Below are 69,582 nucleotides of genomic sequence, written 5' to 3' on the forward strand. Positions count from 1 at the left end.
TGGAAGATAGAGCAGGGGTGGGGGGAGGGGAGCAGTGCCCCCAGAGGAGGCGGAGCAAGTCCGCTGGGGTCTGCTGGGGGAGGGCTGGGCCTCCAGACACCAGGCAAATCAGGCCGGCTAAGGATGAAGTCACAGTACCTTGAAGACCTTGCCCTCACCTCCCCTATTCTCCCCTGAAGGCGAAGGAAGGCGGGGAGCATTTCCTTGCAGCTGCGGCCTCCTGAGAGGCGATGAGGAAGGGAAGGGGGCTGAGGGAAAGGCAGCAGGAAAGGGAAAGCAGCCGGGCCGGGTGGGGGTGGGGGAGAGCAGAGCCAGAAACAGGAAAGCAGAACGCACCTCTGCCCCTGGAGGGAGGACACGTCCCCCCTATGGCAGTGCCCCCTGAGAGCTGAACCACCCCACCCTGACCATTTGGAGGCAGCTAGGGGGCTTCCCCGGACTGGAGAGAACAAGAGGGGCAGGGGAAGACAGCCCAGAGCCGGTCACGGGCAGGAGAGGGTGGAGGTGTGGAGCAGGCCTCCAGTTTTTGGCCGTGATTCCTAGGCCCTGGAATGGGGCGGTCCTCTTGAGCGCCATGCCCAGAGGGGCATATCTAGAGAGAATGGATTCTGTGGAGTGGAAGCCAGGGCAGCAGCTGTGGCCTGAGGCCTTAGTATACAGAGTTTGAGGCACCCAGGGACCCGGCAAGAGGCAGCATAAAGGGGAAGTGTCACAGTCCCTTGTCAGATTAGTATCGCCCCAAGCACTGTGTTGAGAGGTAGGCGCCCCCCGCCCAAGGGCCCCCTCCCTCAGTGTTCCTCAGAGGCCTCTCTCTGACCAGGACACCAGGATGCCTCCAGAGACACCTGGGGGGCAGGGACACTAGAAGGGGAGGGAGAACGAGGGTGCGAAACTTAGTTTAAAAAAAATAATAAAAGTAAAAGGAAAATAGTACCAAGGGGGTGACTGCAGTCTGGGGTCCTGATCCTGCCCTTATACCCCCGGGCTGGCTAGGCCTTTCCTCCAGGCCTGTCATCCTGAGCCCCTGACACCTCTTGCGAGGGGCGGCTTCAGGGCGCCTCCCACCCCATCCAGGGGGGTGGGGGGGGGGTGGATCCTAGCAGGAGTGCCACTATAGCACCTTTAGGCCACTAGTCCCCAGGGTGACTGAGGGGAGGGGCAGGGGTGAAGTGTGGGGCTTGGCAGAGACTCTAGCGACCGAGGCCTTAGGGAGCAGAGAGCAGATCAGGGCTGGACTCTTCTGAAAGCCATCAGAACTTGGCTCATTCAGCTCTCCAGTCCTTGCCAGGAATGTGAGGGCCCACAGTTGACTGCAAGGGACAGCTGGGTACAGGAGGGGGTGGCGGTGTTCCCTAGAGCCCATCCTCGGGCAGTGGGGTCCTCAAGCAGCCCCTGCGGCCCTCTCCACACCCCTCCCCACACACGCCATCCTCCATGGGAAAGTGTCAGTTGTTTGCCATTTGGCAAATAAGACCCCACCGGGGTAATATTTGTACAACGTACAAAAGCGTCGTACGTTGTCTTCTCTCCAATAGAGAAACCTATTGTCTTCTCTGACCCTTGCCACGATCCTGTGAGGTAATAGGGCCCGTATACGTTTTTTTAAACAGAAGAGGAAACCAAGCTTCCATGAAAGTTTTGTTGTTGTTGTTGTTGTTGTTGTTGTTGTTTTGTTTTAGTGGTTTTGCTCTGGGACACGTGGTTCGTGCCTGAACTGAAGGTCAGGTGGTCCAGCCCAGAGCTTCTGCCGTGTTCCTGCATGGAGGACATGCATGATGTCCTTTAAATCTCCAGCAGCCTTGCATTACCCCCATGTCATAGACAAGAAAAATGAGGCTCAGGTCAAGCAACATGCTCAAGCTGACAGGGACAGAAATCCTGTCTGACTCCCAAATGCAGTGCTCATTCCATGGTATTGGCAGAAGTGCCTTAACTACTCTGGGTCGGGGAGTGACCTGAGGTACACTGAAAGCTGGAGACATGCCCCTGCTTCCCCAAGATGCAAGCTGTACTTTTGCTTTTAGGGAGGCCCTGTGGGAAATGGTGTGACTTGGGAAAGACAGGGATGCCCCCTGCCCCACAGAGAGGAAGGGGGATGTAGTGGGGACACAGCCAAACCAGGTCTCTGTTCCTCTGGGCAAGTTGGGGTTCCGATCTTAACCTGGGTGCAGGGGAAGTTCTTGGTGGGCCGGGGTGGGGGGCTCTGGGAAAGAGGGGTCCCGGATCTGAAGGGTTGGAAAGAGAAAGGAAGACAGGAGATCATGCAGGCCGGGTAGGGACTCTTCTAGCTCCTGTTTATGGTCAGGGAACATCTAGAGACACAGTGACCACAGAGCCACAGAGAAGCAGGTGGGGGCCTGAGCAGATGCCTGGGTCAATCAGGGGGTCCCCCGTACCTGCCAGGGAAGTGGGCCAGGTGTGATGTGGGGCCCCTTGCCAGGGAGGGTATTAGATGAGCTTCCAGCTTATTTGCATATCCTAATTAACCATAAAATGAGCCCCAGGGGCAGAGTTAAGCTGTCAATTTCCCTCTGCTTACCTTCCCTACCTCCCCCTCCTCCTGCTGCTCCCCACCCCTACACTTTTCCTACATCCCGTAGGCCCCAGACATTCCCATTCACCTCTCCCCTCAGCTTCAGTGGAATACAGTCTCCATCCTGTCACGACGAAAGCCCAGAAAAGGAGGGAAAAGGAAAAATTAGTGGTGCGGGGCAGGGGGTGTAAATGAATTGTGTTTCATTAGCAAAGCATGACCTAGTGATGAGGGCATTCTACCAGCCCTTGTCAAGACCAGAGCAAAATTCCCCCAGTGGACAATAAGCATTCCATTTATTATCCATGCATGGATAATATGGGGAGGACAGGTTCTGTTGCTCTTGACTTGGCTTTGGAGCAGATATGGACACTTTGTGGGGTAGGGTGAACAGCACAAGGCGGGAGGTCTGTCGGGACCGTTTCAATCCCAGCTCTGTGGCTGTGACCTTGGGCAAATTGCTTGACTTCCCAGGGCCTCTCCATGCAGAATAAGAGCAACAGCAGCCACTTCCAGAGTGAGGCGAGAAGGAAACGTGAACGAACGAAAGCAAAGGCGATAGCGTTGCCCCAGGCCTGGGGATTCTGTTGCCAGCAAATGTCACTCCTAATGGTTTTGTTCTGGCCCAGTTAAAATGAGTTCATTCCCTTGGATCCCTTCTGGCTAACTGATGGGTAAAGAGTTGTTTCTTCTTACTGAACCCCTTGAGCCAGTAACCGGGTCCTCTTCCTTGCTGTGTTTTGATCCTGTCCCAATGCCCGGCCTTTAGGAGATGTTCATGAAGTTTTGTTCAGTTGGGTCTGGATTGTTATGACTGGTCCACAAAACAGATGAGTCACAGATGAATGGCCAAGAGGGGACTTGGTTTCCTGCGGAATCATTGGGACTGGGACCTGGTGACTTCACCACCACCCAGTGGGAGGAGCCTTCGCCCACACCCACACCCACCCACCCACCCACCCACACACACACTGAACATATGCGCACAGCACCACCATCACCAAGGCAGCCACAGCCAACAGGCCTTCCCCCAGGACTGAAATATCAGAGTTCTGTGGGGAGACAGAAAGGATGGGTAGGGCCTTGCTCCTCCAGAAAGCGCTGCCTCAACTGGCAAACTTCAGGGAGTGTAGGAAAGGCCGTTTTGCGGCCAATCCTGATTCTTCCATGAGCCAGAAGCCTAATCTGGGCAGCCTGTGTGACCCCCAGGAGCTTCCACCCACTTACTGGGAAGACAATCATTTCTAGGGTCATTCTGAAGTCTGAAAGACAAGTTGTGCACACTGCCTAGCAGATAGCGAGCGCTCAAGGAAATGAATAAAATTAGCACCTTCCCCTAGTAGCTTCCGCCAACAAAAACTACGATTTGATTGCGTGGGGATCTGAGCGCGATCCTCACCGCCCCCCAATTCCCGCTGTGCTGCTGCTGCGCTAAGCCTCCTCCTCCAGCTTGGTCTCCGGGGGTCCAGGATGCAGGAAGAGCCTTTCTTGTTATTTTTCTTCTCCAATTTGTTAATGCGCCGAGGGCGGGAAGGCGTCTTGCCTCTAATTGCAGCTGTCACCCCCCCCTCCCCTCCATCAAGCGCAGAGGAGCTCAGTCTGGAGGAGCGAGGCAGGGAGAGGGGGAGTGCCTCCAGGGCGGGCCGGCCCAAACAGGGACCCACATTGTCTTTTCCCAGGCAGCGGGCGGTCCCCGTGGGCGTGGGCGGGCCGGCAGCTCCCCGGGGGGGCGCGGACAGCCACGTGCGCCGCTCCAGGAAAGCTTTAGGCGCCTCGAGTAGGGAGCGGAGTTGCCGCCCTTCCCCCAGCCGCCGGATCGTGGGGTGGAGCTGGGAATCTAAAACACGGGGCGTATTTCTTATGGGCCCACCTTAGCCTCGCTGGTGAACGCCCTGTGCTTGCGTCCGGGGTTGGGCGGGGGAGGGAGGTGGTGAGGGGGGCTTTCAGTGCTGGAGGCGGGGTGTTGGGGAAGGAGCTCCTGTGCCTCCAGGGCCCTGCTGCAGCCCTTGGGTCAGCCCTGCGCTGATCTGCCACCTGCGGGCAGGTGGCATATCTAAGCTTGCTTCCTCATCGGGAAAAGGGGGCTAAACTGACTTACTTGCTTACTCAAAAGGAGATAACGGATATGGGATATGAAAAGGCTTTCAAACTTTAAAGTGCTATACAGATATCTTTCCTGTGCTTTTGAAAAGATATAGGGCTCCCTGGAGTACTCCTTATACATACACTCCTTATTAGGCCCATTTCCCACGATCCAGGTATGGGCTGAAATCTTGAAGGCCAACAGGGAGAGGTGGGAGTGGGAAGTTTCCTCTCTGCTGATCCCTATCCCAGGAGGGCTGGGGTTTCATGCCTGTGCCTGGAGCAGTGCTTTGCCAGGGATGCCAGCGGTTATAAGGTTGGGGACACAGGAGCCAAGGTCTTTATTGGGGGCCTTTCTAGGGGAACATGAGGCCCCAGTGCCCTAATCCATACAGAATGTTTAGTTGGGGCAGTGAAGGAATGTAAGAATTTCCTGGTCTCCTGCCCCATGCCCCTCATCACCTGCAGCCCCAAGGTGAGCACCACTCTCTCAATCTCTCTTTCAGTCCGGGAACCCTCACCTCCCCACCAGCCAGCCCCCACCACAGCCTCTACCAACCACATGCCTGTTAGTCCTACTCCAGACACTCCCGCTTCTTTTCCCTCCTTCCTGGGAAAAAGGAACCCAGAGTTAGGCTTTTGAAAGCCATAGCACCCGCCCCCCTCCCCCCATCCTTCCCAGGGCCCAGCACTGGGCACCTGGACCTTTTGGGTTCAGTCAACGTTCTGTCTCTAGGATTCAGACCCAAACAGCTGTGTTAATATCAAAGCCAGAGGGTGAGGGTTCCAGGGCCTTGGGGCAGCTTGTGGAAGGACCTTCCCCCCTTCTGGGCTCTGCAGTGCTTGGGAAGGGGAAGTGTCCAGAGCCCTTGGAATGGCTCCGCTTCTTGACCTTGTGTGAGCGGGCGGCTCTGGGCTCCGAGGCCGTGGGTGTCACCCAGCCCGGTTTCTCCTTCAGCAGCCTGTCTCGGTCAGGCCGCACGCTGCGCAGGAACTTCCTAAAGATGTTTGCTGTGAGGGCAAACCTGCGGCCCAGCTCCCGGGGCTGGCCCTTCTCCCCCTTGGGCTCCCCCGCCTCCCCCTTCTCCCCACCCTTCTCCAGTTCTGGCAAATCCAGCCAGTTGCCCACCAGGTCCGCAAAAACATTGTCACCTAGGACCAGAGGCTGTCGATTCCGGCCCCGGGACATCAATGTGGAGGTCCAGTCTTCCGGTTCCGCCAGCTCTGGCCCCTGCTGGGCACAGCTTTGGTGCTCTGGGAGCTGTGCTCTTGTCAGGGGGACCAGATCCCTCCCACAGACACTCCTACAGGACGGAAACTTCGTGCCAAAAGGTTGGTTGGAGGAGGAGCAGGCCGTGGGCCTGGCAGGGGCCTGGGGCTGTGTCCGGGGGCTTTCAGGGCAGCCTGGGGCAGGACTCCCTCCAGAGATCTCCAGCTGTTCCAGTGCTGCCTGCACCTGAAGAAGCTTTAGTTCTTGCAGCGCACCCATCATGCAGTTCATCTGATCCTGCAAGCCATCACCCACTTCCTTCATAGACATCTGCAGGGGACAGAAATGCACAGGCCCATGAGCCACGGGGGGGCTGGGGAAGCGCTGCCCCTTACTGGCCCCGAACCTAGACGCCCGCCCAAACATACACCTCTGGGGTCATTCCAGCCCTCCACTGACCCCACCTCCACGGGGCCCAGTGCAGTGCAGATGGGAGCTGGGAGAGGAGGAATCTTAACGCCCATATGGCTAGTTAAAGGAAATCATATTAATGGCAGCTAACGTGCTAAGGCAGGTGCTGTCCTCAGCGACATATATGTAAATACAGACACATATATAAATGGATCTGTGGTTAATCTCCCCAACTAGTCTATGAGGTAGTGACTAGTACTAGATGAAGGAACGGAGGCGTGTGAGTAGCTTGCTCGAGACGATGCAGATACAAGAGGGTGTGTGAAATGGTGGTGGCCGTCTTTGTCTTTTTACGAGGTGCTGCGCCCTCTTTGCGAGCCTCCCTGAGACAACAATGACGATGACGATGATGATGGCCACGCTAAGAGCAGTCTGTGCATGTTCGCTATGTAATAGGAACTGAGCTACCTGCTCTAGGCACATCACTTCTTAAGATCTTTATATAAACCCTGTGAGGTTGCCATTAGTGCTCTCATTTTAATGAGTTAACCATGGCGGAGGTGAAGTAACTTGCCTAAGGTCATCTAGGTCATATCGCTGGGCCTTGGACACAGGACACCTTGCTCCAAATGCTATATACTAAGCACTGCCTGCCTCAAGATGGCTGGACAGAAGAGCTGGGCCTTAAGGCTACTCTGCCCTCCCCAGGGCGCTGGAGGAGGCTGGAGGACATGAGGGCAAGACAAGGAGCTCAGATTCCCGAAAGAAAAGGCTAGGCCGGGGGCTTCCTTTCACTGCTGTGCACATCTGGCCGCTCAGGAGAGAGACAAGGAGGCCAGGATGCTCCTGTGTGCAGAAGCCCTTCCCGGCCCTTCTCTGCCTTCCCCCTCTCAGCTGCACTTACACTTGGCTCCGGTGCTCTTCCTGCCTTCTCAGCCCAAGTGGCTCCCCCGCTCTGGCCAAGAGTGGGGACCCTGGGGGCCAGCCCTCCAGCCCCTTTGCGGGTGTCAAAGGCACGAGTCCCAGGTGCCAGCTGGAAGGGGCCAAGAGGCTGACTTGGGTGAGGGCCGAGTTTGGAGGCGGGCAGGGGATGCATGGTCTGATAACATTCACAGCCCAAGCTGCCCAAGCTGCCCTCGTCCTGCCGGCTCCCTCCCCGGATCTGCTCGTGTTACCAACAGCAAAAGCCCTCGTGTGAGGGGACCATCTGTTTCTTAAGCCCCCCAGAGACCCGTGGGGATCATCTTACTGCCCAGCCTGGTCGTAATGCACAGAACTAAGCCCACGGGGTGCAGGGGTGGAGGGATTGGGAGGGCGGGCACAGAGGCACTGCACTGGCAGCTGACACTCTCAGGCTTTGCAGTCAAACCCTCACCTGGCAACCCCGACCCTGGCAGGGGCAGGGCAGGGGACCAGGCCAGGCTCTCCTGAGCCAGCAGCACTAAGCAGCTGGAGGACTGAGTGTCCCTGAAGGCAAGGAGGCCTCAGCTGAGTGTGGTGGGTGGGAGCCCTGGAGACCCTGGGATTTGCCAGACCCTTCCCGCACCCCCCCCCCCCCCCCCCCCGCCCCGGGAAGTGGGCTCCGTTGGAGTGGCAGCTATGACAGCCTGTGAGGTGGCTGCGCTTGCCAATGGCCCCTTGCTCTGACCTCTTTGGCTTCCGGCCTCCTGAGACCTTCCTTTTGGAGGCATTTCAGCGCGGCTGGGAAGACCCAGGGCAGAGTCAGAGGAGACCCTAAGCCTCAAACCAACCTCCTTGAGGTCCCTTCCCGCAAACTGCTTCTCTGACTTCCCTTTTTCTGCCCCTTCTCTCGTACCCCTTTCCTCGTCACCCCAACCTGGACCTCAGAGTCCCGTTTGGCTTTTGTTTCCACCTTCTGCCCCTCTTCCTGTCCCCAGAGGTCTCACATCTGCTTTTCCATCTCCTGGAAGGCAGAACCCTCCTCGAAGGCCTTCCGGCCACCAGCTCAGTCTTCCCACACTCCTGTGATCCTGTCACTTGCCACTCAGAAGCATGTCACTGTTCCCATATGCATACCCCCTGCTGCTGTCAGAACGTCATTAGTGACACCCCAAGTGCCTTTGTCTATCGTGCTACTTCTGTACGTGGCCCAGCCCCTCCCCCCCCCCCCCCCCCCCCCCCCCCCCGCCTCCACGTTTCAATGCTCATTTGCTCATGAAACATTCACTGAGCATTTACCATCAAGGGCAGGGTCTGAGATCTACACGTTGTTATGCCTCCCCAGAACCCAGCTAGCACCTTGCCCCTGTGACACACCCATAAAACATCTATTGAGTACCACTGAATACCCCAAGTCCTGTGTCTCCAGACCTGCTGCCCTCAGGCAGTAATGCACTCCTCAGAGAGGAAGAGTCAGGGACACCGCTCAAGGCTTCATTTCACCAACAGGCAAGAAGCCTGAACTTGCAGGCATCCTTCCAGAAGGCTGAACACAGTCCAGGTCAGAGGCAGTGAGAGGAATGAAATGACCCCATTCAGTCTCTTCCAGTATGGAAAAATCCTGAAGACATAATGCTGACATTTTGTACCATTTTCCAGTGAGAATGAATGTGTGGGTATGATTGAATTTGGGACTGCTCATAACACAGAGGCCCCAGTCAAGTCAACAGGAGGTGAAATTAGACCCCTATGGAAAATGATATTCTGTATTGGTTAAGGTCTTGGTTTCTAGAGACAAATGGAACAGGGTTCAAATCCCAGCTCTGCCACATAGCAGCAGCTGTGTGGCCGGGACGGTTATTTAAATCGTTTTTCAACTTCTCCATTCTTCAAAACGGGAATACGAGTTTCTGCCTCACGCAGCTCTGGACAGATTAGGTGATGTAATGAGTGTTTATACGTGGCTTGGAGGTGAGTTTTGGTGGTTATCTTAAGACTTCCTGAGAACTTCCAGAACACGTCTTCCTCAGTGGACCTTAACACACAGTCGTGACAGGACTCCATTCATCTACCTGGTGGGATCAAGGAGAAACACAGCTCTTGTCCTGTCCCTTCTGTCCTCCCTCCGGCCCCCTCCAAAGGAAGAGCAAGGAAGGAAAGGAAAGCTCCGCATCCTCTTGCCCACCAGCGAGGGTGCTGACACTGAGGGCAGAAGGCAGCTGTGAGAAGGAGGACGAGAGAAGGAGGAAGTGTGGGAAGCGGGGAGGGCCGGGGGAAGTGGGGAGGCAGGAGCATCAGCTGGGTCTTGACTGAGAGGAGCTGCCTTTCCTGGCCCCAAGGGGGAATGATGTCACCCAGGGAGAAAGAGCCAGAGGGCAAGCTGCTGTCTTCGGGGCGTGGGACCTTCTCAGATCCCAGGGTTTCTCCTGCCTCGGGAACCCAAGATGGAGCAGCGTGGGGTGGGAGCAGAGGAGAGGAGCCAGAGAAAATCCCAACTAGAAATGGTCATCACTAATCCCAATCTCTAGGCTGTAGGGGACTGAGTTCCTCTCTGGCCTCCCAGTGCCAGGGCTTCCGGTGCTCCCTCAGGACAGGGACCCAGTCATACCCAGCTTGCCCTCAGGGGTCGGTTGGACAGGTCCTAAGAGGATCTAATTGGTTTGATTAGTCCGAGTGGCAGTGGGTCTAGCAGCCACCCCCCGTGCCCACCCCCAATCACATTCACTGCTGCGCACGCGCAGGAGCTGGCCTGTTCCACCATCGAACATACTGCCCCTGACAGCATATCCCAGAGACGGGTGTGGGGCTCCTTGCTGAGAAAGACCACGGAAGTTCTTTCCTCCTCGCAGGCCTCCTCACAAGCACAACCGCCACCACCCACCTCCTAGCCCCCCAGCACCTCCCGGGCCTCGAAATGTTTCATTCTAAATATGGTCTTCACGTCAAACTTTAGTCTCTCCTGCTGCAGTTGAATCCAGCTGGATGGGCGCTGGGCACCTTCCTGGCGTTTGTGAGGAGCCCCAGGGGAGTCCCAGCTGCCTAACTGGGCCGCATGACCTCGGGCAGAGGGCTGTGGCTGTGAAATGCTGATCCCCTGTGTGTATGCGGTGTGCATCCTTCCTTCGTGCTTTGCCGGACCCCACGGTGACTCTGGCAAGCTGGTGACCCTGCTTTATGGATGAAGAAACGGGATCCGAGATGCTCGTTTTCTTCCTCGACATTCTTCCCTGGACTTCCTGCGTGGTTTTCACCATATCTCCTCATCACCTAGTCTCCCATTTAATGCTTTACATAAATCTGTTTGTATACATAAATGCATTTCTGTAGGAACTTATAGGAAACGCATAGCACTTGCCATAAACAGTAAGGATCTAAAATGAAAAGGTTTTCATCTGAGTATCAGATCTTAATGTCATCCTGAGCGCCCCTGGTGGAAATGTGGATCTATTGCCTGGGGTTCGAAAACTGGGAAGGATTCCTGGGAGGACTGGGACCCCAAGCCTGGCCCTCTTGCTCCAGCCCAGTGGGCTTTCCGAGTCATCACGATCTGACTTCTCAGCCTCGTGGGGTTGTTGCGAGAAGAAACCAGGATAGCCAATCTGACATGCAAAGTGCAATTACCATCATACGGGGAGGAAGAGCACGAAGTCTTGGAGGGACTCCAAGACCTAATTCAGTTCCTTTCCACTGACAGCGCCTCTTCATTGAATCATCTGAAGAAGGAAAAAGCACTGTCTGTCTGGAGCTGAGGGGGAAGATGCCGCCAGGAAGCAGACCCCGCCATCCTGGCCCTGCAGCACTGAGCCTTCGAGGGGTAGGGGTAGTGTGGGGTCAGCTGCCCATGGACAGCACTGTCCCCCTTGGCACTCGCTGGGCCTTTGTGGTATGGGAGGCATGGGGATGGGAAAGTGACACCAGCATCCTCGGCAACCTTCCCAAGCCCTCTCCTAGGCCCCTGACTGATCCCACAGCTGCGCCCTCCATCCGTCCATCTCACGCCCTCTCCCCGCTCAGCCAGAATCCTTTGACGCGGGCTCCAGCTTTGCCCGCGGACCTGGCAGTGGGCCCTGCCTCGCTGCCCCCACCCCCATTACTCACAAGATCCCCACACAGTTCCTTTCAGCCCCTCTGGAAGCTACAAGGAGGTTCAGGGCCGGAAACGGGAAAAGGCCCCGCTTTTGCCAAGTGGCCCATTCTGCAGTCCAGTGAATAGGGACCTTCACAGTCCCTTGCTCTTGGCGGGAACGCACGACAGGAAGGTAAAATAGAAACTGTGCCAAAGAGCTGGAGGAGGGAGGAGGGTAAAGAAAGAAGGAAGTGTGAAATGGGTGAGCCCGCTCTCGACGGAACCATCTACAGGGACCCGTGCGCTTGGGCAAGAGGCAGACACGTGGAGAGAGGGGCCCAATCTCGCCCTGCGGGGAGCTTGCCTCTCAGCCTCACCACGCCCTTCGCCCTTGACAGCTTTAGCTCCTCTCCAAAGCAGGCAGTCCCAATTCCTTGGGCATCCAGGGGGCCTCCAGAAGTAACCTTCTTCTTCGTTCTTGTTCAGGCCTTCATACTCTCCTTCATGGGCTCTTGTGATAACCACCTAACTCAGCCTCTGCCTCCATTTCCTCCCCCCACCCACCACCCTCCGCCCCAGACCACCCACCTCCTGGATCCCAGGGCACTGTTCTCGGCCTGCTTCTTGCAGTGCATAGAGAGAAGAGCGGACTTTTTAGCATGGCATTCAAGGTGCCCCATAGACTGCTCTCAGCAACTCTTTCAGCCCCGTTGCTCACTCTTTCTCTGCCCATACCCTATGTTCTACCAGACGGAAGTAGTCTTCGAACATCCCCGCCAGAAGGCATCCGGACGTCCTTGCTACTTCCATCTCCGTGCCTTTCACTCCTGTTGTTTCATGATCTGCCTGGAATGCGGTTTTCCTCCCCTTCGCATCCCAGCTTATCCCTCAAGGTCAAGCTCAAATGCTACTTCTTCCACAAAGCTTTTCCCGATCCCCTGGCTGGAGGTCATTTCTCCCTTCTCAGAGCACTGAACTCATGCTTCTCATGTAGCAAGCACCCTCTGTCTCTCTGCTGGACACATGCATGCATACCAGCTCGATGACCTTGGCCAAGTCACTTGACCTCCCCATGTCTCATTTATAAAATGAGAACAATGGAAGTACAACGTCTCCAGGTTGCTTTGGCAATTAAGTGACATGATACATTATATGTCTAGCATATCAATAAATGTTAACATCAACACTTATTATTATTATTATTATTATCATCATCATCTCCCCTATTGAACTGCGAGTTCCCTGAAAGCGGAATCTGTGTCTGTTTATATTTGTAACTACAGTACCAGTGTCTGGTAAAGTGCTTTAAACATAGGGCAAGTTCCATTAATGTGTTCTGTGAATGAATGACTCATGCACACCAGCCCGATCAATCCATCCAGAGTTTGCTGAGTGCCTACAACACAATGTGCGTGGTATTATGTGCTAAGGACAGACATCAATCATTTAATCTTCACAGCAGCTGTAGCAGGTAGGTATTTTAAAAAAAAACCCATTTTACAGATGAGAAAAACAAGGCACAGAGGGGTTGAGTAATCTGCCTGGGTCACATCCTGAGCCAGGATGTGAATTCAAGTTGGCTTGCCCCCGAATCCCATGCTCCACACTCCTCGCTTACGGACCCGACCCCAGCTCTAAACATCAAAGGAGGCCGAGAACTGAAGGCTATTCCTCCCATGTCTCTTCATCACTTTCTTTGCTCCTTTTCTTGCCTTTAGGTCCTGGTCCTCCTCCACATGTCAGAACCTCCTGACCTTGTGACCAGGTAACTGCCTTCTAGGAATACCAAGTTGTTCTAGAAGGACCTTCTCCAGCCCAAGAGAAGCCCCTCTGCTGCTTCATCATGCCTAAGCTAGGACGGATATTGCAGGAGGTGGCCTCCATCAACCTCCTCCTCCTCCAGGAAGACTTCCTGGCATGGCTGGACTTCATGAGCCCCTATCACTCAACCTTTACACACTCTATTCGCTTTCCACTGATACTGACTCATGAGGCAAACCCCGTGAGCATCTTATGTCTGCTTCTTCTGTGTTTCTGTGTCTACCCCATTTGTTGGAAGCCCTCAAAGGAGGAGTGTGTAGGAACAGCTGGTCCCAAGGCCTTGTGTTCGTGCAGGGCCCCTCTGTGGTGGCTGGAGGGGAGAGAGATATGTTCCCTGCTGGGTTGTTGCAGCCCTGACCCCCTCATCCTAATGAAGAAGTGTGTCAGCTGCTGCTACTCTCCTGCCACATTTCATCCCTGAAACCTGATCTCTGTCCTCTTCGAGGCAGGGGGAAAAGGCCAGTTCTCTAGACATCAAGCTAATCAAGCAAGGATCCCCAAACCCTTAGCCTCCCCGCCCCCCACAGTGCTCACTTGTTAGAGTGCAATTTTTTTTAAACTCTTTTAAATGTTTTATTTATTTTTGAGAGACAGAGAGAGACAGAGACAGAGTGTGAGTAGGGAAGGGGTAGAGAGAGGGAGACACAGAATCCGAAGCAGGCTCCAGGCTTCGAGCTGTCAGCACAGAGCCCGACACTGTGAGATCATGACCTGAGCCCAAGTCAGACGCCCCTACAGTGTGAATTTTCTGCTCCATGAAATTAAGGAATTCTGTTTACTTTGGTCTTCAGGAACACACTTTTCTCATCTAGATTTTCTGAGACAAGGACAGGGCCACAGAACACCCTTAACAAAAATTATTTTACAACCTGTTAATGTTTCCTTTTCCAGCAGGTTAACCCAGTGTCTGTAGGACGCAGGCTTCTTGAAGGGATTTAGTGGCATAAATGAATGTAGAACTCGACAAGTATTACATGAGTGCCCTTCCTGGGCATCTACTAACCTAAGGACAAAGCCAGGCAACACACAGTCCTCCTCTGCGGCAGTGGGGAAGATTCTGCCTAGAATAAACACACAAGCCCTACTGCCTGCCCCCACCCTCACCAGCTCATGACATAAAACGACTGTATGCCTGTTACAGACCTGGGGTATAAAAAGCAAGAACCTTCCATCCCAGTCACAACCAAGGTGCACTGAATTCAATCCCCACAGTCCTTAGAGGAGCCAAAGGACCCAGATGGGCTAACTCAGCTCTACTTTCTTCTTTACTCCCATTGGCAAAACTGAGGCACTGAGATGTGGTTCAGCTACCTAAGCACTGGGCTGAGGTGTCAGGGAGTGAGTGAGACTCTAATACCTCTGCCTGTCACTCTGCTCTGTCTCATTTCTGGGCAGACTGGCACCGGGGAGGAGGCGGGGCACCAAGGGGGGGGGGGGGAGGGTGCAGAACTCTCCCATCTGAGTGTCATTCTGGGCCCCAGGCCAGGCATTTGGCTTCCTCGCCAAGGGAGTCAAAGGCTGAAGCTGCTCAGACAAAGGGCCAAATGAAAGCTAATGGGGAGCTCAGTGACTTCAGTCTCTCCCCTTCCTCCTCCCAGGGACTGGGGGCTCAAGTCCTTGGCAGGAGAGGGTGCAAATCAAGACCTGGAGCTCAGCTCAGTGCAGATTCCTATTTGCCTTTTTTATTCTCCTGGCATCCACAGACTGTCTTCCTCCCCTCACCCCCCCTCCCACCTAGGGTGCTATAAAAAATGCAAATCAGTAGGATTTTAAAATTCAAGCCTATGCCAGGAACACCCACAAACCCTCTATTAAGGCATATCCTGAGGTGGGTGGTGTGGTCCCAGATTCCAAGCATAAAAAGAGGACTCTATTTGATTCTCTTTTTTTTCAGCATGGGCCTTGGACTTCAGACATTATCTGTGATGACCTTGACCTTTCTTTCTGGTATTGGACAAATGAATGGGAAGAGTCAGAATTGTGTATGTGTGGACTGGGGCTGACCATCCGAAACTGACATGGGAAGCATGTGAAAATGAGGGTGGGAAGGAACATGGTGGAGACTCTTCTGTCCCTTCCAGAAGCAGCATTTCTCTGGGTAACTTTACCATCTGTGTGTCACCACAAAAAGGGCTTGAGGAGGAAGTCCCAGAGAAGTGACCATTGACCTGAGAAGGCAGACCCTGGAGTGGGACAGACAGGAAGAGTGCCTGGGAGCCTTGACCAGGAAGCATCAGTGAGAACACCTGCTCTGCAAGCTGCCCTCCCCACCCCCCCCCAAAAAAACTGGCCCCAGATACAGCTGCCAAGTTTCCGGGGCGGGGTGGGGGGGGTAGCTGCTGGAAGGGAGTGTAGAGTTTACAGGCCTTAGTGGGAGAGTCTGTCACGGAATCTGGAGAGTCATGGGTCCAGGTCTGCTGTTGAGAGCCTGAGCGTCCCTGGCTTTGGAAAGTGGGAAGAAAGAGGACGGGAGAAAAGTGAGGAGTGGAGAGGTCCACTCCAAGAGACACTAAAGGGGACAAAAAGAGGCAGGGGCAAAGACACAGGAAGGAGCTGGGTGGACAGAGAGGTGGGCCCAGGGACCGGGGTGGGGGGTGTGCATATCTGTGTGAATTCGGGTGGTTGCAGGAACAGGAAAGGTGGCAGGTGGGGGGGGGGGGGGGTTGGTGGTATATGAAATCGGCGAGAATCAGCCTCACAGAGCTTTGGAAGCACCCCGCCCCCGACTTGGGTGATGCCCGGGTCCCAGACTGAGATCCGTCTCCCGACCTCTGCACCCCTGGCCTCCGCACGCTCCCTCCGCACTCCCCACGCCCAGCCCCGACATCTGGCCGGGCCCCCGCAGCTCCGCTCGCTATCTGCCAGGCGGCGCCCCTCCTCCGGCGCGGGGCCCTCCCCCGCCCTTCCAGCTGCCAGCCCCCTCCCTGCTGGCAGACAAGCCCGGGCAGACAGCCGGCCCAGCCTGCCCCCGCAGCCGCGCCAGCTCTGCCAAGCCCGGCGGGGCTGGGGGCCCCAGGCGGTGCCAGCTCCCCGCGAGCCAGCGGTCCCCGTCTGCCCTCCGGCCCGCGCGCCCGGCCCCTGCTCCCCGCGCCCCGCCTGCCCCGCGCGCTCCGCGGCGCCCCGAGCGGCCCCAGAAGCCGGCCCGGGCGTCCCGCTCCCGCGCGTCTGTCCGTCTGGGAGTGTGCCCCCGTTTCTCCAGCGACTTCCCTGGGCGCATTTCAGTCTGGGTTTGGGGTCGCTAGGTCTCCGTCACTTGCTCGCGTCTGCCTCACTCACAAATCTTCGCTCCAAGTTTCCTCGCGGCCCTTTCCCTCGGGACAGGCCCTGCCCTCTGCCTGTCCGTCCCGTCCTCTCTGGCTTTCCCCCGCCCGAATACTCCCAGCTCCCCGGCCGGCCTGGGGCGGGGGCCAGGTGCCGTCGGGGCGGAGCAGTCCCCCCGGCCCCCGGCGCCTGCTGTGCTCTTACCAGCTCCTGCTTGAGGCGGCGCAAATAGCAGTCCATTTCCCTGCTCTCTTCCTCCTGCGCCCATTTGCCGGGCTCGGCTCCACAAGAGCGTCCCCGGGTGGGAACACCGGCCCCCGGCCCCCGCGCTCCGCGCCTCTCGCAGGGCCGAGCCGAGCCTCTGCTCCAAGGCCCGGACTTAGAGCAGCTTCCCTGGCTGGCGCGGCGCGCGGTCCGTGCGGGGGGCGGAGGAAAAGTGCGACAGCCTATGAGAATTCAGGGGGGATGCCTTCAGCCAATGAGAAGGGAGCACGGGGGGGGCGCGGGCTGGGCTGCAGCGAGTGGATCCAGCAGCGGGTGGTCGCACAGGGCTAGGGCAGCCGCTGCTGGGGGCTGGCCGCGGGACACCTAGTCCTGGCCCACGCGGCTGGGGGTATCGTGCAGCCAGATTGTACCGACGTCCCCCAACAAAGCACGTGACCCCCATTTGGTGATAAAGAGAGAGCACCGTCTTATGAGTGGGCATTGGGAAGCGGCCTTAGTAAGAGTGCCTTAGTTTCAACCCTGTTTCCCATACTCCGATCAGAAAAGGAACATCCTCCACCAAAGCAGCCAATCAGCAGTTCTTTTGAACTCTGGAAGTGTGCTGGAAGTCTGGAAGTGTGGGTCCGTCTCACCTCCAAGTGTAGGCTCCTCCCAGCCCAGTCTTCATCCTGGAGCTGAGGAGCCGCTGCTCGGTCCACAGACTTATTTAACACAAGGCTGTTAGAGGCTCTGCTGACTCCCCGCCACGTGTAAGTCTGGGGTATGATACCGAATTAAGACAGGCAAGATCTCTGCTCTCAAGAAGGTGCGTGGGGTAGGGGAAGGGGAGGGATGAGACAGGTTAAAATAAATAAACACGGTACTCTCCAGTAGTGATTCTTTGTGAAAATATGAAACAGGGTAGTAGAATGGGGGGGCTGCTTTCAGTAGGGTGGGCAGGGAGTGGAGGAATAGGCCTTTCTCTTCCCCAGTATTCCATATGCGTCAGTTATCCTAACTCTTGCTCAAGGGACGGGGAGGGGGGACGACTCCAAGCTGCTCGGGTTCTATTCAATGGACACAGGAGTTGCGGCAGGAGGACCCAAGAGGGGCCGCAGGCCGGCCTGGGTGCTCCTTCCAGCGGAGCTCTGGACCAGCCTCCGCGTGCGGCCAGGATTACTGGTCCCTCCCCGCACCCAGGCGCCACGCCACCCTCCCTGGCCCGCGGGGGACGGTGTTGCAGGGCCAGAGAGTAATTAGGGTAATTAGCTACGTGTTATCTCAAGACAATTATCGGGAGAAAGTTTGCCCCAGGCAGAATTTGGGGTCTCCGAGACAGAACCTTGCAGACGCGTGAGAAGGTGCAGAGTGAATGCAGGCGCTGTGGTCATTCATTCCGATCCTGGTCAGGAAAGGGTGCCACTCCTGCTTACTATTGAAAGACAAGGGGCGGGTTGGGGGGGGGGGGGGGTGCGTAAAAACGAACATCTTTAGAAATGAAGACTCTACAGAGTCCCTTCGGATGTCTCCACTTAACCCCAGCTCCTCAATTACAGGGGATCTCGCCCATGTCTTTTGTCCTAGACCTTAGTGCCCCTCTTTGGACAAAGCGGAGGCAGCGGTAGCGGATGGATGGAGAAAAGAAAGAAGAGGCGGAGATGGGTGAGAACTCCCTCGGAAGTCTGAGTCTTGGTGGCCGTTTGCTAAGCCCTAAGCCCGGGTGCCTGGGATCCCTTTGGGGTCCCTGCTCAGGATCCGGCGTGGATCAGAAAACCCGACTGTTGCAGAAAGGAGCTGAGAATCAATCTACGGAGGTGTTTCCAAGCTGCCGAGCTTGAATTACCATTTACTTCTGCTCTCCGGGTCTTTCCGTTACCTGAGTGAGTCTGGCCTCTCCAGTCCACGTGGCCCTGCGACCCACTCACAGGCTTCCTTGCAGTTGGGAGACAGAGATTCCCAAGGGGACCCTCCCGTGGTACCCGAAGCATGTTCACAGTGGGAGCCACCCCCAAGGACGGAGCTGCGGTCCCCAGACCTGCTGAACCATTCTGGAGTTGAGTCTTTTTGGATGGGGATAGAAAGGGGGACCTGGCCGCTAACATAATCCACACATAGTCTTACGTGGGAGAACCACCACACAAGAGTTCCCCAGCCCTGCGGGCCTTGCTCACTCTGAGATCTCCAGCACCCAGCACAGTGACTGCTGCAGGAGGCAATGAGTAAACGTTTGTGAGTCTGTGGTTCCCATAGTCTTTAGAGGCAAGTTTAAGCCTGGGTTTTGCCATCCCTGAGAGCACTTGGACCGGGGTCCTCTTGGAAGGTAAGAGGGTGGCTGTAGTTCAAACTCCAAGAGGTGCAGGCTGATCTGGTAACAAGTTTAGACTGGGTGGTTGGGTGTCCTAGGCCTCTGACAGCACAGTTGTCCTCACACAGATGCTTCCCTGTTCCTGGCCTCAGTTTCTCTTGCTTCTAGTTAAACCTATGTGAGTCTAATTAACACTTTTACACTCCTTACAAAACTCTATTTTGACAACAATCTGTGAAGTAGTCAGGACAAGAGGAATCCATCTCAGAGATGAAGAATATATTGTTAGCAAAGCCAGCTGGCATTCCATCCACTTTTTTTTAAAAAAATATTTTTAATTGAAAGATAGTTGACATGTTAGTTTCAGGTGGTTGACGTAGTGTGACACGACAGTTATATACATTACGAAATCCATCCCCTTTTAAGGTCAAGGAGATGGCAAGAAAAAGAAAATCGATGCCCCTAATCTCAGTGTGGTGCTCAAAAGAGAGGTCCCAGACAAGTCAGAGGTGCTATTACTGTGTGGTTCCCATAGGATTTTGGTAGAAAGTGACTGTTAAACTCGTAAGGCCTTTCATGAGGTTGGGCCATTGCAAACTTACCCTCGGAGAAGGCTGACATTATACCAGGACATGTGGGGCTCTGTCTCTTACCTTGCTTCTGCAGGAATAGCTCTGTCATCTGGGTAGACCAGGAGGCAGGAACAGGGAAATGGATTGCTTTCCATTTTTCTTTTCTTTCTTTCTTTTTCTTTTTTTTTAAGGGTTTAAATGGCAGAGAATAAAGCCTGTTGCCATAGTTATATAAACATGGGTAAATATCCCTAGGCTGAGAATGGGGGATGTGGGACATGATTCATTTTTGCTGAAGAAGAATCAAATAGTTCGACCTCCTCTCTCCTGCCCCTCAAAACTCAGCCTGGAGTGAAGATGAAATTATCTCACTTGAAAATAAGGAACATATCAAAGGTCTGAGATTGGTTATGAACATACTTTCTCAAAGCCACCCAGAGGTGGGCGGGGGTGGGGACGGGGGTGGGGGGAGGACCCCTAAATGGTAGCTCAGCATTTGCCCCCTGCTGGTGGGGATAAGCGTGGTGGGTACTTTTCCTGAGGGAGGAGGCACAACTCCTGGAAATGGTGTCTAAGGGTGTCAGACTCATGGGGTTTGCCCACCTACTCAGGGAGGGTGGCCCCGTCTGTCCCACTGCCAAAGCCTGGAGGTCCTGGCACCAATGACTGAGCTCAAAGGGAGAGGCAGAACCAGTTGCGTCCCAACAGAGCTCACATCCTACAGTAAACAATGGAAACACGGCCGTTCTCCTGGCTCCATATCCCATGGCCCCCACCTGGAGGTCCCCACCCAGTGCGTCTTAGCCCGCCCTCTGGAAGATGCATCCCTGGGTGAGGCTGTGCCCGTCTCCACTGACAGCAGAAGAGCTGAAAAGTTCATATTGATGTGAGGAAAGGCATGCATGGCCACACACAGTCTGGAAACCTCATCATAACATCACCCTCCTAAGAGGGGCGTCCATATCCCTACTGCCCTCAGGCCTCCACCCCCTGTGCTTGCCAGCAGCTCCCCCACACCTCCTGAGCATCAACAGGAAAGGCTGACCCTAGAGATAAACATGTGCTGTTGGAATGTGTTCAGATATCACTGCGGAACTGTCCCTCACCAGGCAGAGGACCTCGCCTGGCAGGCAGGCCTGGAGGTGCTGGGCAGAGACTGTGTGTCTGAGTGTGAACATGTTGGGACTGCAAGGAGGGGACTGGAGTGAGGCCTAGTTATTCTTTTTTTTTAATTACTTAATTAATTTTTAAAATTTACACCCAAGTTAGTTAGCATATAGTGCACCAATGATTTCAGGAGTAGACTCCTTAATGCCCTTTGCCCATTTAGCCCATCCCACCTACCACAAACCCTCCAGCAACACTGTTCTCTATATTTGAGTCTTTTATGTTTTGTCCCCCTCCTGTTTTTATATTATTTTTGTTTCCCTTCCCTTATGTTCATCTGTTTGGTATCTTGAATTCCTTGTATGAGTGAAGTTTGTCTCTCAAATATTTGTCTTTCTCTAATTTCTAGTTCCATCCACATAGCTGCAAATGACAAGATTTCATTCTTTTTGATTGCTGAGTAATACTCCATTGTATATATATATACCACATCTTCTTTATCCATTTATCCATCGATGGACATTTGGGCTCTTTCCATACTTTGGCTATTGTTGATAGCGCTGCTATAAACTTGGGGGTGCACGTGCCCCTTCGAAATAGCACACCTGTATCCCGTGGATAAATGCCTAGTAGTGCAATTGCTGGGTCATAAGGTAGTTCTATTTTTAATTTTTTGAGGGACTTCCATACTATTTTCCAGAGTGGCTGAACCAGTTTGCATTCCCACCAGCAGTGAAAAGAGATCCTCTTTTTTCCACATCCTCACCAACATCTGTTATCGCCTGAGTTGTTTATGTTAGCCATTCTGACATGCGTGAGGTGATATCTCATTGTGGTTTTGATTTGTATTTCCCTGATGATGAGTGATGTTGAGCATTTTTTCATGTGTCTGTCAGCCATCTGGATGTCTTCTTTTGAGAAGTGTCTATTCATGTTTTTTGCCCATTTCTTCACCGGATTATTTGTTTTTTTGGGTGTTGAGTTTGAGAAGTTCTTTATAGATTTTGGATACTAACTTTTTATCTGATATGTCGTTTGCAAATATCTTCTCTTATTCTGAAGGTTGCCTTTCAGTTTTGCTGATTATTTCCTTCGCTGTGCAGAAGCTTTTTATTTTGATTTATTTTGAAGCTAGGATTTTGATGGCTTCCTGTCTTAAGTTTAGGTCTTTCATTCATTTTGAGTTTATTTTTGTGTACGGTGTAAGAAAGTGGTCCGGGATTGTGATGCCTCCTGCTTTGGTTTTCTTTTTCAAGATTGCTTTGGCTATTCGGGGTCTTTTCTGGTTCTATACAAATTTTAGGATTGTTTGTTCTAGCTCTGTGAAGAATGCTGGTGTTATTTTGATAGGGATTGCAAGGCCTAGTTATTCTTAAAACAATCTAACTTCTAGCTTTATTCCTCTGTCCACCTTAGATGGGACTGGGCTCTTGTGCCTCATACAATCCTGGTATCAGGAGAGACAGCAGAGGGACCAAGTGGCCTATATGCTAGAGGTCCCTTGGTTCCAAAGGAAAGATTCACTTTGGATTTTATTTGAAAAATCTTTTGACTGGCTAGAGAAATCAAAGACTCTAGGCATGGGGGGAAAAAGCTCCTTAGCTTTCATGTCTTCAAACATGGAGTGTCATTCCCCCCACTTATAGAGCAACTGAGGCCAAAAGAGACTGGTCTTTATGTTGAAGGAACAAAGTACTCCTGTTCCCTCTTTCTACTACCTACTCTGCAGAAAGCATGCAGGGTGTAACCTGAGGTGGGTTACCAAGATGACTAGAACCACTGAGGGTTCTAGTCCCCCATCCACAAACCCCGTGGTTGAATTTATACCTAGTGCCAAACTAGGCACCACTCTCAGCCTTAACTTTTGTACAAAGTCACCTGCCTTGCAAGGCCAGGCCATCAGTCATGCAGTGGCTACAACTTTTTCTACAACACAGAAGGAAGGTGTTGGGGGAGGGGGCAGGGGAAAGAAACAGCAGTATAGTATTTTGGAAAACTCCATGTATGAATGGGCTATCTCGCCTGAACAATTCAGAGGGAACTGACTAGTGCAAAATTAGACGAGTCCAAACAACGAACAGTTATTTATTCAGATTAGTCCAAATATGGGCTGCTACTGAGCCTTATTTGGAATTATTTGCAGCTATGGGTCTTGTGCTTGTGGTGCCTAAGCAATGGTCTCATTGCTACTTGGGAAGCAAATATTTCCATTTTGCAAACATTACTGGAAAAGCAAATATTTTTCAACTGCAAAGAGCACCTGAAGAATGTCAGGGCACACACAGCACAGGGAAATACTTAATGCGATTTGTGCAAACCAATGCCGGTAGATGGGAACTGCATGGAAAGGGAGAGGGAGTCGTTCTCAGCACGCTCCCAGGGACATTCTGCCACAGCTGGCTCCCTGGCAGCCCTGTGCCCACTTCCCTGTAACCTCACCTACATGGCCTCCCACTCAGAGGGAAAGCTCATTTTGATACACACTACTTACCAGCCCCCCCCCCCCCCCGCCCCCAGCTTCTGGTTGCTGTGAGCAAAAACCAGGAGTTGGCAGCCTGCCAGGGAGAGACTTGTCGGCGAGACAGAAAGAAGGCTACCTGCTTCTTTTCCTGAGGCCATGGGGTGAGGAGAAAAAGAGGTCACATCTCAGGTTTGGCTTACTGCATACCTTCTGCCACCAGGCTGGTTCCCAAGGGTCTCCCGGTCTTCTGCGGGGACTGCAGAACTGTCCAAGCCTGGAATAGATGCCAGCCCTGGGGTGTGGCCAGAGACCCCTAGGGCAGCCAGTGCCAGGGTGACAGCTGCTGCTGTGAAGGCTTCTGCTTGACCAGAGAGGCAGGACCCTCTCCCCAGGGTTCTGGGTGGGGGGGTGGGGTGGGTGGAGGCAGGGTGGGCAGTGGCTCCCAATGGGAGCCATCTATACCAAGAGAAAGCCTCAAGTTCCAGAGTGGAATGGCAATGAGGCCAAGAGACACTGTCATCACTTCACAAATGAAGATACCTTTTAAAGAATAGGCACTCCACATGCAAAGGAGTTTTGGTTTCTACTGCCCTCCCTCTCCCTGCCTTTGGACAGGTTTTCTTTGCTGTGATTATTCCCCATGAATCATCATCCATAGAAAGTGACTGAGGCAATGGAGAGTGAATAATGAATCCCCTAAATGGTCTTTTGTGTCTCTGCCTGGAGGGTTTTGGAAATAACTTGCATTTTAATCTATCTGACTTGGAATCATAGAATTTGGGAGCTGAGGAGGACCTTATAGATAATCAGGGGATTGTGACCTCATGGAGAGACCAGAAGTCAAGACATGTGGGTCTGAACCTCTGGTCTGTCACTAAAAATAGTGCTTGCTAACATTTATTGAAGGCTTTCCCTGTATCAGGCGCTCATCTATTCGTCCCAAACCCTCAGAGGCAGGGGCTCCTATCGCCTCCATTCTGCAGATGAGGAAGAAGGGAGCTAGGGAGCCAGAACTCCCCTCTGGTCACACAAAGCTCTGGCTTTCGCTCCAGGACCCACACCCTCTCAGTCACTCGGCTGCCTCACCGTGGAGCCTCAGACAAGTAATTCAACCTCTTTGGGTCTCAGTTTTCTCCTTGGTGATCTTTAAAATTTTAAAACTCTAACAAAAGTCTGCATTTCCTACCCAAGCATATGATATACAGGTCAGGAAAGTGCAGCCCAGAAATGTGAAATGATTTGCCGTACATCACCCAGGTGGCCAGAGGCAGAGCCGGCATGGGAACCCAGGCCCGGTGGTCTTTCCTCCCCGCCTGCCAGGCAAGACGGCCTTTCCCTCCACCTCACTTTGTCAGGTGTATCTAGAGGAGTCCAACTCCTTGCCTAAGAGGAGTTCAGGTAGATTGGAGATGTCGGGTTTGGGTGTGGCCAATGACAACACCAAAGAGGAATTTAAGAGGCTGGTGATATTTGTCTAAGTATCTTCGACCTATCTGCCTGTCTGCTGTTTCCTATCTTTCTCGGGTCAAGAGTGGTGATCAAAATCATGCGGTAACCACAGAGAAAGAGCACGGTGATACGATATCTGCTGTGGCACATACACACTCCCCCCTGGTGGGTGATGCTTACAGTGGTTTTGTCCCTCTCAAGCAAATGTTACCACCTTGTACGGGCTCTCATGGAGCCTGCATCCTTCATCGTGGTTCAAAGTCTGCCCCTCTCCCGTTCTCCTGTCCCCGTCCCTCCCCGCCGCCCCCCGTTGCGGGATTTGATCAGACACTGGGGTGTGATGAGCGTGCCTCTGGAGGAGGCAGGTCTGACAGTGCGCTCTGGCGATCAGTGTGCACCACCTTTAGTAGTATCCCCATCCTAGTGTCCTCGCTACGGAGACAGAGACTGGGGAGGGCTGGAGGTGTCAATGAACAAATCATTGGAGCGCGTCCGAAGTGAGAACAAGGGCATCCTGGGGGAGGCAGTACTCTGTTCACAATGGCACCGTGAACCCGTGTATGTATGTGAGGGTGCATGTGGCTCAGCCGCTCCGAAATGAGCTCTCACCCACTGGTGAGTGGAAAATTAGCTTTGGCAGGTGAGGAACTGGGTGACAGGTGAGGAAGCCAGCAGGGGTATCGGTGTTATCCTTCTACTATTGCTGTTGCTGTTGTGGCTAACAATCTCTCTCTCGTATCCCCTCTCCCCTGACTTGTAATTAGGTGCAGTGGAAATGGCTCACAAGGGCTTGGGCACGGGGGCGCGTGACATGAGTGCGACAGAATGGCCTCATGGCCTTTGGAAGCTAACTGTGTGCTCTGCAGGTGGGCTGCCCTAAGCCAGTCGGGAGTTGGCATTTTCCTGACAGCCCACAAAGCAAGCTGTGTGGCTTACGTTTCTTTGGTGGGTGGGAGAAGAGATGGCAGCCCAGGGACTAAGCCCTGGGAAATTCCGCCATATGGCAGGACATCGGAGGCGATGTGGGCCAGAAGCAGCGGGCAGAAGACCTGGGGTCTTGGACTGGCTCTGCCGGCCTGTCTCTGCATGGCTCTGGTTGGCCCTGGAATCCCTCTGTGCCTCGGTTGCTCTAACTGTAAAGTGGGGCAAACAACTCCTCTGCTCCCTGCCTGCTGTAAAGGCAAGATATTTAGAGGCCCTTTGAAATGTCAAGAGCACGGCTGCAAATGTGAGGCCCGAATGCCAAGGGAATTTGCAGAGCCCACGGGGAGGCAGCCGTCTGCCTCGGCGTCGGTTTCACAGCCTGTGCTCAGACAGGTACTTAAGCATCTCACATCCATAAATCTCAGCTCGTATCTGTAGTCAGCAAATAAGGGAAAGGGCAGGCTGCCGCTCTGCTACCATCTGATCTTCTTACCAACCTCGGCTCTGGGCCTCCTCTGCCCCCACCCGAGGCGATGATCCCTCTGCCCTCCCGCATCTGCTCTCGGCCTGTCAGTTTAATTTAACAAGGTTGTGGGAGAGGCTTGATTTAATCAAACCAGTTGCTGTATCCATTCTGCTCAGAGGTCCCTCAGTGTCACCACCGAGGCTCAGATTAGACAGTGACAATTACTTCTTCTTCCCTGGCTGTAGCTTCCCCCTCCCTTTCTCTCCCTGAAGGGAACAAGGAGGCAGACCGGTCTCCTGGGACCTAAGAATAGATGCATGAGGATCAAAGGGGGGAAGCAGACTGGCCTGAGAAAGCCCCTCTCATGCCTTACATGGCCTGGTTGAAGGCTGAGCAACAGCCCGAGGGATGGAGGGATAGAAAATTCGAGCAGAGCTGCCTTGGAAAGGCTCAGGACTGCCTGAGGACAGAGCTGTGCTAGTGCCAGCGCCATTATCGATGGCCCTCGGAGATACACCGGGTCTCGGAAACAGGGTGGAGGGGTGCGCCAATGCTCTGTACGCGCCAGCCCGCAAGCATTTATTTCCAGGTTCTCAGCCTGGATTCTGGGGTCTCCAGAGCTGGGAAACAGCAACAACAAACAAAGGTGAGACTCCATCAGAGTTTCTGTGGCTCTGTTCTTGGCACGAAAGCGGCTGTGACAGGAGGAGCTGCCCCCTGAACCAGGGGTTTGAGGGAGGCTGTGTGGAAACTGCCGTATGGGGGGCAGGTGGGTAACGAACTGTGGCGCTCGGCAGTGTGTGTGTTGTGTGTGTGAGCCTCTGGAGCTGGACAGCAAGGCAGGGGGTCTCTGGTGCAGAAGCCTCAGGGCTTTAGGGAGATTCCGGAACAGATCTCTCATCTTGCCATTTAACTCTTTCATTTCCGTCCTTTTCCAGGAAGTGGGTGCTCGGGCGCCTCTTGCTCTCTCAAGCGGCTCACAGGAGAGAGACGAAGGCCTCTTGAAGAGTCCTCACTCAGGGTGATGGGAATCCTGTTTCCTTTTGCTCATTTGTGTCACATTCTTCCATCGGGCTGGGCAACTGACAGGTGCATCCCTCCCCGGGCCCCTCTCCGAGTCCCCTCCCTGCCATTTGTCTCTCACCCAGATATCCGGCAGACGCCACCATCCGCGGAAGCTGAATATGATTAGCAGAAACCCTTCCTGACAGCTCCAAAGAGAATCCCTCAAATGCATATTCTATTGAGTGCATCTCATTGCTGCTGACAGTCACTTTATCAATTAAATTCCACATTCCCAGTCTTTGGAGACGCCATGAACCTCCCTACCTAATAAATCACAGGCCCCCAGTTATTGTTAAATGTCCCATCAGTCTCTAATAAACTCCCTGCCAACGGGGGCAGGTTATTTATTATGCTGCCTGGACAAGAATGAATTGGGCCCCGTTCTTACAAGGGGAAGAGCAAATGTGACGCCTTCCTCCCTAAAGACTGAGGCCGTGCTATTAAAAGGGGCAATTAATCAATGTGGGCCTTGGGCAGAGGAGAGCCTGGTCTGGAGACAGGGAGGAAGACCTGGGGTTCTTTTCCGAAAGCCTGCCAGGCCAATGCCCATGGCGGGAGGTGGCTGTGCAGAGTGCGTGGGCTGGGCCTTTGCGGCGGCTTCCCCACCTCCTAATTCCTGTCTGAAAAGGTACTGAAGATATAAGGTCACCCCGTGGGCCAAGGGGCGCATGTAAAAATAGTTATCCTCTGTGTTGGGAGGTAGCCACTTAGGAATGAGAAGGTCATGAAACAAATTCTGTCCAGGCGGCCACATATTGTTACTTGATAAACTTTATATAACCTAAGCGTATCGATGGCGCTAGTCCACTGAGCAGATGAACTGAAGAATGCCGGAGGGAAGGTCCCCCTTGTCTGGGAGCAAGAACTAGGAAACACTTGCTTCATCAGTTTGCGGGGTAAACACCACACAGGTAAGCCCTGGTACTCGGGAAGCAGTTTACCAACACCGAAAACACCCGGGAGCTAGCAGGTGTAAGACACAAGCGTGTGAAGGGGGTCCTGCAGTTCCCCGCCTCAGGTTAGATCCCAGATCTAGATGATGCTCCACGGTCTGCCAGTTAAAACCCAGACTCCTCGGCTTTGCCATTAATCGAGCCCCATCCACATTTCCAACTGTATCTCTCTTTATTTTATGTAACAGTACCCCGCATTGGGAGAGCACAGCACAGTCATTTTCTATTCCTTATGGTAGCAGACAAGGTCCTTCATAACATGGGACCAATATATCTCTGCAGCCTCATTTCCTGGTAATTGCTGCCATACTTGCCTCCGTTCACACTAAAGCTCGTGGCTTCCCTAAACTATTATGGTTTCTCATGCTTCCACGCCTTTGCACAAACTGTTCGCTTTGCCCAGAATATCTCTCTAACTTGCCTGCTTGGTGAGCTCTCTCCTTCCACCCCCACTGCCTGATGAAACTCCTTATCTATCCTTCAGGATCAGCTCAGAAAATGAGCCCCCAGTGCTTCACAGGACTTGGGCTTGGCCTCCTGGCGCTGCTGTTTTGGCAGATGTACTAGACTCCAGGGTAGGTAAGGAATGATCTGCACATGGTGTTTTTCTCATTGTTCAAGGCATGCTTTAAACCATTTTGATTTTGGGTGGAGATGAGAAGGGCATAGAGAAGAAAGCTACTGCTCTCTGAATACCAAAAGCTGTTTTCCTTAATTTCTCAGTAGTTCCCACTCTCTCCCACATGACAGCCACATTTTAACTAAGGCCCTGAAAATGTCAGTATTGCATATGATTTTATACCAACTTGTGCTACTTGCGTATTTTCTCCTTGATCGGGGCCACCTGTTTGCAGGTATCCTTCTCCTTGAGGGCAACGGCTGTGTCCATATTGGGTGTTCAGAAGATATCTGTTGAAAGAATAAAGAGAAGTTTCAGATTGAATGCAAATAACATTGCCTACCCTTTGTTGCTTTGAGATCAAATGAGAAAAAGCAGCTGTAAAAATGGTAGTTCTGTTCCTTCTTTCCACATTCTCCTTATACCCACCATGGGCCACCTTAATGTCCATGCTTTTATTTACAATGTTTTCCTCTAAACCGGTGCAAAAACCTCCACTGTGGAATGATTGTATGGGACCACTTGAACCTCCACGTCCATCCTGAGTCTAAGTTTTACTTGCTTTTCAGTGCACAGGAATCCTTCCCTTCTCTAGCTCCCAGGTACATTAGGTGAAGTAAGGCTTTCCAGGTAGACAGAATAGAATAAAAAAAGGCTGAGGTCCCATTGAGATTTTTCCTGAGGGGAGGCCGGGAAGCACACACAGTCTGACTCATTGCTGTGTATGTTACTCTCATACCTTACCTAGTTATTAAATGGTGCCTTACCTCTGTGTTTTATCTTTACAGCACTAAAAGTTACAGCCAACAACTTTATCTAACTTTTCCATTACTGAGAAAAATATTTTATGTATTGATTTGTGTTTTTAGCTGTAGCAATACAATTTATTTCTAGTAACCTTACTGCAATATTTGTGTCCATAAAACATCATAAACAAGAAACACGATCACAGAATGTCTATAAAACTGGATGTGTTCTTTTCTGGAAAAGCAGTCTTTTTGTTTCTTTTGGGATGAGAGCTGGCTTCTTCATCGATTGGTGTGAGTTCTATAGAATTACTGCTATGTGCAATGGAGATCCAGCAAAGACTTTTGAGCAAGATTCAGTGTTTATTAGGCCCACCAAGGGCCTGGTGCTGGGCTGGAGAGCCTGGAGTGAAAAAATTCCCATCCTTGAGAAGCTTATAGTTTTTTTTTTGTTTGTTTGTTTTTTTTTTTAGTGTAAGGGACGGACACCTAAACAAGTAAATAGAACCGGGTAAGAGGTAGACTGGAGTTATTATAGTGTGAAGTGGGAGTCTGGCATGGGAAATAAAAAAGTTTGTTAAAAGGATCTAGGGGCACCTGGGTGGCTCAGTCGGTTAAGCATCCGACTACGGCTCAGGTCATGATCTTGAGGTTCACAAGTTTGAGCCCCCAGTCAAGCTCTGTGCTGACAGCTCAGAGCCTGGAGACTGCCTCAGATTCTGTCTCCCTCGCTCTCTGCCCCTCCCCTGCTCATGTTCAAATGCTCTCTCTCTCTCTCTAAAAAAAAAAGTAAATAAAAATAATAATAATAAAAAAAAGGAACAGGATCTGAAGCTGGACCCAAACAACCTATGGTACACACTTAAGAATGATTACTCCAGTACCTGTGGAGTGAGTGGCTGGGAGAGAGAAGAAAAGGGACAGGGGACTATTCAGAAGGTTGTTTCAATAGCTAGGCTGACAAAGGGGCTTAAAGTAGGACAAATGCTATGGAGACTGGACAGAGGAATGAATGAGGTACATAGAGGCAAAATTACCTGCCCTCAGGTAAATTGTAAGAAAAGGGAGAGTGATGGTAGATGGTAGAGTGCCCCAGTGGGGCACCTGGCTGGCTCAGTCATTTAAGCGTCTGACTTCGGCTCAGGTCGTGATCTCGCGGTCCGTGAGTTTGAGCCCCGCGTTGGGCTCTGTGCTGACAGCTCAGAACCTGGAGCCTGCTTCTGATTCTGTGTCTCCCTCTCTCTCTGACCATTCATGCTCTGTCTCTCTCTGTCTCAAAAATAAATAAACGTTAAAAAATTTTTTTTTTTAAAAAAGAATACCTCCCAGGTTTGGGATTTGGGGCTAGATGGATGAAAAAGCTGGGGTTACTAAGAGGAAGCCTGGAAACTTCAGTGCCCACTCCCAACAGAACCCCTTCTTTCACATGGACAGTTGACATTTCTCAATGTTTTTTAACCAAAACGCATCCTTGAGACCTCTTACAGATGGGATTACAGTGCCAAAGCCCCTCCTACATCATTTGGAATCTGGATCATCATTCTGTGTGCACCTGCCTGTGTGTGAGCATGGGGTGAGAGATAATGATCAGAATAATGATATAAGGACAAAAGAAAACGTTGGAGTTGGACGCAGAATATCTTTAGTTTTGGAATTATAAATAAGACTAGGTTCCAGAAATATTTAAACTTGGAGTTATGGCTAAGACTCGCAGGAACTCATTTACTCAGTAAACACTGAGCACTTACTATGGGTCAGATCTGTTTTTTTTTTTTTTTTCTCATTAGGAATACAGAAGAGAACTAGACAGAACAGGTCCCTGTCCTCATAGAGTGGGGGAGACAGACAATAAACACAATCCCAGGTAGTGGTGTCATGAAGAAAAATAAAGCAGAACAAGGGAACAGAGAGTGGTGGGAAAGTTGGGGGAACCCAGAGGATGATGGAAGTATCTCAGATAATAATAATGATAGATCAGGGTGAAAGAGGTGATGGGTATTAAAGAGTACACTTACCGTGATGAGCACTGAGTAATGTATAGAATGGTCGAACTGCTTTATTGTACACCTGAAAACAATACAACACTGTATGTTAACTACACTGGAATTAAAATTAAAAAAAAAAAAAAAAAGTCAGGAACGACCCCTTTGGAAAGGCGATATTTGAGCAGAGACCTAAAAGAAGGGAAGGTGGCAAAGTCGGTCCCTTGACCCGCCCGCGAGATGGTGGTGCATAAAGCCGGGGACAGGAGCAACACCCAGGTGACATGAAAGATGTGAGATGTCTACCAGACTTCTCAATGGAGATGCTGAGAAGGCCGATGGATGTACAAATCTAAGTTCAGAGAGCGATCTGAGGCGGGGCTGTGGCTTTGAGAGGTGTCAGTCCAGGGCCTGGCGGCAACTCAACGGATGGGTACGGGAGCTGAGTGTGCCAGGAGCCGTGCTCGGGCTGGCGACAGACAAGAGCGACGCGGTGCCGAGACAGACACGGACCGGACCACGAGGAAGCCGCGTCTGGTTGTGCCTCAGCCGCCTCGAGCGGGCGGGGATAGGCTCCGCTGGAGGCACCGGCCGCCAGTGACCGGGAGGCGGGGAGAGTGACGCCGCACGCGCCTCACAAAGCCGGCGTTCTGAGGGTGGCGCGGGGCGGAGCGCGGGACTGGGCGGACCGCCCACGGAGGGCCGGGAGGCGGGGCGGCGCCCCCACTGTGTGCGCGCGGCGCCCTCTGCAGGCTGCCCGCGGCCGCACACCGGTAGCCCCCGCCTCTCTCTCCTCCTTTCAGCCTTCCTCGGGCCACATTGTTTTGTCGTTATCGCTGCTTGCGAGACTTCCTAAGCCTCCGACTTCCGTCCCTTCGCCCCTCGCCGAAGCGTGTCTTCCTGGGAGGACTGCCAATAAAGTTTTTCGTCTTCTCGCTCTTAGGCTCCCTCCCTCGCCTCAAGTACCGCGAGATCCGGCGGCGCGGCTACGATGGCGGCGGCGTTTGAAGCCTCAGCGGCCTTAGCGACGGTGGAGGCCGCTATGCCGGCGGAGCGTGTGGCCGCACAGCTCGCGGCCTCGGAGCCACCCCCCGGGCCGGTGCGGAGCCTGCGGACGGCTCACGACGTCAGCGGCCCACGGACCCGCACGGGGGACGTGCTGCTGGCCGAGCCGGCCGACTTCGAGTCGCTGCTGCTGTCGCGGCCGGTGCTGGAGGGGCTGCGGGCTGCCGGCTTCGAGCGACCCTCGCCGGTGCAGCTCAAGGCCATCCCGCTGGGGCGCTGCGGGCTCGGTGAGGGCGGGGGCCGTGCGCGGGCCGGGAGGGTCCCGGAGGAGTCCCGGAGCGGGTGCGGGGTCCGGCCTGCGTCCGGGCGCTGCACGCTTTCGAGCCTCAGTTTCCCCTGTAAGAGACGCGGCGTTGATGGTTACGGTCCTTTTCACGGTGACAGTTGGCTCTCCGTTCGAGAAGATAAACGGTAGAGGTTCAGGGACGAGCCCTGTTTCTGGATATGGCCCGATGCTTTTTTGAGAGTTCACTAAAAACGAAGGTGCCAACCAGTGATCTTCTGGAGACCCTTGTAATCATGTGGTTTTGTGTCGGTATCTAAGCTTCTTTAGTCGGTACTGGTTAGCGATATACAGTATGTATTTTTTTCTCCTCAGATTTAATTGTTCAAGCTAAATCTGGCACCGGGAAAACGTGTGTGTTCTCTACCATTGCTTTGGACTCTCTGGTTCTTGAAAACCTAAGTACCCAGGTGAGTCTAACTCAGAGGACCCAAAGGAGGGTATGTTACGTGGATTTTATTATCGCGGGTTGGATGCAATACCATAGCTCCTGAGAGAAGAGGTGAATTTAACGAATGATTGAGGTGAGCCATATGAAAAGCATAGAAGTAGACATTAAAGGCTTTGAGTGCTGGTGGTGTGGATGGTGACCAAGGATATGTTATTAGTGTTAGAAATTTGGAAATTTTTGTCACCGCATCTTAAATAGAATAATGGCATGTGTGTCAGTTTTTTCATTACTTGGGAATACAGATAGGTTTTCTTTGTTCTTCTACTTGTTGATCCGGTTGTGATAAGATTTAGTATTTGGCCTGATTGATGATAATGTAGTGCTCTGGCTGTTGCTGGTAACTGCAGGTGGTTCTTACAGCCTTGTGAGTATATCCTGTTGATCTCCCATCTTCTAGGTTCTCTTGGAGTAGGTCTAAGAGAACCCAAACTAATAAGAGATTTAGGTTTGGAAATAATTTCTTCAACAAAGATTTTTCAAGCCCATGTTATGTATAAACAGTATGCCAGGATATCCATATTCAAAGCTTCTTGACTCATATCTACCAAATCCTGGGTTATGTACGTAAGAAATCCTTCAGCTTCCCAAAGACCTAGGCTATTCTACTTGTGAATTGAGATGTATTTGCGATTTTGGTTTCTGACAATTTGGGAGTAGATGAAATGCCAAAACCCTGAAAAGTGCCATAAACCAAATTTGTATATTTAAACTTAAGATCTTTGTGTTCTCAAATTTATTTTTGAAAATTGGGAAACTTCAGAAAAGTCAAGAAGTACCAGATAACTGCATCTGATAATCTCACCTACCCAGAGCGAAACTGCTGTTAACTGTTTTGGCATATTTTCTTCTCCTAGTTTTTTTTTTTTTTTTTTAAAGCAGTTTTTTCCTTCTCCTAGCTCAGAACATGTAGTTTCACCTTGTCCTCCAGTAGTTAGTTATTTTGCAAAGTTCTCACCTTGACTCCCTAAAGCTCCTTTTCATGGAGCTAGAAATCTCACCCTGACTAGGTCCGGTTACAAGGGCCTCGCTGCTATTCCTCAGGTACACCAAAAATGTTACTGTCTTGAGGCCTTTACATTTGCTATTTCTCTTCCCAAAATCATTTCCCCAGGTATCACATAGCTAAGCTCTACTCTGCCGTGTACATTTAGGTCTCTGCTCAAATGTTATTTCCTTAGTGGCCTTCCTTGATTGCTCCATTTAAAATAACTCCTTCCCTTCTTTTTTCACTTCTCTCCCCACCCCCCCAACTCTTATTGTATGCCATTATTGATGTCCCTTTGTTTATTGTATGTCTTCTTACACAGAATGAAAGTGCCCTGAGGGCAAGAACTGTGTATTGTTAACTCTTGACTCCACAGCAACTTACATGTTGCCTAGTAGGTAGGCAATTCATTCAACTCAGTGTGTGTTGAATGAATATATATGTGAATGAATGGAATAGTTTCCCTTGTCAGTAAAAACTCATCATTTAAAATGATTGGCTAAATGAAAAATAGCTCATTATAATGCAAAATGTGCTAACCACATGTATCTGTTCCACTGACTCATTAAAAGTGTATATATTTTATGCTTTTTTAGATTTTGATCTTGGCTCCTACAAGAGAAATTGCTGTACAGATACATTCTGTTATTACAGCTATTGGAATAAAAATGGAAGGCTTAGAGTGTCATGTCTTTATTGGAGGGACTCCATTATCACAAGACAAAACCAGACTTAAAAAGTGTCATATTGCTGTTGGCTCTCCTGGTAAGATATCAATGACTGTTCATAACTGGGGCTTTTAAGGAACTGAACACTTTTAATATAGGTAATATAAAATAATTGATGTAAGAATATGGGAATCTTTGATAACTGATAATTATTTTGAGGATTATAAGCGAGGCTTTAGACATGTGACTGGAATTACCAGCAGAATGTAGGAAATCTCCATCCCTGAGGCTGTTTAAGTGCACCTATGGAATTGGCTTATGAAAAGAGGAGAAAGGAGATGATTTTCAAGAAGGCTTTCTAAGCCATGGATTGGGATTTATTCTTTGCTTCTCTATTAATCATTCAGTCAAAAATCACTCAGATCAGAATTTAGTATTCAGGGCCTTAGCATTCAAGTCTTTTGATGGGAATAGTGTTTATGATCTGTGCTTATTGGTGGTGAAATATGAGGAAGAAATAATGGATTTAGGCAAGATAGAATTCAACATTTCTAATTTGTGGTTCGGTGCATAAATGTATAATAACGAAGGTCGGGTCAAGAAAATCAGCAGTATAACCTGTGAGTGAGTAGAGTAACAACACTGGCTGAGATTTGCATAAATTCAATGCATCTTAAATATTTCAATATGCTTTTTTTCTGGACTTTAGGCAGAATTAAACAACTAATAGAACTTGACTACTTGAACCCAGGCAGTATACGTCTCTTTATTCTTGATGAAGCAGATAAGCTTTTAGAAGAAGGCAGCTTCCAGGAGCAAATAAAGTAAGAAAAATAACTTGCTGGACTATTAAAATGGTGTCCTAAAGTGTCTAGCTTTAACAGGTGGTAGTTACTGTTTGATTAGTTTCCACAGTGTGTGTTTTTCTTGTATTTTGCAGCTGGATTTATTCTTCCTTGCCTGCAAGTAAACAGATGTTGGCCGTATCAGCCACCTACCCTGAATATTTGGCTAATGCTTTGACAAGGTACATGAGAGATCCCACTTTTGTAAGACTAAATTCCAGTGATCCGAGTCTCCTAGGTGAGTACAGATATTGGATACTTACATTACTGGTTTGTTTGTGATACTCTGGAGCTTTCCCTTGCCTAGTTGGCTGTTGCTTTCATATTTGCTATTAGGATATAGCAAATATGTTTTGTTTTAACAGAGGACTCTTCTTTGCAGGTTTGAAGCAGTATTACAGAGTTGTCAATTCATACCCTTTGGCCCATAAGATTTTTGAGGAAAAGGCTCAGCATTTACAGGAACTGTTCAGCAGAATTCCGTTTAATCAAGCCTTAGTCTTTTCTAATTTGCACAGCAGGTAATGTACCTTAAAAGGTCATTTGGGGAACTTGTGAAATAAAAGGATAGGCATGGGGCCATATTTATAAAATTATAACCTCTGTGTTATTTTTCATAGAGCACAGCATTTGGCTGATATTCTTTCTTCTAAAGGCTTTCCTGCTGAGTGTATTTCGGGTAAGTTTTTATCTTACTTTAATCCTTGTTTAGTATCCTGACTTGAAGCCTCTCCAAAGTCAGGAGGAAGAAATGCTACTTCCTGAGTTGTCTTATGAGTGTGAGGTTACACTGAGTCTTTAGAGTAAAGGAAATTTCAGGCTAATTTTTCATTGGAATTTGATATATCAATATTCTTATTTTTATTTATTTTTTTTAGTTTATTTTTTGAGAGAGAGAGAGAGAGAGCGAGCGCAGGGGAGGGGTGGAGAGAGGAGCAGAGAAAGAATCCCAAGCAGCCTCTGCACTGTCACCGCAGAACCTGATGTGGGACTGGAACTCAGGAACCACGAGTTTATGCCCTGAGCTGAAGTCAAGAGTTAGATGCTTAAGACCAAGCCACCCAGTTGCCCCTCAATATTCTTATTTTTTAAGTTGTAACTTGGTACATCATATGAAATTAGAAAATTGGAATGAATTGTCCATGAAGAGCTCAATAATTTTATAAAGTTTGCCTTTGTTATCTTCAGTGCAACATATTTTGCTTCTTTACATAATCATTGTAAAAATGCTGTGAGCTGCTACTGAATTAACTGCTTTATGGTCCTGAGGAAGGTGAACATGATTTTTTTTTTTTTTTTTAAGATTTTATATTTAAGTAATATTGATACCCAGTGTGGGGCTCGAACTCACAACCTTGAGATTAAGAGTCACGCGCTCTACCAACTGAGCCAGCCAGGTGCCCCAGGATGATTCATTTTTGACAGAAAACTAAATTATTACTGCTGGCCTAATAGAAATGAAAGATTTAAAGGAATTTTTGATCAGTAAGATCCTTTTTAGAGTTTTCATTGATAGCTTAGTTTGTAACCTGTTAGCATAAGCTTGTCTCATCATTGTATATTATGAGATACTGGGAGACTGTTTTCTAATGGACAATATTTTGACTGTAGATCACACTTCAAAACCAAATTTATAAACCGCTGATTAAAGCAATTTTTCTAAGAATTGTTCTACTTCATATGTAACCTTGCGGATATAATGGTATATCTGCAGGCATAACCTAGTCACCATTTAAAATTGATTTTTGGGGGGCATAATCGGTTGGGTGTCTGGCTCTTGATTTTGGCTCAGGTCATGATCTCATGGTTCATGGGATTGAGACCCATGTTGGACTTTGCGCTGACAGAATGGAACTTGCTTGGGATTCTCTCTCTCCCTCTCTTTCTGTCCCTCCCCTGCTCGCTCGCTCACTCTCTCTCTCTCTCTCTCTCAAAATGGGTAGATAGACTTTTAAAAATTGAAATAAAATAAAATATGTTTTTGAATTTCAAGTTGACTGCCTAACCGTATTTTTAAAAGATTCTGACTTTAGGTCTTAACCTATATCTGTATATAAGGATAGAGTTAACTTTGGTATATTTTTAAAGCGTTAAGACTGGTAGTTAGGAATTCTGCTTTTTGTGTATTTGATAAATATGTTAGCTTGTTTTTATATGACTTTCTTTTTGGGTCTTTTTAGGTAACATGAATCAGAATCAGCGTCTTGATGCTATGGCCAAGCTGAAGCAGTTTCATTGCAGAGTCCTCATTTCCACAGATTTGGTATATTTCTCGTTCGGGTTGGGTGACTAATCCATCTTGACTTGGGCTCTCTTGTCAGATGCACAGGTTTCAACTATTACTTTACATGGGTGTGTCTGATAAGAATACCAGAAGGGAATTGTCTTTCCAGTGCTGGGGAACATGCTTTCTTAAAAGTCTTATATTTTCATCTTTATTCTTGAAGCTAGTCATTAGAAATGAATTTCCTTTTCCTTTGCTCCTGAATTCCTTCCTGTTCTTCACTTGGATTTTGGTCGTACTATAGTAGAATAATCTAGTGTGCGTTGGAGCCTGTGTGGCAGTTAATGCAAACACTTGTTCTCTTCAATTCAAGACTTCCCGTGGGATTGATGCTGAGAAGGTGAACCTGGTTGTAAATCTGGATGTACCATTGGATTGGGAGACATACATGCATCGGATTGGCAGAGCTGGCCGTTTTGGTAAAAAAAAAAAAAAAAAAAAAAAAGTGAAAAGTGTGGCTGCTTTCTTGAGGAGGAAGATATGACAGGTAGAATGTCATTTATGTGGAAATGATTTACTAATTAAGAGTCCCTCTGCTTTAGGTACCTTGGGGTTGACAGTGACCTACTGTTGTCGGGGAGAAGAAGAAAATGTGATGATGAAAATTGCCCAGAAATGTAACATCAACCTTCTGCCTTTACCAGGTATATTTTGTCTGTGTCATTTTGCTGTCAAAAGAATAGTGATACTGATGATAGGCCTCATAAAATTAACAGCTGACACGGAACACTTAGGATGTGTTGGGTCCTATTCCATATGTTAGCTTGGTTAATTATCACCATGGTTCTATGAAGTGTGTGCCCTTATTGTCGATTTCTTGTGAATGAGGATATCGAGACATTGAAAAGTGAAGTAATTTGCCTAAGTTCTTACAGCTAATAAGCAGCAAGGAGAAGATTGCAAGCTAACTCCTGGCACATGAGAAATGAGAATTATTTTACTACTGTATTAGCTCTGTATTTTAGCTTTTAGCCTTGCAATTTGATTTCACTGTTTTATGTAAGGGGGCATATATTTCACTTCTTTTGTCGCTGTGGAGGTAATTCTTGCTGTATTCTCCTTTGTCATCATGGGGAAGGAAGGAATAATATCTTTAATTTAAATGCTATTTTGAAAAATTTTAAGTGTTTCCTTTTTAATATTTATTTATCATCTCTATACCCAGTGTGGGGCTTGAACCCACAACCCTGAGGTCAAGAGTCCTGTGCTCTTGTGACTGAGCCAGCCAGGTGCCCCTGAAGTGTTTTCTTTTGATTTAATGGGTTATTTGTCAAGCTGATTTTTTTTAGTGCCACCTTGGAAACTGCATGTCTGAAACTATTAATGATCTCTTGAAAACTTTAAAAACTGTTGTGTAGAAATGTGGCTTATTTATTATATATGTTAATATATGCATGTTAGTGTGTATGTGTGTATATACATGTGTATAGGTACATATATGTGTGCATATATATGTATATACCAATATATATGTGTATATATACATAATTGTACACTTACATATACATGACCTTCTAGAATATGGGATAAGTAGTTATTGAATAAATATAGCAGTGAATATTTCAGTGATTTATATTTAACTCCGTTAGTGATTTTTATAAAGTTAGATTAAGCATAGGTCTGGGAATTTTGTGGATTCTAGTAGTTCTGGCTGTCATAGCTCATTTTGTGATCTTTTCACAAACTTCTTTAATTGCTCTAAGCTTGTGTCCTGATTTACAAAATACTTGTTTTTTGAAACAGTCTTTAGGTTCTCTGTCACTTTTAATAATATTTTTTTAATGTTTATTTTATTTTTGAGAGAGAGCAAGCGAGCGAGCATGGGTGGGGGGTGGGTAGAGAGAGAGGGAGATACAGAATCTGAAGCAGGCTCCAGGCTCTGAGCTGTCAGCACAGAGCCTGATGCAGGGCCCAAACCCACAAACTGTGAGATCATGACCTGAGCTGAAGTCGGATGCTTAACCAACTGAGCCACCCAGGTGCCCCATGTCACTTTTAAGACTCTGTAGTATGTTAACTCTATGTATGAGTCTATTGATAATCTGTCAGATGATTATAATATGAAAATAGTAAATTGAAAATTGGTAAAAGAGGGTTAAGACCTTCAGTAGGATTCAGTATCATAGCATGTAGTGATAAATAAAATTTGCCTTTGGATACTGGAAAATGACATATTTCGATCTTCACATAATGTTCTCGGAGCCTTGAAATCAGAAAATTATATTTGTGGTGTTGGATTTATATTGGACCAGGAGCTTGTATGATAGCAGACTGCTCAGGTGAAGCACCTGGCACAGGAGTAGGAGGGCAGTCGGCCTATTTGAGAAGGGTGGTAGGCAAACAAGGGATACCACCTCAGTAGGAATCGAGTTTTTGTCAGAGGATCTGTTCAGCAAAAGATCAAGAGCCCCAGCTGAAGAGTCCAGAATGAGGGATTCAATAGTGGATACGTCTATGTGGAGCCCCAGTAGCACGAACAGACAGGCAGACCTGTGTCAATCAGGGGCTTTGTGTATTTTGTCTGTCTAAGGTGAAAACTGATCACACTTTGGGAAGGTCTGAGTGTGCAGGTGGGAGCAAACTATCCCTCCTGGATGGAATAGGAAATTTAGAGAGCTGGAGCCAGCAAATTTTGAAAAATTTGCAAGTGCTGTTGAGGCCACAGATCTTTTTACAGTCCTCTTAACTTGTTCCCAGATAGAGGTTTTTCTCCACTGTTGGGGGCAGTGATTCCTCCCTGTTGGGAGTATAGGGTGGCAGATTTACTTGGGTGCAGAGTTGCAGTCGTAATATTCCCCAGCTGATAAGCTCTGGGGAGCACAATCCATTTTCTAATAATCTTGTTTTGCTGTCAGCAGTAGTGAGATAAAGGGGAAGAGTTGGGGAGAGTGGGAGGGGAAGAGATGGGGGAATTTCTGCAGACTTGTATGTCCTAGCAGAAGTTCTTTCTGAGTGGGAGGTATGGGGAGATCCTGCTTGTGAGTATGGGATGGGTCTTGCATATTTTGGGGTGTATTTCTTTACTGCGAGGATTGCTTGGGTCTTTTAAAATACTAAGTGCAATTCTTAAGCTTCTTAGTGTATTATTAGTATATATTATTTCTTACTTTACCATGGAAAGCTTTATGAAGTCATCAAAAATTGCTGGTCTTGAGCAGCTGAAGAATTTTAATATTCTTTTGTTCCTTTTATGTAGATCCCATTCCTCCTGGTCTGATGGAAGAATGTTCGGATTGGGATGTGGAGGTTCAAGCTGCTATGCATACATATGGCTTAGCAAGTGTACCTACCCAGCCCTTAAAAAAGCAGATTCAAAAAATAGAGAGAACCTTTCCAACTCCAAAAGCTCATGGTAACCATGTGGCTTCATCCAGAAATACTTCTGTATCTGCACTCTTAGTCAAATCAAAAAATAATACCAAACAAAAGCTTCCTGTGAAAAGCCACTCAGAGTGTGGAATCATCGAAAAAGCAGTGTCACCGAAAGAAGTGGGCTGTGGCATACAATTGGAAGAGCCGATGAAGAATTCTGTTCAGATCTCTGTTGAAAACTCGACTGGTCAGCACCAGGTCAAAGAAGCTATACCTGTGTCACTCCCTAAAATTCCTTGTCTGTCGTCCTTTAAAATCCATCTGCCATACTCTTTGACTTTTTCGGAATTGGTAGAGGATTATGAACACTATATTAAAGAGGGGCTAGAGAAACCTGTGGAAATCATCAGGCATTACACGGGTCCTGGGGATCAGACTGTCAATCCTCAAAATGGTTTTGTAAGAAACAGAATTCCTGAAGAGAGAGTGCAGGTATTGGCAAGTAGCAGTCAATCTGGAGACTCTGAGAGTGACAGTGATTCTTACAGCTCAAGGACTTCTTCCCAGAGCAAAGGAAATAAGTCCTACTTGGAAGGCTCTTCTGATACTCAGCCGAAAGACGCGCAGTCTACTCGTGTGGATGGCCATATCTCTTTGGAGCAGCCTCTGAATGGAAACAACATCCCTAATCCAGTAGAGTATCAGGAATCACCTGAAATCCAGACAAAGGCAAGGCATAAAGAGGGGGCTACCCAGAGAGCTAAGCAGAGCCGGAGAAACCCTCCCAGGCGGTCTTCCTATCGAATGCAGACAGAACCCCAGGAGGACGGTTGGTACGACTGCCACAGGGAAACCCATCTGAATTTTTCCGAGACCTACCAGGACTATGAGGAGTACTGGAGAGCTTACTACAGGGCATGGCAGGAATACTACGCTGCTGCTTCTCAGTCATATTATTGGAATGCTCAGAGGCACCCAAGTTGGGTGGCAGCTTATCACATGAATACCATTTATCTACAAGAAATGATGCGTGGCAACCAGTGATGACAGGCAGTACCTCATACCATCCAGAAATATCAACAAGTGATACCTTCGGATAGCCATCCTCTGGGGCCTTTAGCACAGTGCCATTTTTGAGGAATTTGAAAAGTCTTGAGGCTTTCTGCTGGGACACATCTATTTTTCAGACTGTTTTGACCTGTCTTATTAGGTGAGGTATATTATCTTTTTTTTTTTTTTTTTGAGAAACTTCATGGATCAGATCCTTGAAAGAAAATTTTGGAGACATAGAGCTAAAGGTCCCAGGATGCCATTTTCTGTAAGCCAGTCAAGAAAGAAACATTTAGAAAGACTTAATACCACTGCTTACTTGAAAAAAAAATAAAAACAGTTGAGGTTTGAAAAATAATGTTAGTTTATGCTGTGGAGTTCTTGACAAAAGGCTTGGGCTGTATTTCTATAGAGGTGTGTTCTTGTAGAAATTTGTAACACGATAGATCAGAAAATCCCCTCGCCTTTTATGTTTAGGTAGGAAGGAATAAATACTGCTTCACACTTTCCCAGAGGTAGCTTTGATGCCATTTGCTTCCAGGAAAAATATTTGTTACCAGTAAAAATGCGAACTCAGCCAAATGTTTATTGTCATGTTTATTGTTCATCTTTTTTTCGAATGTCTTGTTTTTAAGATTGTGAAAGCTGTGTGTGTGTTTACGCGCATGAAATAGCTCAGGATCATCAGTGGCTGTCTTATTTCCGTTTCTCAAGAAAAGGAGTAACTCAATCTTTGTTGGTTCTTGGATCCTTTTATGAATCTGATGAAAGCTATAGATTTGTGCCAGAAAAATTTCCATTCTGTAAACAAGATTTGTATATGTAATTCCAAGAGGTTCATAGACCTTCTGAAGCCCAAGTAGAAGCCAGATTAAGAACTGCCCTACTCTGCTGGGAGGCTAAAGGAAAGTTCTAGCCCTTCATTTTAACTGTTTTTTTGGAAGCTGGAACTCATTCTGTTTAAACTCTTCTCATAGTATGTCCTAATCTTATGCCTTCTAGAAATTTTCCCCCAGTTTTTACCTTTAGTGCTAGGATCTAAGGGGAGGGTCTCATTTTTCTGAGATGGTACATCTATAAATCATGACTCAGAAAAAAATTAATTGGAGTCCCTTTATCTGAGATTTTGCTTTTTTTTTTTTTTTTTTTTTTTAGTTTATTATTTTGAGAGAGAAAGCATGTGCAAGCAAGGGAGGAGCAGAGAGGAGGGAGAGAGTGAATCCCAAGCAGGCTCTGCGCTGTCAGTGGGGTTCGATCTCATGAATTGTGAGATCGTGACCTTAGCTGGGATCAAGAGTCAGATGCTTAACTGACTGAGCCATCCAGGTGCCCCCTGATATTTTACTTTCTGCACTTTCAATTACCCAAAGTCAACCATTGATTGGGTCCAGAAGCAGATGATCCTTTTGACATACTGTCCGGCCAGTCAGTAGTAACCTAATGCTGTGTCATAATACCTATAGTATTCACCATCAGGTAGGCATTTTATCATCTTACATCATCACCAGAAGGGTGAGTACAGTACAATAAGATACTTTGAGAGACCACATTCATGTAACTTTTATTATAGTATGTTGTGATTGTTCTATTGTTATTGTTAATCTCTTACTGTGCCTAATTTATAAATTAAACTTTATTATGGGTATGTACGTATAGGAAAAAACAGTACATCTAGGATTCGGAACTGCCTGCGGTTGGAGGCATCCACTGGGAATCTTGGAGCGTATCCTCTGTGGATAAGGGTGGTATAAAGATACATATTCTTTCATTTCTTCTCCTTGGCAATCTTTTTATGATTACGCGTTTGGTTCCCAAACCTTGTGAATTGGAATTGTGGTGAGAGAACCCCTCATGTCTAGAGAGATTTGTATTTAACTTTTTAAAAGGAAAGCTCTTCTTTTCTGTGTACATACTTCCCTAGGCACTACCGACACTTTGCTCCAGGCTTTCAGCAAACACCCACAGCCACTGTCATTTACTGTCCACAACCCTCAACATACCACTACCCTAAACTCCTGTTTAATTCGGATTCCTGTCATCTGGGTTGGGCAGTGGTAGGCTTTACTTACACGGATCTGTACTGTACATGTATTGCCAAGTTAGAATGAATTAATTAACACTGTAAATAGCAAATCCATAATTAGGTCCAGCATGTCATTAAGAGGTAGAGACTTTAATTACACACATTTCAGTAAGATCCCGTCATTGCTATATAATTGAACTTACCTCTTTTTCTCTACCCTTTCCCCCCACAATACAGCCAAGTTCACAGTCTGTCATTGCTAGGGGATTTTAATTAGGATACTGCTGCATCTTAATTAGAGATGAGGTTACCCATTAGTCTTGAAATTAATTGGATTCTCTCAAGGTTTATCTTATTTTGTGTTTGCCTTTTTTTTTTTTTTTTTTTTTTTTTTAGTAGGAAAATAAGCTGGAGGGGAGCATACACATAACATCTGAAAATACTGATGGTTTCATTTTCTATAAGCATTTGGGAAATTTCAGCAGTTACCTTCCCAAATAAGGGGACGTAGTATTGGTGGTGGCTGTGGAAGGAACCGGCTGCTATTTGTGCATGGTTAGACTTTTTTGTCTACAGTTGCAGTCAAGGTGGGCGCCTGGGTGGCTTAGTCGGTTAAGCGTCCGACTTCAGCTCAGGTCATGATCTTGCGGTTTGTGAGTTCGAGCCCCGTGTCGGGCTCTGTGCTGACAGCTTGGAGCCTGGACCCTGCTTCGGATTCTGTGTCTCCCTCTCTGGCCCTTCCTCTCTCTCTCTCTCTCTCTCTCTCTCTCTCTCTCTCAAGAGTAAATAAACATTAAAAAAAAAAAGAATTGCAGTCAAGGTGACTGTCTCCATAATCTGTTAGGAACCATAGGTAGTTTTCAGGTGAATTCACGTGAGAGTGCTATTGTGTAGTGGAAAGAGCATTTGTCGGGGCAGAGATGGTTGCCGCCTCCTTTTTCACCTTGTACCTGTTAGATGACCTCTTAGGGTCCAGTTTTCTCATCAATTAAATGAGGGGGTTAGACTAGAAGATTTTTAGGTTCCCTTCCAGTTCCAAGATTTAATTAAAATATGACTAATAAGAGAAAATACTTTTTAGTTCTGGAAGAGAAAAATCAGTTTATGAATATAGAGAGCCTTGATAAATTCAGGTGATTTGGATGAAGGCTAGTGTGAATTGGCTTAATGTCTGAATTCTAGAATACTAAACAATATACTAAATACCACTATTCTAGTTAAGCTTTAATTTAAATTAGGTTAGTAGTATTAACATGTAGAGAAATCTCTAGGAAACCTGCAGCTGTAGATAATTCTGACTTAGAAGACAAACTATTTGGGTAATAAAAATAACATTTTCTAAAGTAGATTAAGTATTGTAGCATCACTTACCTTTTAATAATGTGATTTAGGGGTGCCTGGGTGGCTCAGTCGGTTGAGTATCCAACTCTGGCTCAGGTCATGATCTCGTGGTCTGTGAATTCGAGCCCCGCGTTGGGCTCTGTGCTGACAACTCAGAGCCTGGAGCCTGCTTTGGATTCTGTGTCTCCCTCCCTCTCTGCCCCTCCCCCGCTCAAGCTCTGTCTCTTTCATTCTCAAAAATAAATGTTAAAAAAATATTTTAAAAAAAATGTGGTTTAAAGGTAAACTTTAGCCCCTGAGTGCTAAAAATAATTGAATAGGAATTATAGTACTTGCAGATCAAATCATATGAGACAAGGAGTAGTTTTGAAGTTTTCGGTTTTTTCCCCTTCCCCTAAATGTAAATGAACCTGTTAATCTTTAAGAAAACATAATTTTGATAGTCATAGCTGACCTTGGAACTGGGTCCTTCACAAGGGTATTCTATTGTTTTGGCAGAATATTGTTTTGTGCCTCTGTCAACAAACACCTATGTCCCAGTTAACACTGAGTGTTTTTTTTTAGCAAAAAGGAGCATGTATTGCTCCGTGCACATCTGTTTTCCAGTTTCTGGTCTCTGGATTATGTGAGCTGTGGATCCGTGGTGACACCTAGTGGGTGATAAGGATATGAGCATCTGAATTTCATGGCCAACTTCAAAGGCCTTTGGACATCATGCATTTTTGGCTTGACGTTCCATTTGTATCATGGTTTTCATTGGGATGTAGTCATGGGGAAATTAAAAGGATTTCCATTGTTGCTGGGAATGTGTGTTGTTCACATTATGGTGGAATATGAAAATGCCCCTTCTCGTTAACCTAAATCAGAATTACTAAGGTGAGAGCAAATCTTCAAGATACTGGTACTTGATTAAGATACTGGTACTGGATTAAGTACCCCCACTTTTAAGATGAGGAAACACAGTGCCTGATGGGAAATCATGCAAGTAAGCAATAGAACCTAAATGTAAGCCTCCATCACCTAATTCCCAAGCTTCCTGCCATACCCTACACATCATTTAATTTTGGGTTTTCCCTTTAGTTTTAAGACCCTGGTTTAGATGAAGGAGTAAATATATTCTCAGCAGAACCAGTACTGCTATGTAAAGGCAGATTTTCTTTTAGTAATACGGGGCTGGTCTCAAAATAGGGCTGTTGACAAATGCAATCCAGTGCTTGTGGACATCCATGACTAAAGCATGGGAGCAGGCAAGATCTGTGATCCAGGTCGTCGAGAGGTTGCTTGCGTTGAGGGAGGGTGGAGGAGGGAAGATGAGACGAGACCCTTACACACACTTCTGAGATTCTGTGGCTTTTCTTTGACAAGATAGAACGCCTTTCTGTTCAAATTACCCGTATTTTCTAGTGTATAGCAGGAGAATTGGTATTAAAACAAACATTCCTAATCACATTAGGGTTTGTGGCACATAGTTTGTTTAATCCAGATTGGATACATCAGGTACAGCAGTGGCACATGACTCAATACTGTAAATGATAATACGTTTTAACATATGCACTACAGTTTCAAAAGAAGACGACAGGAAACTCAAGAGTTGTTTTTTTTTTTCATACAAAGTTTTCACATGTTTTATCTTCCTGCAGTTTTGTACAGTATTCCTTTGCCATTGTGATGTTGGTAAGCAAAGCCCATTTATTATATGAAAATAGAAAAGAACACACTTGATGTTTTTCACGATAACATTAATGGGGAGGTGACCTCTAAGGAAAACATTACATTGGAATGTCTGATTATCAAAAATATACCATCCCTCCCACCTCCCAGGTTTGTAAAATAGTCTATTGGTCCAAGGAGCCCCCCAGGATTTGGGTCAGTGCCCTACACTGGTTTAGAGTGACATCATCCAGTGTAGTTAAGTAACCTGCTAAGATAAATGTCATTCCCACACTTGATGAGAAAAACATAGAACATTCTGAATAGAAAACAAGACTCAAAAGGAACCCCTTTAAAGCTATTTCTTTTTCTGATAGCCACTTTCTCTTCATGATCCTGTTTGGGCTCCAAGGGTCATGGATCATAAAAATGGTTTTCCTTCATCCAGTCAGTTTAAAGCTTTGCAAATGAGACTTCATAAGGAAATCAGAAAGGGAAAACAAAAGTCTTCCAGGTTCTTGTTATGGTTACGATGCCAACTAGTTTAGAAGGGAAACTACTATTGCCTTAGGTTAACAGCATTGGGATCTTTCTGCCTTGTAGCTACCTGATAATTGAAGTGAGGGAGCCTGGACCACTGGACTTCGTTGATAATCTTAGAATCTAGATTTAGCTCAATTACAACCACTACCTCTGCAAAGTTAAAAAGTCAAGGAAAAAAATCTACATACGCGTTTCAATGTACACTTCTGCCTATATTCTGGCCAATAAGTGACACGATCCTGAACTGCAGGAATGGTAATTTGAAAACTAGGTAAAAGTCCTTAGCACATTCACAAGGTGACTCTTGTTAACCATGGATCAGCATTAACTGTCCACTTTAATTTCTGTTCAAATTCTTTGTTCCCCTTAGTTTTACTTTTCTACTTGCTGGCCTTAAACTCCCATGTGATTGTAGACTATGTCCAACTGTCACTGAGAATATCTGGTCTTTCAGTCGGAAGTTAGTCCTGAATTTGACACGTTCTAAGAATGGGGGATGAAGGCGAAATCGTACAGAGTTTGCTTCTGGAGGTCCCGGTTCCCGGTGCTCCTGAATGGAATGCTTCCTCCCCCTAATCACCACCCTTGAAATCCAAGTATTAAAAATATAAGCAAGCCCCAGAGTAATGCAACATGATGTGGAAGAAAAATCTCAGGGCGAGAAGTCTAAGCCCTGGATCACAATCACGGTTCTGCCACTCACTTGCCATGCTGTGTCACTCAGTTTCTCTCCACCTGTTTTCCTTCTCTGTGAATCAAGGACTTAGTCACTTGACCCACTACCATCAGAGATAGTAGTAAGGATCAAAAGGACCCCGGGAGGGATGCTTTGAAATGTTTTAGCCCTCTCTTCATTGAGAAGAAGTAGCATTCGACGGAAGGAAAACTGTTCACTTGTTCAACTTTTGTTTGTTTGTTTGTGTTTGTTTTGGACAGAATTGATAGTCCATAGCTGGTTCCACCCAGAGAATGGTGGCTTCAAAAGATGGTTGGTATTAGCACAGTCAAATGGTTTCCAAGGGCTGTGTCCAAGTGGTATTGACATTTACATAAGACTATGTCTCTAATTACAGCATGTATTCTTTGATGGGTCTTCTCCGAAGCATCACTGCTCCTAGAGGCAGCGAATGTAGTGGAAAAAGCATTAGACTAATAGCCAAGGGCCTTGTGTTCTGGTCCCAGCTAGGACATTAAATGATTGCATCACCTTGAGCAAGTCACTTATTTTCTCTGGGCCTCAGCTTTCTATGCTGGAAAATCAATTAGATATTCTTAATGCCTTTTAGTTCTAATACATTCTTAATATGATGTTTTCTAAGTTTCCATTCATTTGAACATAGCCTATTACTATCATTATTTTTAACCCTCTCTGGTGCTTAGTGGGACTGAATGGGGCAAGGTGTTTCGGGAATCTTCTATTATGCTGAAGTGGTTCAAGAAACTCAGGAATCATTGCCCCAGAAAGCCATTGCCTCCAGAAAATCCTGATATCCCGGTTCTTCGGTCACTGGCCAATGAGTTAGTCATTGAACCGATCCAGCACACTTAGGCCTTTTTGTTTACTCATAAAAGTCTTCTAGCAGTGTAGTCTTGCTGTTCTCTCTTGTGTAGAGGAGTCCTTTTCCTGGGTTGACATCTCTTGGACCATTGGTGAGCTGGATCTCTTATCCCTGGCTGCAGCTACGTTGGGGGATGGAGATGAAGGGGACAGTCTGAAGTCTCTTAGGAACTGGCTTAATGTGAGATTTATAAATGAAATTGAAGGAATACAAAATAGTTAATTAGGGTCAAAAAATGAGAAATTATGTGGGACATGATTTTAAAAATTTGTTCATTAACTTTTGTGGGAAGCACTAACACGCTCAGTCATAATGATCAGTCATTATTCTAACCCTGTGATGACCGGTTCTTAAACACAGGCAGTTTGTATGTGTATGCAACCATGTTCCTATTTACCTCTTTATTCCTTACTCCGCACTCAGTTTTTATTCTTTTTTAGTAGGCTCCACGCCCATCGTGGGGCTTGAACTCATGACCCTGAGATCAAAAGTCGTGTGCTCTACTGACTGAGGCAGCCAGGCACCCTGTGACTCAGTTTTTATGATGTAAACTTAGATACTTAGATATGCTTAATTTTGTTCCATTACCATTCTTTCAAAGGAAATAATCTGTTTCTAGTCCTTTGCCTGCCCTCTGCATGGAGTCCAGCCCAGTCTTTCCCCTTCCCTGATGGGATATGTGTATGAAGTGAACGGATTTAAGTACTGATTCTCAGGTGTGTTTAGGTTGTTGTTATTGTGTGTGTGTGTGTGTGTGTGTGTGTGTGTGTGTGTATTCCTGTGTATATATTCCCGTGTATATATTCATCCGTAGTTGCAAAGCTTTTCTGTCTAGACCACAGGCTCAGAAGGCCAAAACCACCCCATTCTCATGTTAGGGGGAAATCCTGGAGGCTGGACCGAGAGAAAGGACTCAGTCAGTGGTCAGTGAGGATAGTATAATGAGATAAAGGTCGAAGGCTCCCTCTCCTCTGCCCTTTTGCACACCTTCTGGTTAGGAGCCATCTCAGAACCCACTGGCTTCCCCTTCCACAGGCTCAACAGAGCTGGGGACATAGGGAAGCCCACTGAAGGTGTTCTTAGGTTCCTGACTAGTGCAACTTGCCTAGATGGCTGTGGTGGGCAGAGAGGCTCTTGGCCTACAATTGAACTGCTAACCACTAAACTGTAGAATGGATGAGGAGCTCCTGAATCTCAGAGGCCAAGCCAGAGAGACTGCAACTGGGAAGGGCGGGAAGGGGCCTGTCTCTCATCCTGAGGCCCACCTGCTCTGCTCTAAGCAGTGAAAATGGTGGGAGGCTTCCAGAAATGCTTTTCCCAGTCCCACCAGGGTGCAAACCACTTGAACAGGTTCTCCAGAACTTAACAGTCACTCCCTCACTTGCACGGAGGTGATCAGGCTTCGCCCCCATTTCAGTTACCTTCAGGGACATCAGGCCTGAAGACTCTTCAGACCTCAAGTCATTTTTCAGACCATGTAAGACTCATCTAGAATCTCTCACTTGCTTTTGCACTTTGGAGCATCCTTCACTGAAGCACACAGGCTCGATCTTCCGCAGCCTCCGGATGGGAGTTGCCTTAATTGTAAGGTAAGCCAGAACCTTTCCCTTTCTGCATGAAACTGCTAATGGGGCCTCTTGGCAGAGTTCCGATGGGCTTTATGGTGGGTCCTGTAAGAAGGGTACATAACAAGGTGCCCCCGGGGCCGACTACAGCTGTGAGCCCTGGGCTCTTCTCTCTTCACTGGCACACACCAGACTCGACCACGCCTCTCAGGTATTGGCTATTTCCTGTGTCAAGATCCCAGCGTGAAATTTCTGGTCAGTCCCTTTTTTCCCCAAACACCAGTGGTTCCAACCACAAGGGAAGCACTTTGTTCTATAAAGTGGACTTCCCTCATCCCTAAACTCTCCCTTTTTGGCTTTATTCTTTTCTCTTCCACAGCTGCATTCACACAGATATAACTTGCAGGCACGAGTCTGCAGGTGCTTGGCAGTAGGAGAAGGCTTTACTAACACGTCTCAGGATCACTGGGGTCCATGTAGAGACAGATGGCTGGACACAGAGAAGAACAGCCAGGGGGTGAAGCAGAGAGGGACAGAGACAGAGGACATACAGAGGGTAAGTGTTGCTGTGTGGTCAGTTGGCAGCTCTGTGCAGGTCAGCTGGGCAGTGGGGGCCCAGGCTCAGTTGACCTCACCCACCTGGGGGAATGGAGAGAGAACTCAGCAATAACGGACTTCTTAGCCTAAAAGCTTCTGCTATAAAAGAAGAAAAAAAAAAACCCTCACAAAATGCATTGTTTTGGTTCAAAGGTATTGGGTCCATGGAGAAAAATATGTCACAAAAATCCGTTGGTGTTTTGTTTTCCACCTTTTCCCATGAATAAATATTATCCATTAAGAGCCTTGAAAAAGGTGCTTAAATACACAGTGTTATATTTTCTTCCTGTTTTGCATGTGACAACTCGGCCTCTGTGCTGCTCTTGGTCTTGTATTTTCCTCACTGGGGGCTCCAGAAACAACTGTTATTTGGTCTGAGGCTCCCCCCCTTCCAGGCCCCGTCCTGGCACACAGCCTCTATACCACCCTCCCACCCCCGTCACCCCATCCCCCATCTCCCCCCACCCCACTTCCTCTGGCCCCAGATGCAGGATCACAGGGCCACAGCCACGGCCACGTCCATCCGTGCTAGCAGCAGTGAACCTCGGGTGCCCCTTTGCTGCCTCCTTTTCCTTCCAGGCACAAGTTTCAGTGCTAGGGGTGCAACAGGGCAGGCAGAGATAGCGAGGACGGGGAGGGAGTGGTCCCACTGGCCACTCACCAACATGCCAGCCCCTTCCACTCCCACTCCCCGCGCCGGCCCTCTGTCCAGTGGGTTTACAAGGCAGAGACCTTGACGACATTGCTGGCTATGGAAGGAATGTTTGTGTTGGGGCCGGGGCTGGCAGGGGGCGGCCGGCTCTCCCCCTCTGGGGTTAGCGCTGGTGGGGTGGGGATGCTGATGATGGCTGTGGTGATCTGGGATGTTTTGCAGTTCGGTCTCAGTCCGTCGTCTGCTTTCAAGTTAAGGCTGGAGCGACTGGGGTAAAAAAAAAAAAAAAGAAGAAGAAGAAGAAAATAAAGAGTGATTTGGTGATGGTTCTTCTTGCTGGTGTCCCAAAGCGTCCTTGACTCCGACATGTCTAGCTCATGGTAACTAGGAGGAAGCTCCAGTGTCCCTCTGTCTCTGTTTTTGGTAGTTAGCCTGTCCCTACCCATTCTAATGATCATTTCTAACAATTGCAAAGTCACGTATGCTGGGCTTTGGAATTCAGGGGATACGTTAGACTGTACCCCCTCCCACGACTGTTTACCTATCATTTGTGGCATTTTTTGCTTTCCCTGAATTCCTTGCCACTCACTGGAGATAGTGGGAAGTGGCCTAAAGTGTAAGCAGAGAAAGGAGGAAAAAGGTCAGTCTGTGGTTCAACAGCAGCCTGAGATGAGCCATGTCTAACACAACTGTGACACTTGTTTCCTTGAGAAAACAGTCCATTCTTTGCACTGGGGTACATCCCCCCCTCTCCCGCCCCCACCACCACCATGGCCAGTTACTGTTTCTGGTATCTTCCGGTATCTAACCCCACATCGGGCCTAAAACTGCTATGGTATCCTCCCAAGCATCTGAAAAGCCTTTGGGTTAACCTGCAAGGATGATGCATTAGATAAGGGGGAGGGAGGGCTGGGGGGGGTCTCCTAACGCGGAGACTGTTTCCTTCTGTGACTGGCGCGACTCAAGCCTTGGGGACTGGCAGGGATGGAAGCCACCCACCTGGTAGTGAGCGAGGGCTGCTCGCTGCCCTGGATGTGGATCGTGCTGAGCTCTTGCATGCTGCGCAGGCGAGTGGCCGGCAGGTTGGAATTGGGCAGGTGTGTGGTTTTCTTACTGCGGCGGGAGCAGCAGGTGGTGGTGAGGCCCGGGTGGCTGGACAGCGAGGGACTTCTTGTGGACGGGTAGTTCTGCATCGAGCTCTCCATGCAGTTCTGCTCAAACATCTGCTCATCTATAAACTCGTGGTTCTGCGGGAAGTAGGAGGAGAAGTAGGAAGAGGAGACGGGAAGGAGGGGGATGAGCCCCCCATGCCCCGTGGGGCCGCCTGTCTCTGTCTGGGCCTTGAGAGGAAGGCTCCCAGCTGCGCAGAGTACCGATAAGCATCCCAGAGGGGCGATGTCCCATAAGCACCAAATGAAGAAAGAAAAAGATTCCTATTGGCAGCCCTGGCCATGAGACCGAAGGGTGGGGCCTGCATGTTAAATCCTGCTGTGACAATAACTCCACCTGCAGCTCTGAGCTGAAGGGATACAGAGGGCCTGAAGGGGTGTAGTGGTGTCCTTAGAGCTAGAAGCAGACTTTCCTTGCTTGGCAAGGCTTGCACACGACCTCCTGGAAGTGGCAGACAAGGAGTCACTGGCCTTGGGTAGCCAGTATGCTAGGCAGTCTTTAATGCTAGGTTGGATCTAATGGGTGACATCCGTACGGATCTCGGGTTAGTGTGAGACATCAGCTTTTAAAGGCCCTGGATTATTCACGGAATTGAGAGGGCTTTATTTACTCTTGGAGGCCCGTGGGGTCAAAATGTCAGGGTTATGATTTCTTTTAACTACGGTGCTTCCCCCTCCCCCCCACCACCTGATTACAGGATACGGACCCCTAATATATCCGGAGGCACAGGATTCCCTAAGTCGTTAATGTAAGCATGGGAAGGGATGCTAACAACAGCCTTCCGGTGCTGAACCCAGGATAACTTAAAAAACGGCTGTTTCGCCAAGGTGACTAAAACTCTATGGCATGAACGGTCTGGCCGAGGCCGCCAGTGTGAGGAGAAAGTCTGGGGAGAGGGAGCATGAGAACAGCGTACAGAGAGAGACCAGCCCCGGCAGCCAGTACCAGGAGTCCCTGCAGGGCCGGAAAGTGGCACACGGATGCCCAGGGGATAGCAACATGGGTGCCACGTTCCGCCACCCCCTCCGCACCCTCAGGGAGGTCAAAAGAGGGAATCAGAAAGGCAGTCGGGTTGTCGGGCACAAAAAAAGCCTGAGCTGGTACTGGGTATGGCAGTAGAGGTAGGAATAAGCCCCAGAAGAACCAACGGCACATGCAGAGAACCAGACCGGGGGGTGAAGGGAGGAAAATCCACAGACTCAGAAGAATCAGAGAGAAAAACACATCAATTGAATTTTTAAAAAGTTATACCTTGATGGTGGAGGTTCGTACAGATAACAGGGGATCATCCACAAGATAGGACAACCCCTACAGGACAACATGCCAACAGAAGATAAAAACACCATTGATTGTACATTCCAGCATTCCCAAGCTCAGTACCGACATTCAGTCCCTCCATCCCAACATTCCCCGCCCCCCCACCCTGAAATCCAGCATTCCGTCTCTTTCACCCCAGCCCCCCACCCCCACAGTCCGACATTCATTCCCTCAAATCCAGCATTCCACCCCTTCAATGCCAGCATTCCGTCCTTCCGGCCCCAAAGCCTCATTTCTTCAATGCCAACATTCCAGCCCTTCAAACCCAAATCTTTTTACCCACATCCTTTCAGTTGACACATTCCACCCAGCACATGCAACTCGGAAAGGGCAGTTGGATCCGGGCCTATCCCGTTGGCAAGCTCCGAGTCTTTGAGAGAAATTCTAGATGCACCTGTACAGTTCTTGACCGTCAGACATAGTTGATAAATCCGGGAAACTAGGGTTTTCAGAGTACTTTCCCATTTTGGAAGCCCTCTTTGGGTTCAACTGCCATCCATAGTGTCTACATTTGGCTCATACTTAGAGGTATCTAACATCTATTCCCCCTGCATCTAGAGGCCAGGATATGGAGCATTCGGAAGTAGAAAGTTCCTTCCTTAGGGTGCTGAGCCCTGACCATGGGCTCTCTAGGGAGGGAGGGCCTAGAAAGGAACAGGGAAGGGTTTCACCGTGTCTCTCTTTGGTTGTCCACCGTGACTTCTCCTCTTCCTTGCTATTCCTAACACTTGTTGCCAAGGGTCCAGGCTTGGCCCCACTGCCCTTCCTTTCAGTCTGTTTGTGAGGCACAAGCATCATGCCACATTCCAGCTACGGCATCCTAAACCACGGCTCTATTTTAACAATAAGCCCTGTAGAGTCTGAACTCCCTGGGAGCCACAGGGTGATGAAGAAGCGGTGGTACTGATAACATCCTTGGCCAGAGAAATGTAGGCACCGCCTCCTTCATTCACTGTCTTCTGTCCTAAGAGCTATGTAGGGAGCAAAGGAAGGACTCACAAATTGCAGCAACCTAGCCCGAGGGATAGGACAAAAACTGACGCCCTTCTCCACACTTCTGTAACAATCTAGGATAAATTCAGCCTTAGTTTTGAAGAGTGATGGCCTTCGGAACTGAGAAACGGAGAGGCGGAGCCCTTAGCTCTCAGTGATCACAAAGTGGGCTATGGGGACTATGTAGGGGTCTGCAGAAAGGCTGGGGGTGGGAGGACCGACCTCCTGCGCTGCTGCAGGACAGAGATGGCCTCCCACCCGGGTGACTGTGCCCCACTCACTGGGGTTTTCCCCCTGAGGGTTAACAGAGAACCCATTGCTACTTTTTGGATCTAAAGGCGACTCTGACTTCTGAAGCCTGGGCCCAGAGCGAGGCCATGCGCACAGAGTTCTCTGTGAGTTCTGGCCCTCAGAAAAGAGTCGGGGGTCAGGGGTGAGAAGAAGCGCATTGGGCTGGGACTCACAGTGGTTTTCTCCAGGCAGTGCAGCAGGTGGTGGTGCTGGCTCTCGATGAGTGAAGTGGTCTTGCCCATGTGCTCCTCCTCTGGGGTGCCCTAGGAAGAAAAACAAAAGGCTAAGGATGAAGCTGGTGACTCTTCCCGTCTCCATCTCTTCACTTCTCCACAGGAGGTGGGAGAGCACCAGAAAAATCGGGATGAACCAAATTTCAGGGTCACCATAGAACATGCTAGCTTTCGGGCTGGTGGCCCTTGGTCTATAGCTGGGTTAGGGGTAGTGGTGATAATCCTATGGGAGAGGTCTGTGGACGGGGCCACTCCCTGGAGGGTCTGGAAACGTCTTCCTTAGGGTTCGTGTTGGGGCTTTGGGGTGGCGGTGCCCCTGGGAAGAGAAAGCAAGCCCACCTCCCCAGCCCAGGTCCCGCCGGCACCTACCATCAGCTCCAGTGCCTCATTGAGGAGTCCGTTGCGCTTGCTGTGCAGGTAGGCATTGGAGCTGCCCGTTTTGGCCACGCGGATCCTGGCCAGGCGAGCCTTCTGCAATCGGCAGAGAAAAAAGAGTGAGCGAGACTGAGAAATGAGACAACAAGCCTGGGAGGAAAAGCCAGAGGCGGCGGGCTGCCCCTGCACGGCTGTGATCCCAGATGAGGTCTGATGAAGGGGAGGAAGAGGCTTCTTCCCAGCCGCACGGATCTCTGTTTATAGATCCTGGGACCGGGTCTGAGACTCTGTGTACCCACTTAGTGCAGCTTGGTTCTGGTCAGAGTTCCTGGGGGTTTCCACTCGTCTCTCTGGTGGAGAGCCCTGATGGAATCCCGGCAGGAGAAATACCACTCATCAAAGTCCTCCCTCCTTCCAAAAGCTTTATGACCTTTATCTACTCAGTATCACATTAGAGTATGTCTCATCTCTAACTAGACTGCCAGCGGTATAAAGGAGCATACGTTACAGCTCTCCCGATTGTCCCCTAGGGTCCAGTGTGGTTCCCCGCATCCAGCAGGTGCCCAAGGATCAGTTAATTATGAGGAAAGCAAGGAGTGTGCATATGTGCCCTTCACCACTTCTTAACATCTTCCCTTCTTTCTATTTTTTCCCTTAGCACTTATTACTAAGGTAGTAATTGGTTTCTATGTTTATTTTGCAACTGTCCCCCAGAATGTAAACTCCTTGAGGACAGGAGTTTTTGTTTTGTTCACTGATATGTACCCAATGCCTAGGAATTTTTAAATTAATAAGCGTACTTAAAGTTGCATTTCGGTTTTGGGGAGTGGATTCATGCATGGATGTGCCAATACATTTATATTTTTGTCACGCGTGTCTGTGCGAATGAGAGCAGGTGCCTGTGACATGGGGGCCGGTGTGTGTATGACGGGGGGGGGGGGTGGAGCACATTTTCATATGCCACTCTGGCTTTAACTAGGACAACTGAAAATCTCCCCAGCTCCAGCCTGGTGCCTTCAGCAGATGCCTTCAGGGCCGGTATCTCAATGCAAGTGCATCTGTCTTGCTTGCAGAGGCCCGGGAGGCTGGACACACTGAACATGCTGCTGCTCTTTTCCTTCCTAATGACCATAATCAGTGTCACCATGACTGCAGCACAACCACAGAGGGAGGCTGAAAGGGAAGAGTCTTTGGGAGAAGAGGGAGAAAGGAAGGGTAGAGGGCTTCCTGCTGGTTTAAGAAAATGCAGCGAGAGTCCAGGTTCCTGGAGATCCAGAGCCGGCTCCAGGTCCTTGACACTGGGAGCAGAGCCCACGGACTCACAGACCCATCCTGGGGCAGAGGGGTCCCTCCTCCTGCCTCTGCGGAAGTCCCCTGTAACTTCGGCATGGACACTGGGCAGGACCAGAGTCCTTGGAAAATCGTGGCAATTTCCATTTCTCGTCACTCTCTCCCCAGCACGGGGGAGTGTCCCGTCCAAGTGTCCTGCTTGGCTGGTTCACGTGCTCAAAAGATGCTAAGGAGTCAGATCCAGGCTGTCAATAGAAGCACAAAGGATACACTGTATCTCTTGTTTCCTGTGGCCTACGTGTCCCTGTGGGGACAGCTCAACTCCCTTTCCTGGCTTCTAAATATGGGTACGAGACCAGGACCTGGGCCTGGAAGATCTACTTGGGAATCTGAGGAAGAGGGCTTCTCTGGATGGAGAGAATGGAAAGGGGAATCCAGCCAAGAAAGGATGGTGAGTAAGCCCTGTCAGTCCTCTTCTTCTGAGCAAAGAACTTTCATCCCAGCTCCAGGTCTCCTCCCTGGGGAGCCCGTGCCAGCCCTCCCCTCGGCTAAGATGTCTACGTTCAAGCATGTTGCCCACCATTTGAGGATGCGGCTGTTATTGCCTTGGGTGAGGACTGGGTATTGAGAGCTGCATATGGAAATCCGCTTGTGTCAAGCTCATTATTGCCTTCTATAATTTGATTGCACCACTTAGAGCCAGACCTTTCCCGTATCCGGGGTCTGTCTTCATTACTTTCTAGAGATGAAAGATTCTCCTGTTCTCCTTTGTGGCACTTCTTTTAATCTTATCTTACCCTGGGCTCTATTAGAGCAACAGATTGTCATATCAAATGCACAACGCTGTTTAATCATTTCCCACACAGGATAAAGAGGTTTGCAATGTATTTGCAGAACCATACCCAGCACATGAAATTTGGTGAGGATTTCTCATTTGACTTTGAGCTCCTGAGAGCCCGAGTCTGGCCTTTGGGTATTTTTATCTTCAGCGTCTAACACAGAGCTGTGAGCTGAGCAGGAGCTCAAGCAAGGCTGGTGAAGACCCAGGAAGGAAGAAGATCCCTCACAGCTGGTCAGAAATCCATCAGTAAGGCCCTTGTGGTGGGCTCATCCTTGTGCGGACTGGTCAGCTTCTCTCTCCTCCCCTGGTCATGAGCACAACGTGAGAGGTTAAAAGAGAATGTGGGCATCACCTAGGCTACGTTAAAGACAAGAAAATTGAGGGTACGAGGGGAAGTAACTTCTCCAGGGCCAGGCAGTGGGGCTGGAGGGTCTTCCAACCTTCAGGTCAAATGCTGCCTCCATAACATCCCCCTCCTCCTTCCCTCAATTTCAACTCCTGCCAGCAAGTTTCTAAACCAGATTAGCAAAGCCCAGAAAGTTGCAATTTCAACAGGGATGGAGATTCCAGGGTTGAAGGAGAGGTCTGGAAGGAAGATACTGTCCCTCTGGGTATGGTTCCAGATGCATCTGTGCCCAAGAATCTGTCAGGCCCCAGGAAGCACTTCCTAGCTGGCTGGCAGATGCTACTGGGCCATGAGTATGGACATCTCTTGCCCTGGGAGAGGCAGAAGAAGGAAAAAGAGGGAGGCACGGAAAAGCCACACGAAAACACGGCCAACTGTACTCCCAAGCACTCATCCCAGAGAAATTAAAGCTTACGTCCACACAAAAACCTGTTCATGAACGTTCGCAGTACTTTATAATAGCCAAAAACGTGGTTCTTATAATCCCATGGCGTGGGATACATCCATGCCACGGGATACTGCCCAACAAGAAAAAGGAATGGACTATTGACACACACAACTTGGATGAGTCTCCAGGAATTATGTGAGGTGAAAAGAAAGCCGATCTCCCAACGGTTACCAATCTCCCAAATGGTTACCTCCATTTATGTAACGTTTTTGAAAGGAAAACATGTAGATGGAGGACAGATAAATGGTTGCCAGGGGTTAGGGACAGGGTAGAGGTAGGCTGGGAGGAGTCCTTATAGGTCGGAGCCGTTCAGCACCTTGACCGAGGTGACGGGTGCATGAACCTGCATGGGTGATGAAACTGTATCAAACTTCACACACACACACACACACACACACACACACACACACACTTACATACTCACAATGAGTACAAGTAAAACTGGGGAAGTCTGAATAGGATTGGTGGATTGTATCAACATCCATACCCTGATTGTGATAATCTTATAACTACATGTGAATCTATAATTATCTCAATAAAAATCTCCACTGAAAAAACCCTCCCACTCCACATGCTCCCCTCTCTCCGCTGCTAGACCTCCTTACTTGGTCTCCAATTCACATGGCTTCGAGAACCTAGTCTCTGAAGCAAATGGTCACAGAGCCATTTTAGTAACAATCTCAAGCAAACCAATTGTGACAGGAAAAGATGATAACTTTTTAAGCATTTCCTTTACACCTGAGGCAGGTGGACTGGAGCTAACACTCAGGGCTGTCTAGCTCCTGAGTATGTGGTCTGGGCTGAGAATTCTCAGCTTCCATGACCTCCTGCCTGTCCTTTCTCTCCACTGTCACTACATCCTCTGTACCTGCCTTCCTTGTCTCATGGTGACAGACTTAGTGCTGGAAGCAGGCGGTATTCTTGTATTCTTTTTTTTTTTTTTTTTTTTTTTTTTTTTGCCTCTCAGAAGAAGCCCAAGGTGAAAGAGACAGTTGAGCAACCTTGAGGACAGACAGTATCCGGGCAAGGTGAAAACACTGTAAATATTTACTCTGATTTCAGAGGGAGAGAGAAGAGGGTGGGGAAGGAGGCAGAAGGGAGGGAGTATCATCTTTAGCAGCCAGAGGGAGGGATAGGCCAAGGCTGATTCCTTCTGTATGGGGTGGGCTTTTTAAAGTTCCACGGGAAAGGACCACTGTTCTGTTCTTGGCAGGGGCAAAATGGCAGGGGATGTGATGCTCTGAGGGACAGAGGGCACAGAGGGCACAGAGGGCAAGGGAGCCACAGGAGCGGCCTAAAGCCCAGTCTGAGTGGACACAGCAGGAGGCTAGTGTGTGAGCTGGGGATTTCTTGGACCCTCACCCACTAGACCAAACACCTCTTTCAGCCTAGCTCCTGGGTGGGTGGGGGGTTTGCTATAGGACCCCCGGCTCTTCAAGGCCTCAGGCTCCTTGGTTTGGAAGGCAGATCCTAGTTTTCCTGTAGCCCTTTCTTTAGGACAGCATAATGAATTTAGATATTGTTCACATTTGCCAGCTGACTTGAACAGGGAACAAGATAAGACTTCTATTTCTGGGACGGCTTGCAGGGGGTGGGGGTGGGAAAGCTTGGACCCTGGGCAAAAAGGTAGGAAATGGGTGTTGGAGAGGATGGAGGGGACAGCACGGAGCCAGAAGATGAACCTAAGGCAGGCTGGCAACATTACAGACCCAGGTCAAGATAAGTCAAAAGGCACCTCAGCACAGGCGGAGGGGGTGACCACAAGGGCACACACAAGGGGATCTGTTAGAAGTGGGAGCCAACTGGATTCATGATATAGTTGCATAATATATATTATTAAATATTTTTATACGTAAATTACCATACATTTCAGAACTTTCATGAACTCTGTGACTTCGTTTCAGTCAGCATACACAGATATGTTCTGAAATTCTGGATTTTTCTGATATGTCAAGGAAGCCCTGCTTGGTGGAAGGCCAGTAGCAGGGATCAGGGGGTGAGAAAACTACCCAGCTGCATGCAGCATAGGGCCTGACACACAGTAGGTGTGAAAATGTTTGTGGAAAGAGAGAAAGGAAGAAGGAAGGAAGGAAGGAAGGGAGGAAGGAAGGGAGGAAGGAAGGAGGAAGGGAGGGAGGGAGGAAGGAGGAGGAAGGGGGAAGGAAGGAAGGAAGGAAGGAAGGAAGGAAGGAAGGAAGGAAAAGGAAGGAAGGGAGGGAGGGAGGAAGGAAGGGGGAAGGAAGGAAGGAGAAAGGAGAAGGAAGAGTAAAATAAGGACACGAAATCTCAGGCCTCCGTAAATGACTCTTTCAACAAGGTCTCCCCTGTCCACTGTACCCAGAGAGGCTCTGACCGTACGCCCTGGAGATTAAGGGGTACCCTATTTCAGCCCAGGTCAGAAGAGAAATGAACAACCCCCACCCCCCCCCTTGGTCCTCCCCTTTCCTGATAGGAATCTGGCAATTCACTAGCCGGATGCCCTAAAAGTGCACTAAAGCTGTCAGACCTTTCCCTTCCTCTGTGAGTGAAGGAGGGCACACACCTGCCCTGCCTTCTCACGCGGTGTTCTGGACACCGCCAACACTTTTCTCAGGGCAGTGGTCCTCCCGGTCTTCAGCTGCACCTCTGCGCCTTAACCCTAAACACCCTGAGGTGACCCACGTCCGTCGTGCCGTTTGTTCTGGAGCTCAGTGGCTTCAGGATGTTCCCCTTCCTGAGTATTCATTCTCTTCTCAGCACATTTATGTTTTGTCCGGATGTTTTGTATAGGTTGTCATAGGGTATTGGAAAGCAATGATGTTCCCCAGTAAGCTCCTGGCAGGGAGAGGGAGGGGCCCAGGCACTGCTGAGTGTTGGTGGCTGAGGTCTTGAAGGGGAAACCCGGGCTCAAGGAAACTGCGTGGAGCATCCAGGAGGGAGATCATCAGCTTATGGATAAATGAGGGTCTGTTGCACTTGGCAGCTGGAACGCAGGACACTGGTAGGTAGGGAGGGACACAAAGATGCCTTACCTTCCAAAGCCAGGGGCCGTCTGTGCTGGGATCCGCCCAGGCAGTCCAGGCCTAGCGACCTGACTGTGATAGTGGCACAAAGCAGAGGGCCAGGCCCCTGTCTGGTGCTGTCTCCCAGCCTCCCAGGGCCGAGGCTTACCTTTTGTGCCCTGCGTTTATCGGCTCTCTGATTCTGGTGGTAAATCCGGCTGAAGTTGGAAACAATCACAGGAACCGGCAGGGCAATGACCAGAACACCACTCAGGGAGCAGATGGAGCCAAAAATCTTCCCTGCAATTGTCTTGGGCACCATATCTCCATATCTGAGAGAGAGACAGAGACAGAGAGAAACAGGTGTGAGGAAGAGGGGTCACTTGGGAAATAAGCCAGACATCCCTGCCCATCACTCACCTATGCATCCATCCATCCATCCATCCATCCACCCACCCACCCATCCATTCATTCAACAATTGTTTAAAGTGCCTACTATGTGCCTGCTATGACCTGGCACTGAACAAAAACAGACACGATCCCTGTGTTCCCAGAGCCAACAACCTACAAGCAGAAGACCATGAACAAGTGAGTGAACACATAAAAACACTGACTTGTCTTTATTTCTAGGAGGAGAATAGAGACAGGTGCTGTTCCGGGTACGGGGAGCGTGGTCAGGAAAGGCCTCTCTGAGGAGCTGACATTTCAGCTGAGATCTGGAGGTAAAGGATCCCGGTCAGGGGACACACTTGGGGAAGAGTGTGCCAGGCAGAGGGAACAGAAAGTCAGAGGCCCTGAGGCAAGAGGGAGCGTGGCCTGCTGCGGGAATGATTACAGACCCGCGGGTGGTGGGGCGGGCGCGGAGGGTGGTTGTACAAAAGGAGGTGGAGGCCACCCCACGGAGTATGGATTTTGTCCCAAATGCAGCCAGCAGCCATGGGTGAGTATTAGGAAGGAAAGCTGCACCGTCTCACGTATGTCCATCAAAATAACACGTAAGAAAACCACCCTCTCCTCGTGGAGATTCACCACGCACAAAGCACTCCTGCACACTTACCCCACATGAGCTCCGCGAACCCTGTGAGCTTGGAGTCCTTGGCCCCATTGTGCAGATACAGGAAGTCGGGCTCACCGGCAGATGGACTGCCCACGTTTGGGGACGGCTGGGATTAAAACCCACTCCTATGGCTTTTGTCTCTTTCCCACCAACCACACTGTCTTGGAGGGCAACCGTGAGCTCCAAAACCCAGCCCCGGAAGCCGCGGAGCCACTTTGGGACAGTGCTGGTGCCTCTCAGAGCTCAGAGGAGCTCTCATAAGTACTTCACACCCTGGTGGCTGCCCCCAGGGACCGGCTTGGCCTGGCTCCCGCGCATCCCCAGGCAGGCAGGCCAGAGCCTCTCTCCTCCAATCAATAAGGTACTCTCCACAGTGGTTAAGTGTGTAGCCTCTTCTTTATTGAGATAAATTAAAGGCCTTATTAAGCGAAGAGCTCTGATGTCTCCTTTGGCCAAAGCCAACGACACCATCTCCCCGCTCCCCTGCCCTCTCCGTGTTTGGAAGGTGACCAGGAATTGATGCCATCAAAATTGTGGGGCTCAAAGTCACCTGTCCTGAGGGGACCCAGGTGTCCGGAGGATGCAGAGAGGATGTGGAAGGGGATAGGGTGAACAGTTTCAGAAGTGTGAGGTCCTCATCTCCTAAGCACCCAGGGGCTTTTGGGAGGCGATGCCAGCCATTGACACACATTTGGTGAGTGAATACGTGACCTCACGGAAGCCCCTCAACCCTCTGAATTAGGTTCCTCTTTGGAGAAGGCACTTCCTTCTCCTTCCTTCCTTCTCCTTCAGTGTTTTGCCCTTTGCCCTGCCTCAAGCTGCCTCTGTGGTCTCTGTTGCTGGGAAACTCTAAAAGCACAGCTGATTGTCCCACGTTCAAATAATCCCAACGATGAAGAAAAGGGGGTTGCCCGTAAAGGCCAATCATGTTACTGGGGCTTTCCGGCCTGTGACGGAGATGTGCACATCGAGCTCATGACCGTGGGTGGAAATGAAGCATGGCAGGAGTATGGAAGCACAGCGTCAGAAAGGCTACATTTTCAGGTGACTGAGGTGCTGAAAAATGCTCAGGACACAGAAAGGTGGTTTTATCCACTGGAAGAGAGAACAAGGAGCAGAGCTTTCTGCCTGCTGCTGGCGCAGATGGTCCACTGGTAACAGATGACAGAACCAAGCTCCCATGCGCTCCCTGCCTTTCCCACCCAGGAGACCAGGCTTCCTCTTAGAAAGGCCGGGACAAATGTGGGGAAGAAGGATGAGGAGCTTGAGGCAGGGGAGGGGAGAGCAGGCGAGGGCCCAGCTGTCTTCAGTGGAGGCACATCACAGGTGCACCTGGATCGCACCCCGGGAGACAGGAGGGATGTTTAGATGGAGTTGCAGAACACGGCCCATGACGGTCGAGAAACCATGGTGCCGCACAGAAATACCAAGAGACTGGAGGCCAAAAACAGCTGTGTTGATATTTCTGAAGAGGAGGCAAGGAAGTCCGAGAAACCACAGACCAACAGGCTTGGCATCCATCAATTCTGCCGCGAAACTGCTGGCAGAATTTGAGAGCAGATATTAAGTGGACAGCTTGCGGACGCTTGGAAAATTAGCTGTATTGCTCACTAAGCACGTAACTTGCCAAATTAACCTTATTTCTTGTTTTGAGAGGGTTAACTGGCTGGCGAATCAGGAGGCCGCCGGGTCGTGATTTTAGCAACGTGTGCTCTCGTCCCAGTTCTTCGTACCCTTGACAAGCTGGAGGAACGGGTGTGGATAGCAGTGTGGTTGGGAGGGGTTGAACAAACACCTCCAGTCTTCTGACCCTTCCCAAAGATTGTCCTATGCCAGCAAGGGAAGTTCATGGCTTTCGTGTTACAAGGGTCTCCTTTAGTGAAAGGGTAAATAAGTCAATGAAATAAAGAATGAATCTAAAGCCAGGTCTCCAGTGGTGTGTTCCAGAATGTTTCAACAACTTATATAAAGCCAGAGGGAGGCAGCATGGCCTAATGATTGAGAGAGGAGACTGGAGACAGGTCCCAGGTTGATCCCCAGCCCCACATTACTTACTGGTTAAGTGACCTTGGGAAAGTTATTTAAGCGGAGCCTCTACCAATATAAAAGAGGTTTTATATATCTAACTTACAGGCTTGTTGTAATAATTAATCAGATGATTCAGAAGAAGCACTTAATGTTGTCTCTGGGTAAATGTAAATTCTCTATAAATAGCCAGTGCGGTGGGCACCTATTGTTTTGTCTGTTAATAGCCTACCCATTTAGGAACTGTGCCCCCCCCCCATTGTTATGACAGAACCTCCGTCCAGAGGAGCTGCCGTATTCTTACAAACCTTCCCCTACACCCCTGCTGCCACTAGGCGCAGTTAACAAGTTTGGAAGGAGGCATCTGACTCAAGCTGGGCCAATGAGCTCCTTTCCTGGATTCATTTTTTTTTAATAGCCTTAGTAACATATAACTTATATATCATATGATTCATCCATTTAAATCATACAATTCAGGGGCGCCTGGGTGGCTCAGTTGGTTGAGCGTCCGACTTCAGCTCAGGTCTTGATCTCATGGTTCATGGGTTTGAGCCCCGTGTCGGGGTCTGTGCTGACAGCTCAGAGCTTGGAGCCTGCTTCGGATTCTGTGTCTCCTTCTCTCTCTGCCCCTCCCCTGCTCATGCTCTCTCTCTCTCAAAGATAAATAAACATTAAAAAAAAATTTTAAATCATACAATTCAATATGTTTTAGTGTATGTATGGAGTTGCGCTGCCATCCCAGAGTCTAATTTTAGAACATTTTCATCACCCCCGCCCCAAACCTCACACCCATAGTAGTAGGTGACCATTCCACACCTCTCCCCCCTCAGCCCTAAGCAACCCCTAAACTACTTTAGACACTTACTGTGTCTATGGGTTTCCTTATTTTGGACATTTCATAGAGATGGAATCATACAATACATGGCCTTTCTTGTCTGCCTTCCTTCACTTAGCGTGATGTGCTAAGGTTTCACAGTTTATCCTTGCTGTAGCAGGTGTCACTTCTTTATCCCTTTTTATTGTCGAGAAACATCCTCTTGTACGGATGTCCCACATTTTGCTTTTTCGTTCATCAGTGGGTAGACCTTCGGGTTGTTTCCACTTCTAGGCTACGATGAATAAATGAATAAATTCTGTTCTGCAGGTCCGCGCACAAGTTTTGAGGAGTCACGTGGTAACTCCATGTTTAACAGTGAGGGGGCCTGCCAAACTGTTTTCTGGAGTGGCCGCACCCTTGCATTCCCAGCAGCACTAAACTGGGGCTCCCCTTTCTCCACATGTTCACCACCACTTGTAACTGTCTTTTGCGGCTCGCCGTCCCGGTGGGTGTGAAGTGCATTCCCCCAGCTGGCTAATGATACCGGCGACTTTCTCCCTTCCCCGGATATTTGCCTTTGAGATGAGGCCAATCTCTTCAAGGCTGACGCTGCAACAAGTGAAACCCTGGAGCTGCTTTCTGCCACGGGAAGAAGCCAGGCTGTAGTCAGAGAGGGAGCAGGGTGACGCATAGGTAGAGGCGAGAGGAGGAAAGGGGAGTGTGATGGAGACTGAGTTCCTGCCCTAATTCTGGGGACCGGCTTCACTTTCACCATTCCTATGGCCTCACTGTTCAATCCTTTGGACTTTGCACCCCAACAAATCAGCGTTTTTGTTTTAACCTTCTTCCACTTGGATCCCATGATAATGATGATGATGATGGTGTTGATAAGGGTACTGCTGATTATTCTTATTAAAAAAAATTTTTTTTTTACATTTATTTATTTTTGAGAAACAGAGTGAGACAAAGCGTGAGCAGGGGAGGGGCAGAGAGAGAAGGAGACATAGAATCTGAAGCAGGCTCCAGGCTCTGAGCGAGCGGTCAGCACAGAACCCAATGCGGGGTTCGAACCCACAAACTGTGAGATCATCACCTGAGCCGAAGTTGGACGCTCAACCAACGGAGCCACCCAGGTGCCCCTGGTTATTATTATTTTTAAATTAATTTTCTTTATTGAAGTAGGGCTGACGTACAATATCCTATTCGCTTCAGGCATGCATCATAGAGATTCGATATTTTTATACATCACGCAATGATGCCCATGATAAGTGTAGTTACCATCTGTCACCGTACAAAGTTATTACAACCTTATTGACTATTCTCTATGCTGTGCATTACATCCCGTGACTTATTTATTTCATAGATGGAAGTTTGTGCTTCTTTTTTTTTTTAAGTTTATTTATTTTGAGAGAGAGAGAGAGAGGGAGCACAAATGGGATAAGAGCAGAGAGAGAGGGAGAGAGAATTCCAAGCAGGCTCTGTGCTGTCAGCACAGAGCCCCACACGGGGCTCGAACTCATGAACCGTGAGATCATGACCTCAGCTGAGATCAAGAGTCAGATGCTTAACTGACAGAGACACCCATGCGCCCCAGAAGTTCGTACTTCTTAATCCCCTTCATCTACCCCCGTATTTCATCCATTAGATACTCCGGTAATCAACAGTTTGTTTCCTTTATCTATGAGGCTGTTTCTATTGTGTTTTGGTTGTTCATTTGTTTTCTTTTTTAGAATCGACACTTAAGCGAAATCACAGAGTATCTGCCTTTCTCTGTCTAGTGCTGGTTATTTTAAAGCAAGCTCTTCACATTTCTAAATGACAGCGCTACTATGAATTGAGGTCTTTTGGAGTCAAAAGGATTTTAACAGGTTGTAATCATGGGTGAAACCAGCCAGATTAATTCTAACAAAGATGAATGACAACACTGGCATTTTGATTCAAATAATCAATGACTTGTATAGCTGATGGGAAAAACCAGCTTGAAAGCCATCCGTGTTAAAAATCACCAGGGAAATTTAACTTTGACACAGCCACCAGCATAATGCAGCTGCTAAACAGCTAATGTCCAGAAAGAGGGAGTAGGTGTTCAGACTTGCCCCTTGGGGCCAACCACTTCTAGGCCGCTGTGTGGAGTTCTGGGCACTATGTATTCTACAGGACATTGATTAACTAGATCACATCCAGAGTTAGGATGGTCAATTGTCTGGAACTCTTCTCATAGGGAAAACAATCAAGGGGCCAGGAACGTTTGGCCTGAAGAAGAAGGGATGGAGAACGGAAGGATGGATGGGAATCATGTACTGGAGCCTACCCTGGGAACTTTACCTGCACCTGTGGGTCTCTCAGTAACCCCATCAGGTAGGGCTAACCCTCCATAGGAATGTGGAGCCCATGTCCAGGGAGGACAGTGACGTGTGTAAGGTCCTCAAGTGGCCGAACCGTCTGGGTTAAACCCCAGGTGGGTCTGTTTCCATTGCCCTGCTCTGTTCTCCACTTCTTGCTCCTCCGGGGAGTAGGCAGGTGGACGAGGATGGTGGTGGGGAGGGTTCCGGGGAGTCAGCTGGAGCTCATCCCTTCCTCTGTCTCTACTGCCTCAGTGGTCCTGTGCAGCGGTTAAACGTGTGGACTCTGAGGCAAATCCTGGCTCTGCCACTTGCCAGCTGGGTGACTTTGAGCAAAGCCCTTAGTGTCTTTGACCACAGCTCCTGGGACTGCTAACACAGTGGTACCTACACTTCACGGGGTTGTTGCGGGGGATTAGCGAGGTCCTATGTGGAAAATGCTCAATGGCACATAGTAAGAACTTTATTGATGTTTATTAAACAAATCCAGGGCCTAGACCACCGCTGCTTCTAGACTGGACGTCAGCAAAAGCCTCCTAACCAGCTTTCTCACTTGCACTTTTGTTCCCTTTTAAATTCACAAAGAGCCACATTTTTAAAATGCAGATCCAAGCATGCTCCTTCCCCAGCTCACACTTTAATAAATGTTGGTGGAATGTGTGAGTTAATGAATAAAACATACTGGCAATGTTGTTGCAACGACTACATGCTTGCTACACAGTAAACACTCGTTAAATAGCAGCTAATCATGACTGCAAGGATCATCCTGGGCAGTGGCCTTTGTCCCGGCCTCCCGGGAGCCCACCTGGGCAGGAGCACTGAGGTGCAGGAGCGGACAGTGATTCTCTAAGTGCTACTGGCATCTATGGCCTATTTTCTTTGTGGAATTTTGAGGAAAGAAAGGGGTGAGGAAAGAAAAAGAGAAAATGTCATGGCCTAGAAAAAAAAATTTAAGGCCTTAGCCTTATTTCCTTTTGTCTTCCTTC

General features: G+C 49.0%; 3 protein-coding genes and 1 non-coding gene across 8 annotated transcripts; 1 reads left to right on the top strand and 3 right to left on the bottom strand.

Annotated features, from left to right (window-relative positions):
- Positions 1-4,932: 4,932 nt before the first annotated feature.
- On the bottom strand, positions 4,933-31,728 carry INKA2 (inka box actin regulator 2). 5 transcript variants are annotated; one of them, XM_042953426.1, is made up of 4 exons: positions 31,444-31,728; positions 31,171-31,222; positions 28,597-28,699; positions 4,933-6,155 (listed from the first exon to the last, which is right to left on the bottom strand). In XM_042953426.1, the coding sequence occupies exon 4, from the start codon at positions 6,153-6,155 to the stop codon at positions 5,355-5,357; it is 801 nt and encodes a 266-aa protein (XP_042809360.1). In that variant the 5' UTR covers positions 28,597-28,699; positions 31,171-31,222; positions 31,444-31,728; the 3' UTR covers positions 4,933-5,354. The 5 variants fall into 5 exon arrangements, with proteins under 5 accessions (XP_042809360.1, XP_042809358.1, XP_042809359.1 ...); XM_042953424.1 differs by having other exon boundaries at positions 31,330-31,728; XM_042953425.1 differs by lacking the exons at positions 31,171-31,222; positions 31,444-31,728 and adding an exon at positions 30,193-30,315.
- Positions 31,729-31,828: 100 nt separating this feature from the next.
- On the top strand, positions 31,829-42,767 carry DDX20 (DEAD-box helicase 20). Its single transcript, XM_042953422.1, has 12 exons — positions 31,829-31,910; positions 32,081-32,429; positions 32,801-32,895; positions 34,518-34,686; positions 35,299-35,413; positions 35,530-35,672; positions 35,817-35,955; positions 36,055-36,113; positions 37,615-37,697; positions 38,032-38,137; positions 38,261-38,362; positions 40,915-42,767. The coding sequence occupies exons 2-12, from the start codon at positions 32,129-32,131 to the stop codon at positions 42,072-42,074; spliced, it is 2,472 nt and encodes an 823-aa protein (XP_042809356.1). The 5' UTR covers positions 31,829-31,910; positions 32,081-32,128; the 3' UTR covers positions 42,075-42,767.
- On the bottom strand, positions 36,761-36,833 carry TRNAK-CUU. The gene has a single exon. It is a non-coding gene; the product is annotated as a tRNA-Lys (tRNA).
- Positions 42,768-52,075: 9,308 nt separating the features above from the next.
- Positions 52,076-62,780, bottom strand: LOC122225949 (potassium voltage-gated channel subfamily D member 3-like). Its single transcript, XM_042948631.1, has 6 exons — positions 62,525-62,780; positions 56,384-56,485; positions 55,955-56,044; positions 54,432-54,488; positions 53,010-53,257; positions 52,076-52,277 (listed from the first exon to the last, which is right to left on the bottom strand). The coding sequence occupies exons 1-6, from the start codon at positions 62,675-62,677 to the stop codon at positions 52,076-52,078; spliced, it is 852 nt and encodes a 283-aa protein (XP_042804565.1). The 5' UTR covers positions 62,678-62,780.
- Positions 62,781-69,582: the final 6,802 nt, after the last annotated feature.

Source organism: Panthera leo, chromosome C1, assembly GCF_018350215.1.
Source record: "Panthera leo isolate Ple1 chromosome C1, P.leo_Ple1_pat1.1, whole genome shotgun sequence".
Taxonomy (NCBI): domain Eukaryota; kingdom Metazoa; phylum Chordata; class Mammalia; order Carnivora; family Felidae; genus Panthera; species Panthera leo.

Bases quoted from the DNA above. Each gene is read 5' to 3' on its own strand.
- INKA2 (XM_042953423.1), bottom strand. From the start codon at position 16,524: ATGGACTGCTATTTGCGCCGCCTCAAGCAGGAGCTG. The intron at 6,156-16,488 runs GTAAGAGCACAG...TGTCCCCTGCAG, and splicing joins GCCGCCTCAAGCAGGAGCTG to ATGTCTATGAAGGAAGTGGG.
- DDX20 (XM_042953422.1), top strand. From the start codon at position 32,129: ATGGCGGCGGCGTTTGAAGCCTCAGCGGCCTTAGCGACGGTGGAGGCC. The intron at 35,956-36,054 runs GTAATGTACCTT...TATTTTTCATAG, and splicing joins TTTTCTAATTTGCACAGCAG to AGCACAGCATTTGGCTGATA. The intron at 38,138-38,260 runs GTAAAAAAAAAA...CCTCTGCTTTAG, and splicing joins TGGCAGAGCTGGCCGTTTTG to GTACCTTGGGGTTGACAGTG.
- LOC122225949 (XM_042948631.1), bottom strand. From the start codon at position 62,677: ATGGTGCCCAAGACAATTGCAGGGAAGATTTTTGGCTCCATCTGCTCC. The intron at 56,486-62,524 runs GTAAGCCTCGGC...TGCCGATTGCAG, and splicing joins ATAAACGCAGGGCACAAAAG to AAGGCTCGCCTGGCCAGGAT. The intron at 53,258-54,431 runs GTATAACTTTTT...TACTTCCCGCAG, and splicing joins TACGAACCTCCACCATCAAG to AACCACGAGTTTATAGATGA.